The sequence below is a fragment of the Narcine bancroftii genome, chromosome 5, assembly GCF_036971445.1.
Source record: "Narcine bancroftii isolate sNarBan1 chromosome 5, sNarBan1.hap1, whole genome shotgun sequence".
NCBI classification, from domain to species: domain Eukaryota; kingdom Metazoa; phylum Chordata; class Chondrichthyes; order Torpediniformes; family Narcinidae; genus Narcine; species Narcine bancroftii.
The window spans coordinates 190385466-190457554 of NC_091473.1; the positions used below are offsets into that span (position 1 = coordinate 190385466).

Genomic DNA, 72089 nt, shown 5'->3' on the forward strand with positions numbered 1-72089 from the left:
TCTTTCCGTTGATTTTGATTTTTCTCCTTTTGTCTCCATCTTCTTTCCACCTTTATACTCATTTTTCTTTAACTTGTATTTCTGTGCCTTTGTATTTTCTCTTGTTTTTCCCGACTTTTCTGGAGAGGGCTGGAGTTCACCGTCCGGCCACTACTCCATCACGTGACTCCCCCCTAAATTCATAATTTTAACTTTATTATTTTTGCATACGAACCCCAAATTTGCAAAAATATAAAATATTTATCCCTTAAATTATACGTAATTCTTTTCTAATGGAAGAGAGCTTTGAATTTGAATTTGAATGTCCTATCTCTCTAATCTCAGATTTCCGTGCTTAAGCCTCACATTTTCTTGCTATTACCAAAACCAACTTGAGTTTTAATTGGGAATCTGACAACAAATATTTTGGAGTAACACTTTCAAAATTTCGCAACAAAAGCAATTCAGGGTTTAAAGGAAAATTCACTCCTGTTATCCATCGTAGAAATCATCTAGATATTACTGATAATTCTCTTGTGCAGCTCCTTATCAAATACCTTCTGGAAATCCAAATATACATTAATCCGTTCCCCTCCATCTACCGCACCCATTATCCCCTCAAAGAACTCCAGCAAGTTTGTCCAACAAGACCTGCCCCTTTCTGGATCCCCGCTGCCTCTGCCTGATGGAACCCATTCGTTCTAAATGTCTCGCTATTTCATCCTTAATGACGTTAAGCCAACTGGCCGATAGTTACCCATTTTCTGCCTTCATCTGTTTTTAAAAAGAGGCGTGACGTTTGCTGGCCAGGACCTGCCCACAATCGAGAGAAGTTTGGTAAACGACGACCAACGCATCGACTGTAAATCCCGCCGTTTCTCTCAGTACCCCGGGACGCATCCCATCAGGACCGGGGGATTTGTCCGCCTTCAGTCCCATCGGCTGGCTCCTCGGTATCTCTTCTGTCCCAATTATTGAGTCCCTCCCCTCCCTTCGCATCCCTCTCACCATTCTCCACCATAAAGACTGACCCACAATATCTCTTCAATGCCTTGGCCATTTCCTCATTACTCAACATCTTCCAAAGGACCCAATGTTGACGCTAGTCTTTCTTTGGCTTGGCTTCGCGGACGAAGATTTATGGAGGGGGTAAAAAGTCCACGTCAGCTGCAGGCTCGTTTGTGGCTGACAAGTCCGATGCGGGACAGGCAGACACGATTGCAGCGGTTGCAAGGGAAAATTGGTTGGTTGGGGTTGGGTGTTGGGTTTTTCCTCCTTTGCCTTTTGTCAGTGAGGTGGGCTCTGCGGTCTTCTTCAAAGGAGGTTGCTGCCCGCCAAACTGTGAGGCGCCAAGATGCACGGTTTGAGGCGAGAGTTTGAGGCGAGAGTGACTCTAGTCACTCTCTTCCGTTTTACATCTCTGGCTTCAGTTAAACCATGCACCCCTTCTTCCCCCATCACCTTTCACCTAGCTTCTCTCTCTCTCCATTCTCTCTCTCTCTCTCTCCATTCTCTCTCTCTCTCTCTCTCTCTCTCTCTCTCTCTCTCTCTCTCTCTCTCTCTCTCACTCTCTCTCTCTCTCTCCTCTCTTTCCTCTCTCTCGTTCTCCTCCCTTTTCCCAAAATCAATTCTCACCTCTCATTATGTCCAACTAATGCCTTTTGTGGGTCTGGACCCCTCCCCCTGCCAGTCTTCAGTGGACATCTTCCTGTTCTCTGTTTCTACTTCAGACCCAAAACATCGGGGATGTGTCTTTATCTCTGAAAGACTCTGCGAGATGGGCTGAGTTCCTCCAGCATTCACTGTAACTTTTTACCCAATTATGGTTCAACCTTTCCCATCCCAGGGGGTGGGTCACGTGATGGAGTAGCGGTGGGTCGGGAAAAATAGCCCTCCACTGTTGGGAAAAAGGTAGAAAAACATTAAAAAAAGGTCACAAGATAAAAAGGATAAGAAGAACCTGAAGACGACTCCAAAGAAGGAAAAGTCCACAACGGCAAGTAGAGATAAAGAAATCACTGGAGGAGAAAAATAAAGAAGGCCTTACCAGAGTCCAGGAGCAGGGAGCTCTCCCCAAAACGATGGCCCGAGCAGTGAACCCCCGGGGAGGTCCTGCAGCATTGGTTTGCGGAGCCAGGAAAAAGGAATGCCAGTAGGCATGCACGACTCCCCAGTGTGCATTGACAAGGGGACAAGGGCAAAACACTGAATCGGCAGTGGGAGAGGCCGCGAAGAAAACACTGAGAGGAGTGGGAACCACACGGAGCCAAGAAATAGAACAAGAAGATCAAGAGGATAAAGACTTACAGGGAAAAAAAAATACAAGGTAAATAACAGACACAGATGGTAGATGAGGAATAAATTGACGGTCAAATAAAGATTCTAATGGACACAATAATGGCTGAGCTCAGTACTATAAAAAAAACCCCATGACAGAAGTAAAAATGCAGAGAATGGAGAAGGCTATGGCAGACATGAGGAAACAAAGACGGAGGGATTGGAGTGGAAATGGAGGCAAATGAGTTTGGAGAAACATCAGAAGATAGGGATGAGTTTAAGAAGACACGTGATTTATGGGCTCAGAGAACGGGCATTTTAGACCCTTTCAGCAGACGTAAAAATATAAAAATAATGGGCCTGAAAGAAGGCGAAGAAGGGGTGGACGTAAAAGGATTTATAAAAAGACGGATTCCACAGATCTTTGGAGTGGCAGAATTCCAAGAAGTAGAAATTGCCTCTGGAACTAGTTCATAAGATCGGAGTATAGCCTGCTTTACAAATTCATAATCAGCTGCTTGTTGTACAGTGAGACACGAGTACACCTGTTGGGCTTTCCCTTTAAGAACACTTTGTAGCAGGTGTGACCACTGGTCTGGTGGCTATTTTAAATTTACAGCTACTTTCTCAAAAAGCTGAAAATACTGGTCTATTTCAACTTCCTCAAATGGAGGAACTAACCTCACTTCTCTACTGACCAGAAACCTCTCTTCCTGACCAGCACATGGGTTTTGGGCTTCTCGCTCTCCTTGGGTTAGGTTCTGCCTCAATTTAGCTCATTCTAGCTCATGCTCCCATTCTTTCTCTCTCTGCAGCTGCCCTTTCCTCCATTTCTGCCTGCCTTACTGCTTCCCATTCGGCTTTCCTTTCTGCCTCTCTTTTTTCCTCTAACTCTAGTTTTCTCAAAGCCAACTTTACTTCCTCTGAAGTTTTCTTCTTTGGAAACTGTTCTAATGCAGCTTCTTCAAATACCCCCTTTCCTACATAGTGTTTAACAATCTTTCGGGTAATTTCCTTTTTTGCCACCTCAGTTCATAGTGTAAGAAGTTTGAACTTGCCAACTCTAACCATCAGTTCTGACTTATTAGCCATTTTTAAATTAACCACTGAAGGGTTCGATATGAACTGGTCAATATTCATAGTTGCTGGTTTTTCTGCTGGTGATTTATACACTCACCGTTTATTTTTAATTTCAAGCTGGAGCTTGAGTCAAACTCAGACGACTGATAACTAAGCACAAGTCAATCGGCCATAAAGCTTGCAAATTGGTTTGATCCCAGATGATGCCCCCAAATTATGTTACAAGATCAAACCAGCAACCACAAAGAAGGCAAATCACACAGGGGTAAAGATGAACAATTACTTTATTAACAAAAATTCACCTTCAAACTTTAATTCAAAATCCCCCCTTTTATAACAATGCCCACTGGTTACTATGCAAATCTCTATAATGATGTAAAACTAATAAATTCCCCAGCCTAAATATAGCATATATAATTAAAGTCTAAGTTATATTTCCAATCAGCCCACAGAAAAACTTAGACACAAAACAAACAAGATTCACAAAACTTCGATCTCAACCTAAGTAAAGATCATAAACAAAATTCAGTTTATTCGGTAAACTGAAGCCAAAAGATCTTTGAGAGAGAGAGAGCACAAAATTCAAAGTTGCCTTCTTGTGTTGCTGCAGAGAGAGAGGAACCACTGGCCTGGTCCGGATCCTTCTGGCTGCCTTCGGAAAGTTCATCTCTTATTGGAATCCCAACATTCTAAACTGTCCTCCAGACCATGACTCATGCTCTGGGCTTCCTTCCACTCCACAGCACCACCCAGTGGTGGTTTATCGTCCAAGTCCAGACATTTTGAGATCATTTTCTGCACATGCTCAGTCCATCTCGCACTCTCTCAGCAGTCTACCTTCACCTTGGCTCTCTAAGGCAAACTGTCACTTTTTAACATAAACCACACAATACATAGGCCAATACAGAACACTTTGTTATTGACAATCGAGTTAGAGGATATTCCACCAAAAACATATAGATGGAGGTTAAACCCCATATTGTTAAAGAGGCAAGACTTTTGGGAATACATAGAACAACAAATTAAAATATATTTTGAGACAAATTCAAATTCTGTAACAAATTTATATTATGGGACGCAATGAAGGAGTTTATTAGGGGACAAATAATTAGTTATACGACCAAGACTAAAAAAGAATATGATTGGGAAATAGAGCAGATGGAAAAAGAGATAGTAACTGTAGAGAAAGGTTTAATGAGAAGGGAAGGTATAGAGAAAAATAGAAAATTGACAGAGAAAAAATTAAAATGTTATACGTTGCAAACATAAAAAGTGGAGAAAATATTATGAAAACTAAGCAAAGATTTAGGAGAGAAAACCCAACTTGGAAACTAAAAACAGAACAAGCAACAAAAACTATCATTGCTACAAGGAAGGTGGATAAACAATCTCATTTCACCTATTAGACATTTATGGAAATTTTTTAAAAATTCGATAAGCAATTGCATCAAACCAAAAACCCAGGGAAGATGACAAAATCGATGAGTTTTTGTCAAACATTTGATTACCTCAATTACAATTGGAAGATCAAAATAAATGACTAAAGCCCCTGACAATTATATAATAAATGATACACTAATGACATTACCCAATGATAAAGTGTCAGGTGAAGATGGATTCCCTACAGAGGTTTATAAGGTATTCAATAATCTATTAATTCCATCCCTTTTAGAGGAAATGAAACAGGTGGAAGAGATCCATAATTTGCCTGACTCGTGTAAAATGGCAATAATTACAGTAATTCCAAAAACAGGTAAAGAGCCGCTGTCACCAGCTTCATAGAGACAAATATCTTTACTAAATACAGACTACAAATTAATTGCAAATTTACTAGTGAATAGATTAACAGAATTGTGTACCAATATTAGTGACACTAGATCAGACAGGATTTGATAAAAATAGAAGAGTGGCAGATTATATCTGTAAATTTATTAATTTAATCTATCTTTCTTTTCTTTTCTTTGGCTTGGCTTCGCGGACGAAGATTTATGGAGGGGGTAAAAAGTCCACGTCAGCTGCAGGCTCGTTTGTGGCTGACAAGTCCGATGCGGGACAGGCAGACACGATTGCAGCGGTTGCAGGGGAAAATTGGTGGGTTGGGGTTGGGTGTTGGGTTTTTCCTCCTTTGCCTTTTGTCAGTGAGGTAGGCTCTGCGGTCTTCTTCAAAGGAGGTTGCTGCCCGCCAAACTGTGAGGCGCCAAGATGCACGGTTTGAGGCGATATCAGCCCACTGGCGGTGGTCAATGTGGCAGGCACCAAGAGATTTCTTTAGGCAGTCCTTGTACCTTTTCTTTGGTGCACTTCTGTCACGGTGGCCAGTGGAGAGCTCGCCATATAACACGATCTTGGGAAGGCGATGGTCCTCCATTCTGGAGACGTGACCCATCCAGCACAGCTGGATCTTCAGCAGCGTGGACTCGATGCTGTCGACCTCTGCCATCTCGAGTACTTCGACGTTAGGGATGTAAGCGCTCCAATGGATGTTGAGGATGGAGTGGAGACAACGCTGGTGGAAGCGTTCTAGGAGCCGTAGGTGGTGCCGGTAGAGGACCCATGATTTGGAGCCGAACAGGAGTGTGGGTATGACAACGGCTCTGTATACGCTTATCTTTGTGAGGTTTTTCAGTTGGTTGTTTTTCCAGACTCTTTTGTGTAGTCTCCCAAAGGCGCTGTTTGCCTTGGCGAGTCTGTTGTCTATCTCATTGTCGATCCTTGCATCTGATGAAATGATGCAGCCGAGATAGGTAAACTGGTTGACCGTTTTGAGTTTTGTGTGCCCGATGGAGATGTGGGGGGGCTGGTAATCATGGTGGGGAGCTGGCTGATGGAGGACCTCAGTTTTCTTCAGGCTGACTTCCAGGCCATACATTTTGGCAGTTTCCGCAAAGCAGGACGTCAAGCGCTGAAGAGCTGGCTCTGAATGGGCAACTAAAGCGGCATCGTCTGCAAAGAGTAGTTCACGGACAAGTTTCTCTTGTGTCTTGGTGTGAGCTTGCAGGCGCCTCAGATTGAAGAGACTGCCATCCGTGCGGTACCGGATGTAAACAGCGTCTTCATTGTTGGGGTCTTTCATGGCTTGGTTCAGCATCATGCTGAAGAAGATTGAAAAGAGGGTTGGTGCGAGAACACAGCCTTGCTTCACGCCATTGTTAATGGAGAAGGGTTCAGAGAGCTCATTGCTGTATCTGACCCGACCTTGTTGGTTTTCGTGCAGTTGGATAATCATGTTGAGGAACTTTGGGGGACATCCGATGCGCTCTAGTATTTGCCAAAGCCCTTTCCTGCTCACGGTGTCGAAGGCTTTGGTGAGGTCAACAAAGGTGATGTAGAGTCCTTTGTTTTGTTCTCTGCATTTTTCTTGGAGCTGTCTGAGGGCAAAGACCATGTCAGTAGTTCCTCTGTTTGCGCGAAAGCCGCACTGTGATTCTGGGAGAATATTCTCGGCGACACTAGGTATTATTCTATTTAGTAGAATCCTAGCGAAGATTTTGCCTGCAATGGAGAGCATCGTGATTCCCCTGTAGTTTGAGTAGTCTGAATTCTCGCCTTTGTTTTTGTACAGGGTGATGATGGTGGCATCACGAAGATCCTGAGGCAGTTTACCTTGGTCCCAACAAAGCTTGAAAAACTCATGCAGTTTGGCATGCAGAGTTTTGCCGCCAGCCTTCCAGACTTCTGGGGGGATTCCATCCATACCTGCTGCTTTGCAAACCTCAAAGCAAAGCTCGACGATGCAATCCGCCTCACGGACCCGTCCCCTGAAACCCTCTGGGATCAGTTGAAGACTACCATACTGCAATCCACTGAAGAGGTACTGGGCTTCTCCTCCAGGAAAAACAAGGACTGGTTTGACGAAAACAGCCAGGAAATCCAGGAGCTGCTGGCAAAGAAGCGAGCTGCCCACCAGGCTCACCTTACAAAGCCGTCCTGTCCAGAGAAGAAACAAGCCTTCCGTCGCGCATGCAGCCATCTTCAGCGCAAACTCCGGGAGATCCAAAATGAGTGGTGGACTAGCCTCGCCAAACGAACCCAGCTCAGCGCGGACATTGGCGACTTCAGGGGTTTCTACGAGGCTCTAAAGCCTGTGTACGGCCCCTCACCCCAAGTCCAAAGCCCGCTGCGCAGCTCAGACGGCAAAGTCCTCCTCAGCGACAAGATCTCCATCCTCAACCGATGGTCAGAACACTTCCAATCTCTTTTCAGTGCCAACCGCTCAGTCCAAGATTCCGCCCTGCTCCAGCTCCCTCAACAGCCCCTAAGGCTAGAGCTGGATGAGGTTCCCACCCTGGATGAGACATATAAGGCAATCGAACAACTGAAAAGTGGCAAAAAATTTAATCTATACACCACAAATAAATAAAACACCAACTGTGGCAGTAGCTCTTGATGCAGATAAGGTTTTTGATAGAGTGGAATGGACTTTAAAAAGTACTACAGAAATTCAAATTACCAGAAAAATGTATTAATTGGATTAGAGCACTGTATAATGATCATTTGGCAAAAGTGGTAACAAATGGATATGTTTCAGACCACTTTAAATTGAGTAGGTCAACTAGGCAGGGATGCCCATTATTGCCTTCTCTGTTTGCTTTGGCTATAGAACCATAAGAAAAGAACCTACGATAAGGGGAATAAAAATAAAAGAGGAAAAATTTAAAATGAGCTTATACTATAGTATATTTAACGGACCCAGATAAATCAATAAAAAGGTTTTATACAAAATTGAAAGAATATGGGGCGATATCAGGATACAAGGTTAATATTGATAAAAGTGAGGTGATACCAATGAACTAAGTCGAGTATACAAAATGTAAAAGTGAATCCCCTTTTAAATGGCCATCACAGGCCATACGTTACCTTGGTATTAGGATAGATAATTTAAATCATTTGTATAAATTAAATTACCAACCATTGATAAAAGTAAATGCAGGAAGATTTAAAGAAATGAAAAGATTTACCATTAACTTTAATAGGGAGAGTAAATTACATCGAGATGAAGGTATTTCCACGGCTACAATATCTGTTCCAAATGCTACCGATTCCCCTGACAGGGGAATTTTCTATGAAACTAAGTAAATTGATAAAGTTTTTATGGAAAGGTAAAAAAAAAATCAAGAGTGTCTTTGGAAAATTAACATGGGCGTATAAACAAGGAGGACTGCAGCTACCAAATTTCAAAAACTATTACAGGACAGCACAGTTAAGATATTTATCAGATGGGAGAAAAACCAGATTGGCTCAAGATTCAGTTATATAAATTAGGAGAAAAGCTCCCTGAACATTTACTGGATAAATGGGATGAGAAACTGGTGCAACTCAACAATCTACCAATAGTACATCATATATTAAAAACATGGACAAGAATACATCTGGAACGAGAGATGATAAATTATCAAATACCAAAAATGTTACTAACGCAAAAACCCTTTTACAATAGACAATCTATTTTTTTAATGGGCAAGAAAAGGAATTAAAAGAATAAAAGATTGTTTTTTGGGAAATAATTTATTGACATTTGAACTGTTAAAAAATAAATACGGAATATCACATGGGACAATATTTTTATACGATCAGTTGATAACTTATTTAAAAGAAAAGTTGGGAACTAGCCTAAGATTACCTGAGAGTAGCTGCTATGAATACTTAATTACAGACAGTGGGATAGTAAAAAAAAATCTTATCACAAACATGTTCAGCAAATTGCATTACAAGGAAAATGATGAAACAATAGATAAACCCAAAGAAGGTTGGGAAAAAGATTTAAATATACGAATAAAGAACGAAACAATAAATACTCGGTTTCATATAATACAATACAATTGGCTACATGGATTATATGTTACACCTCAAAAGTCAAAATTCCAACAATATCAGACAGACACTTTCACTGTAAACAAGAAATTGGAACAACATTACACCCAATTTGGACATGTACAAAAGTGAAAACCTTTTGGGAGGATTTAAACCTAACATTAAATAGAATTATAAAAAATAGGATACCGAAAGACCCAAAAATCTTCCTGTTAAACAACATAAAAGGCAAAAAATTAGACAGGGCTCAAAAAAGATTTATGATTGCGCTTGGCAGCAGGATAAAAGTGCATCATGATAACGTGGAAAACGGAGAGAACCTTTAAAATACAACAATGGTCCATAAAAATGAACAAGTGGATTCCATTAGAAAAAAATACCTACAATCTAAAAGACAAATATACTTTATCTGAACAAATTTGGGAACCTTACATAGAATATATTAGAAACCGCTGATTTCAAACCTCCATCTCTAAATGTGATAAAATACAAGTATGAAAATAATTAAATATGAAACAATTGAATATGAAATAATAAAATATGAAAATTAGATACAAAATTAATAACAAGGTATGAAATGTGAAATAATTAAATATGAAATTTTGGATGACACGATTTTCTCTTTTTTAGTTTCTTTTATTTCTTTATTTCTTCCTTTTTTTCTTTCATTTCTTATTTTAAGTTATAGGATGTGGGGGAAGGGGGAAAAAGAGGAAAATGTCATTGTGTAGTGTTTAATGCTGAATATTTGTACATATTGTCACTGACGTGGTTCATGGTGAAGTATTAAATAAAAAAGTATTTTACAAAAACCGTTCACATCCTCAAAACAACAGTTGAGTGCCGCCTCCTGCTTACCCGTCGTGCTGACACGCTCTGTTCCTGCACAGATTCGCATGGAAACAGGCCCTTTCGGCTCAATGTGCCCATGCTGACCCCAATGTCCCACCCACAATCACCCCAGCTTTGTTCCGGACCCCTTTAAACCCATCCTATCTAAGCGTAATCCAAGGTTATGTGGAGAAAGGTGGGGTGTGGGACTGACTGGGAGAATGGATCAGCTCATGATAGAATGATGGGGTGGATAGAATGATGGGGTGGACTGGATGGGCTGAACAGCCTACTTCTGCTCCTCTATTTTTCTCCCCCAAAATAGACTTAATTCAAATAAATTATTTGCAAAGGAGAAAAGTGTTTGAATTCTTTACACACCCATGGTGTCACTACCTGTGCATTCCCATCAATCTACATGGTTACATTTGTTCTACAAGTACCCCATTACCACCCCTGAGGCACCTTGTCATTTCTCCCCACACTCCCCCCCCCCTGTTGTTTGAAGCCCCTCAGTGCCCGGTGACGGCGCCTTCCCCACAGCGCCCTTGCTTTGGCTGCTCCGGGCCCCAGCCCATCCCTTAGCGGGTACTTCTGTGGCCCGGAATGTGGCTGTTGGCAGTGTCCCCCTCACTGACGGCGGGTTTCAGGCTGGCCAAAGGGCACCTTCTCACCAAGGTAGGCAGTCTTCCAGCCGTTCTGGATGTTGGACCCTGTGGGTGTCCCCAGGAGCGGCCCGTGGATCAGAGAGTCCTCTGTGTGCTGCTGCTGGGGTTGAACCATGACACAGACCCCTTGCGTCCTTCCTTGCACTCTCTTGGTGAATCCACATTCAGCAACGAGGTGGGCGACTTTCTCCACCCAACCGCAGTCAGCTGGAGGACAACGAATGTGGTCGGTGATGTTCCAGGTGTACAGGAAGGTACTCCTCGATCTTATGGTTGTATGGATCCATCCAGATGTTTCCCAAACATTGCAATAGCACCTGCCTCAACCACGTCCTCTGGCAGCCCATCCGTGCAAAATAAAAGTTATCCTTCACGTCCAATCTATCGTGGACACTCAACACCTCCTCATTTGTCAGGGGGGCGCAACGACGACTGGACTTCCTGAATTGGGCAAGGCTACCAGCCGCCATTATGTCAACCTTCTGTAGGAGCTCCATCGGGAGCATCACCGCGCGGGTAGTCACTGCAGTGAAATGGGTCGGAGGTCGAACCTCAGGGAGTGGCAGAGAGGATCACTCGAATCTACCTCCTCCCCCCGCCCCCATTGATGTGATCGACCGGGATCATTGACTGAAATCGTCGAGGGCCCCACCTGCGGCATCTTCCAGCTGCTCCCGTTGGGGGGAGTGGGGGGAGAGATTGAGAGGATCTTTCCCACGGGCAGCGAGAACGCTGAAAGACCCTAAGGAGCTACTCGTCCTCACCAGAAGTGTAAACGCGCAACCCCACATCAGCCCTCCCTCCCTTCCTGCCCCCCCGCCCCCTCACCAACTGCCGGGGCCCAATGACCACAACATCTGCCTGCAGGATTAAAAACAGCATTGATTTGTGTAGTGGCAGCTAAATAAAGACTCGGACAACATCGCCATGGTCCCCGGAGGGAGATGACGAGAACCACACCTTGCAGCTGTCTGGTCGAACTATCATCTGGCCAGGCCTGAGGGCAAGGGAACAAGTCCTAGAGATATCAAGGCTTTTGGCGGACATCACCCAGCCCATCTCATATGGGCAACCGAGTGGGCAGAGACCATTCAGTCATCGAGACCCACCACTGATTCTCTCCTGAAGAGACAGGTGCGGGAGTCGGCCATTTGGCCCGTCAAGCCTGCTCCCCCATTCAATGAGATCATGGCTGATCTGATCATCAGCTCACCTCCACCCACCTGCCTTTTCCCTCATATCCCTTAATTCCCCTTCTATGTAAAAATCTACCCAACCTTGTCTTAGATATATTTACCGAGGTCGCCTCCATGCTTCAACGGGCAGAAAATTCCACAGATTCCCCACCCTCTGGGGAAAACCAGTTCCTCCTCATCTCTGTCCTAAATCTACTCCCCTGGATCTTGAGGCTACGTCCCCTCATTCTCCTCTCACCCACCAATTTACCGACCTCTGTCTTATTGATGCCTTTCATAATTTTATACATTTCTATAAGATCCCCTCCCATTCTTCTAAATTCCAGCGAGTGCAGTCCCAGACGACTTGATCTCTCCTCATAGGCCGACCCACTCATCCCCGGAATCAATCTGGTGAACCGTCTCCAAAGTCAGCCCATCCTTCCTCCATAAGGAGACCAGAACTGCCCACAGTTCTCCAGATGCGGCCTCATCTGGGGCCTGATACAATGGCAGCACGACCTCCCTGCTCTTACATTCAATCCCTCTAGCAATGAAGGGCAACGTTCCAGTCCCTGCAAGGAAAACACGGCTGGAAACGCGAGTGTTGATTCCCTTTCCCTAATTATCCGCAAGTTGTTAAAAAGCCATCTTAGGAATTGCAAAATAAATAAATGAAGTGTTGCTGGAAGGACTCAGCCGGCCAAGTAGCATTGGTGGAGCGAAACCCATCAGAATCAGGATTTATTGTCATGAACATATGCCAATGAGAGTCAAAGAAGTGACTGTGAGGGTAAAAAACCAGAATAAAACAGTAAGGGACATCGCCCAAACCTTAGGATGACCAAAATCAACTGTTTGGAACATCAGTGAGAAGAAAGGGGGTCCTGGTGATCTCAGTCATCGCAATGGGACTGGTTGACCAAGGAAAATCTCCACTGTTGATGACAGAAGGAATCTCAGCAGAATGAAGAAAAATCCCCAAACGCCTGTCGGACAGATCAGAAACACTCTTCAGGAGGCAGGTGTGGATACGTCATTGGCGACTGTCCACAGGAGACTAAGGTTTGGGCGATGTCTCTCACGGTTTTATTCTGGTTTTCCAGCCTCATCATGGATTCTTTCACTTTCATTGGCTCAACTCTGGTCCTCATGTAGAAAGATGGCAACCACAGACTCCAAACGCTGAGAGCAAGCCTCGTTCACTTCTACCTGCACCAATGAAGCAATTAAACACACCTGAGTTCTCACAAACACCTGCGCAGCCAAATGTCCTAAATGTTATGGTGCCCCGAAATGGGGGAAAAAAGGTGTACCTTGAATAAAATCTGGCATCTGCACTTTAATCACATGTGAATTGTTTGATTACAAATTGAAAACTGTGAAAGTAGAAGAAATAAAGCACCTTTGTCCTAAATATCTCAAACTCTGGTAGAGCGGAGGGATCTGGGAACGCAGATACATCATTCCCTGAAAGTGGAGTCACAGGTGGGCAGGGGCGGAAAGAGAGCTTTTGGCATCTTGGCCTTCATCATTCAAAGTATTGAGTGCAGGAGTTGGGATGTTCTGGTCAAGTTGTGGAAGACATTGGTGAAGCCAGATTTGGAGCGTGGCGGACAGTTTGAAAGAGGGAAGAGTAGATTTCCTAGAATACGGCTAGGACTTCACGAAATGAGTTACAGGAAAAGGTTAAAAACAGGTGAGGACTTGATTCCCTGGAGTGTAGAAGAGTGAGGGTGAGATTTGATCGAGGTGTTTAAAACTGATGAGGGGGACGGACAAGAGTCAATGTGGGTGGGATTTTTCCACTGAGGGTGGGGGAGACAGGTTAAGGGTGAAGGGGAAAAGTTTAGGGGGATTTTCTTCACACAGAGAGGGGTGGGCCGAGCTGAGGTGGTGAATATTAACACTTAAGAAGAATTTGGGCGGGTGCATGGATGGGAGGGGTATGAACTGGGGGAAGATCAGTGGGTCCAGGCAGAAAGAGGGATTGACACCGACGAGAAGGGCCAAAGGGTCCTATTTCTGTGCTGTAAGTGGAGGGCATAGTATGTGTACCCACAATTAGCGGTGATTCTGCTTGGCCTGCATGTATGTGACCTGAGAACCAGTCTGTTCAAAACCAGATTGGGGGCGAGTTTCCACCCCACGACCCTTCTCCTGACCCCACCCCTTCTTAAACAGAGCCGCTTTGCAGACAGGAGAACTGGAGCGGGTTCGGGAGTTCGAGGAACCCAATCGCACTGCTTTGTCTTCACCTGTCCGGAGCGATTGTCTCTGTGCCGCGTCTCCTGTGGTCTCTGATGGTCTGGATTCCAGGTGAGGTCGGGGGGGGGGCTATTCCCCATTTTTTATAACCCCTTCCCCTCTAACTGAGCCGGGTTGGACCTTTTCGCGCCTTGTTTTCCCTCGTTCAGTGGTTTTTATTGTGTCATTGAATGTGTTCTGCCATTGGTTGAACTCGATCAGACCCCAATGTCAGACCCCCTCTCTACGGGACAGAGCGCCTGCTTGGAGTGTCGAATGCAGGGCACGAGCATTGGAAAATACCACATTTGCTGGTACCGACAGTGACCCGGAGCCAGTCCAGAGTGGGTATTGGTCCACCAGCCAGATAATACAATCTACCGAGGCAGGGGGTTCACCAGATGATTCGACCCATCCAGAGACCCCTCGGCCACCTTGATCATTTGCAGCCTGGAAGCGGGAGACTCCGCCGTCTACTACTGCAGGGATATGGACCGGTGCATGGGTGTTCGGGCCTGGAACCATGTTGGTCGTAACAAGTGAGTGAACTCAAGTAACTTTTCAGGACTTTTATCTCGAGATTTGAGAATCTTTATCAATTCATTTTGTCCTTGAGCACAGAAGATGTCAGTAAACTGTTGGGACCCCGCGCTGGAGAGACATTCTGAAGGTTCCCCCTCAGCCAGGTGTGGTTTTACCTTGGCTGACCCCCCCCCCCCTCAGATTGGTGTGTGCGCGCCCCCAGCGGCGGCGACTCAGCCCACCTCTTGGCTGAATGTAGATTGGTGAAGAGTGCGTGGGCGGGGTCCTCGACCCGGATCATCCTCCAGTAGCAGCTCTGACCCGGGGACACGCAGACACCCAGGACGGCTTGGGTGACCGTCAGCTCCGGAGAAGGGGGCACTTTGGCCGGCCTGAAACCCTGTCGGTCTCCCAGCGCACGGAGATGTGGGTGAGGGAAGGCTGCCGATTGGCACATTCCAGGCTGCAGGAGTCCATGCTGAGGGGCGTGTGGGGTGCAGTCAACGTGAGGGCACTCCAGGGAAGGACCGCAGCCTAGAGACCTCCAATTACTGGCCATAGAGGGGCTGAGACCAAGGGGAAGCCCCTCAAACAATGGAGGGGATGGGAGAACCAACAGGGGGCATCAGGGGTGGTAATGGTGTAAATGGAATCGAACATAACAATATACAATGACCGGGAATGTGGGGATATTTAAGTACGGGTGGGAACAAATTCTCAACGGGGTTTCTTTTTGCAAACAATACAGTCTGTTTTTGGTTTTTATAATGTCCCATCGAGCCCCACCATGGCTGGTCTGATTGTAACCCCAACTGCGCCATCCCCTACCCGAGTTTATCACGAAGCCCCAACACCGTCACTCGAGGACAAGTCCGTTAGGCTCTGCGATGACACCTCCCCTGGCTTATCTCCAGTGGGATCTGTCTGCTGGGTCTCCCACAAGCGACACTGAGCATGGGAACAGGCCAAATTTGGAGCATTATGTGCAGTTTTGGTCACTGAACTACAGGAAAGAGATCAATAAGATAGAAAGAGCACAGAGAAGATTTACTAGGATGTTGCCAGGACTTCAGGAACTCCGTTACAGGGAAAGGTTAAACAGGTTCAGACTTTATTCCCTGGAGCGTAGAAGAATGAGGGGCAATTTGATGGAGGAATTTAAAATTATGAGGGGGATTGACAGAGTCAATGTAGGTCGGCTTTTTTCCAGAGGGTGGGTGAGATACAAACCAGAGGATGTGGGTTAAGGGTGAAAGGGGAAAAGTTTAGAGGGAACATTAGGGGGAAGTTCTTCACACAGCGAGTGGTGGGAGTGTGGAACGAGCTTCCAGCTGAAGTGGTGAATGTGGGCTCAATTTTAATTAAAAAAAATTGCAGCTGGCCAATTCCGCCCTACGGGTGCGTGCCGCCAAAACTACATCCCATTAACCTGCACCCCGGAAAGTTTTTGAAGGGTGTGAGGAAACGGAAGCCCCTGGAGGAAACCCCATGCAGGCACGGGGAGAATGTACAAACTCCTTACAGACAGCACAGGATTTGTACCCAGATCCAGTCCCGATCGCTGGTGCCGTAGAGCACAGTGCTGACCATTTTGCCAACATTTAAAAAGAATTTTTACAGGTACATGGATGGGAGCGGTATGGAGGGCGATGGACAGGGTGCACGTCAGTGGGGCGAGGCAGAATAATAGTTTGGCACAGGCTAGAAGGGCCTGTTTCTGTGCTGTAAGGTTTTATGGCTCTAATGTTTATTATTTTTTTCTACCAAGAACATCAAGGGAAATCTCTGCCCCTCTCTCTGAAGCTCGGCGACAACTTTTCCCTTGCACAATACTTCATATAGGGCCTCACCAATGTCTTACACAATAGTAACATGACCTCCCAACTCCGGGACAACAGTCTGACCGCTGAAGGCCAATGTGTCAATGGCCTTTTTTTTTTTTAAACACCCTATTTTTTTTTTGAAGACTTTATTTAAAATTTTATAACATGAATACAATAGAGAATTACATTTAAAGAAATTTTTTTTTAAAATTAAAATGGTATGATTACAATATTACATCAGAAAACTACACAAAATAACCCCCCCCGTTAATTGTAACACAATATTAATAGTCTAACTTAAAATTAGTCCAACCCTCCCCCCCCTCAAATAAAGAGTGAAGAGTTAATAAAATTAACAATATTATATATGGAAAAAAATACCCACGTACAAAAAAAGAGTTAAAACTTAACCTAAAAAAAATTCTAATAACAAAAATAATTGTCAATACTAAAATATCACACTTAAACATATTTTTAAATCAAACTTAAATGCATATAATTAGCAAACGGAGTCCACTTTAACTTATAAAAAGACATCTTATCCTGAATTGAAAAAGATATCCTTTCCATAGTCAAACAAAATTTCATTTCCAAATACCACTTATCTAAAGTTAGTATATTTATATCTTTCCAAGTAAGTGCTATGCATTTCTTAGCCACGACTAAAGCTAAATAGATAAATGAAATCTGATAATCCTCTAAACCTAAATCAATTAATGATTGGATGTTCCCTAATAAAAATATATCGGGATCTAATACGATGGATATTATATAAACTGTTAAAAATAGATTGAATACCTTTCCAAAACTGTTGCAATCGATCACAAAGCCAAACAGTATGCAAAAAAGTATTGGCCATCTGATCACATCGAAAACAAGAATCCAACTTACTAAGACCAAATTTTTTAAATTTCTCCGGCGTTAAATATAGCTGATGAATAAAATTATAATTAATCATCGCTAGTCTAGCATTAATTAATTTCCGAATACTATTCTGACAAATTTCCATCCAAGCTTCTTCAGCTATTGTAAAACCTAAATCTTTTTCCATTGCAACTTATCTTTATCCCAGTCTTTTTTACTATCAATTTCTTGTAAAATACAATACAAATCAGATATATATCCCTTTTTTGGTAATGAAAGTACATATTCTTCAAAACTAGATTCAGGCAATAAAATCATATGTCGACCACATAACTGTTTTACAAAAGATCTTAATTGATAATATACAAATATAGAATTTGCACTAATACCATATTTCCTTTGTAATTCGTCAAAGGAACAAAAACAACCCTCAGAAAAACAATCAGATAAAATTTTTATTCCTTTCTTTTCCCATTGTTTCAAAGTGGCATTGGAGACCGTAAAAGGAACAAGTTGATTATTATATAATGGCAATCTTCCAGAATATATATTTTTAAGTCCCAATTTTTAAAGTTTACTTGTCCATAAATTCAATAAATGTTTCAATATTGGTACATCATAAGTTCGTAATAAATTTTTATTTCATCGAAACAAAAACTCATGAGGAAATTTTTCTAAAATAACCGCCATTTCTATCTTTACCCAACTAGGTGGGTCGTCCATATTCATTAATGCACTAAGAAATTTGAATTGAGCTGCTTCATAATAATGCTGAAAATTCGGTAATCTTAAACCTCCAAATTGAAAATCCCACATCAATTTTCTCATTGCTACTCTCAGAAATTTTCCCTTCCGTAAGAATTCTCTAATCGCTTTATATAAGTCTTTAAAAATCTTTTTTTTTTAAATAAGGAATTGATTGAAACAAATATTGTATTCTAGGAAAAATATTCATTTTTATGGTATTAATCCTCCCTAGTAAACCCAAAGGTAGATCCCTCCACCTAATCAAATCTAATTTAATCCTTTTTATTAAAGGAAAATAATTAATCGAATATAATTCTTGAAATTCCGTATTAACATTAATTCCTAAATATTTAATTTGTGTAGTCCACTTCAAATTTGTAATATTTTTATATACTGAATAATCATTTTCACAAATTGGCAAAATTTCACTTTTAGCCCAATTTACTTTGTAACCAGATAATTGGCCATAAATTTCTAAACATTCTTGAATTGCAGGTAAAGAAGTATCCAAATCCACCAAATATAATAAAACATCATCAGCAAATAAATTAATCTTGTATTCCTCATTCAGAACTCTCATACCTTTAACATTTTCATTTTGACGTATTAATTGTGCTAAAGGTTCAATAACTATAGCAAATAAAGCAGGTGACAACGGACATCCTTGTCTAGTAGATCTTGTCAAACTAAAAGATTCTGAAATTTGGCCATTAACAGCCATTCTAGCCTTCGGGCTATTATATAAAGCCTTTATCAACCCAATAAATGAAGAACCAAAACAAAATTTCTCAAGTACTTTGAACAGAAACTTCCATTCCACTCTGTCAAAAGCCTTTTCTGCATCCAATGAAACCACTATTGGATAATTCAACTGAAATTTAGATTTATTTATCAAGGTTATTAATCATAAAATATTATCTGACGCATACCTATTTTTTATAAATCCCATTTGATCACCATGTATAATTTTAGGCAGATATTGAGCTAATCTATTAGCCATAATTTTAGCTACAATTTTATAATCTGCATTTAACAACGATATTGGTCTATAAGAAGAAACCTGTAAAGGGTCTTTATCTTTTTTTGATATAACCGTAATTATTGCGTTAGAACAAGACTCAGGTAATTGAAAAGTATTGTAAGTTTGTTGTAATACATCCTTATAAATAGAAGATACATCAGCATAAAAAACTTTATAAAACTCTATAGAAAACCCATCTTCACCAGGTGCCTTTCCATTTGGCATGTCTCTTATTGCCCTTTCTATTTCATCTTCTGTAAAAGGTTTATCTAACTCATGTCTGTCTTCTTGATTCAATTGTGGCAAGTTAATATTTTTCAAGAAAGAATCTATTGCGTCTCCAGTTACATATTTACATTCTGAAGTATACAATTGTTTATAGAAATTACAAAGTTCCTCATTAATCTCCTTTTGATTAAAAATAATACCTGATTTCTTTCTAATCGCTGGTATAATCCTAGATAATTGTTCCTTTTTTAATTGCCATGACAAAACTTTATGAGCTTTCTCACCCCATTCATAAAACTTATGCTTAGTTCGATTCATTAAACATTCAAACTGATATGTTTGTAATTCATTATATTTAAATTTTAAATTAGTTAACTGATTCTTTTGCGTTTCGGTAGCATGTTTTTGAAATTCTTTTTCAGTAGCAGTTATCTTTTTCTCTAAGTCTTCAATCTCTTTAATTCTCTCTTTCTTTACTTTACTTTAGAGGCCTCGCAAAAAAGCTTTCATTGCATCCCATAAAACAAAATGACTAGAAACAGAATTACAGTTAATACCAATAAAAATTTCAATTTGCTGTTTTAAAAAACTAATAAATTCTGGTTTTTGCAATAGCATAGTATTAAATCTCTTTAACACCCTATCTATCTGTGATGCCACTTTCAAGGTTCAATCTACGTGCACTCACAGACCCCACTGCTGTACATTGCCTGGCGTTCAAATGCCTGTCGAGATGCGCCTTGAACGTTGTCCCTGATCCTCCCTCCATCGTCTCATCTGGCAGATTATTCCAGATACCAACCACACCGAGTGTGAAATATTTACCTCTCCCAACCCAATTAAACCTCTCATCTATACCCTCTATAAACCTATACCCTCTAGTTTGAGACCCCTCCCCCCATCATAGGAAAGAGACGAGCTCTCTCCCTTATGGAACACAGCTGCACAAAACAGGCCATTCAACCCTCGTTGTTCTGCTGACCCATTAAAAAATGAAACCCTCACTACTTCACAACCCCCTTTTGTCCATGTGCCTGTCTCTAAGAGTCCCTTAAATGCCCCTATTGTTCCAGCCTCCACCACCACCCCTGGCAATGCTTTCCAGGCCCCCACAACTCTATGTAAAAAAACACCCCTGATGTAACCCCCTAAACTTTCCTTCCTTCCCTTTGTACAGATGCCCCCCTGGTGTTTGCTACTCCCACCCTGGGATAAAGGAGCTGGTCATCCACCTTATCTATGCCTCTCAGAATCTTGTCAACCAAAGAACATTAACAGGACATAAACAGGCCCTTCTGGTCTGTGCCGAACCAGTCCATCATCTTCCGTACCTCTCCCATCCACATACCTGTCCAAATTCTTCTTAAATGTTAAAAATGAGCCCACATTCACCACTTCAGCTCATTCCTTGCCCCCACTGCTCTCTGCATGAAGAAATTCCCCCTAAACATTTCCCCTCTCACCCATAACCCTCGTCCTCTGGTTTTTATCTCACCCACTTTCTGGGAAAAGGCCGATCTACATTTACTCTGTCTATTCCCCTCATAATTTGAAATTCCCCTTATTCTTCTACAGTCCAGAGAATGAAGCCCTAACTTGTTTAACCTTTCCCAATAACTTGGTTCCTGGAAACCGGACAACATCCTACTAAATCTTCTCTGTACTCTTTCAATCTTATTGATAACTTTCCAGTAGTTCAGTGACCAAAACAGCACACAATGCTCCAAATGTGGTCTCACCAATGTCTTGTAGAACTTTACCATAACATCCCATCTCCAGTACTCAATACTTGATTTATGAAGACCATCATGTTCAGGTCGGTGAAATCTTTTATTCAGAGTTGCTGCCAGGTGCTGGGACCTCATCACCTAATGAGATCTCCCTTCTGCTCCATACAGGTAGTGACTCTCGGAAATCCTTTGTCCAACTGCTCCCTCCCTCCCAGGTTGAGACTGACTCAGGCTCGGCCACACTGTCTTGCCTGATGAGCGGCTTTAAGCCGGGCTTTGCGTGGCTGCGGTGGAGTGTGGATGGGGTCAAGGCGGAGAGTGGGGTGATGACGGGCGTGGTGTCCCTGGACATTGACCAGACCTACAAGATGAGCAGTTACCTGCGTGTCCCCGCCATTGCCTGGAACAAAGTCTCCAGCTATACCTGCATCGTGAGCCACAGCTCGCTGATCTCGCCTCTGCACGTCCATCTCATTATCCTGCGCATAGTGAGGTCACGCTGGTCAACGGAACATGCGGATTTTCAGCTCATGCCTTGAATTTCACAGCTCAATGAAGGGCTCAAGCCCAAAATGCTGATTATATATCTTTATCTTTGCTATATAAAGGACACTGTTTGACCTGCTGAGTTTCTCCAGTGTTGTTTATTTACTCCAACCTCAGTGTCTGCAGACTTTCATGTTTTGTTCCCGATTCTCTGCCCATGTTTCACTCGCAAGCGTCAACTGATTTTGCAGTGACCGTAACTCCTTCCCACCCAGCCCCCCCTGGAAAAGATTTCAATTTTCATATATAACAAAGGTCACTCTTTTAACTCCCTCCTTATTTCCTCTATTCCCTTTCATTCCCTTATTAATTCTTATCTATACTCTATATATTTTCCTCTAAATACGGATACACTCATGTATACACATATATACATACCCATCTATATATATATATATATATATATACACCCATATACACACATACATATAGTTCGTGGTCATTTTTACTCTCATTACATGTCTTCATCTCTCTGCTTGTTTTGTAGTTGTTCTGCAAATTTTCGTGCTTCCTCTGGATCCGAGAATAGTCTGTTTTGTTGCCCTGGAATAACTATTTTAAGTACCGCTGGGTACTTTAACATAAATTTATATCCTTTTTTCCATAGGATCGTTTTTGCTTTATTAAACTCCTTCCTCTTCTTCAGGAGTTCAAAACTTATGTCTGGATAGAAAAAATTTTTTTGACCTTTGTATTCCAGTGGCTTTTTGTCTTCTCTTATTTTCTTCATTGCTTTCTCCAATATATTTTCTCTTGTTGTATATCTTAAGAATTTTACTAAAATGGATCTTGGTTTTTGCTGCGGTTGTGGTTTCGGGGCTAAAGTTCTATGTGCCCTCTCTCTTTCCATTTCTTCCTGTAATTCTGGTCTTCCAAGGACCCTGGGGATCCAATCTTTTATAAATTCTCTCATATTCTTGCCTTCTTCATCTTCCTTAAGGCCCACTATCGTTATATTATTTCTTCTATTATAGTTTTTCATTATATCTATCTTCTGAGCTCACAGCTCATGTGTCTCTTTAACTTTTTTATTAGATTCTTCTAATTTCTCTTTTAAGTCCTCTACTTCCATTTCTACGATTATTTCTCGTTCTTCCACATTATCCATTCTTTTTCCTATCTCTGATATGACCATTTCTATTTTATTCATTTTTTCTTCTGCACTCTTAATTCTTCTTTTTATCTCATTAAATTCTTGTAATTGCCATTCTTTCACTGATTCCATATATTCTTTAAAAAAATATATATCCATTGTCTTGCCTTTCCCTTCTTCTTTCATTTCTCTATGTTCTTCTTCTTCTTCTTCCTCTGGGTTGGTCATCTGTTGTTTCCTTGTTTTCTTTTTACTCTCTTCTTTCTTGTTCTCGTTGTTTTCTATGTTCTCTTCTTGTTGTTGTGTTGTAGCTGTCATTCTCAGCTGTGGAGATCGACTCCTCAGCTGGTCCCCCCTCCCGTCAGTGTTTTTTTTGTCTCACGCATGCGCGGTTGCGCATTTTTACTCGGCTCCGCGAGCCATTTTTGTAGTCCCGAGCTCGGGACTTCCACTGACCTTAGAGAGCGGGCTTCTCTCTCCGCGGCGGGCCTCCTCGGACAGGTAAGGCCTTCACGTTCTTCTTCCAACGTTCTTTCATCTTCTCTTCTTCCCGTTGCTTTCGACTTTTCTCTCTTCGCTGCCATTTTCTTCTCACCTTTACTTTTACTTTGTTTTAATTTTTATTCTTATACCTTTGTGTTTTGTGCGTTTTTTTTCAACTTTTCCGGAGAGGGCTGGAATTCCCTGACCGGCCACTACTCCATCACTCTTTGCCCATGTTTAATGCCATCTCTGGGATCTGTGACTGTCTTGTATGGTGTAATTGTGCAGAAATGTTCACTGCTGGGGACCAACTCAATGCTTGATCATCTCAAAAGTCAGATTTTCCACCATTTGTGTCGTGGAATTCTCTATAGAATTGTCCTTACACCCCTGCTTTTCAACTGTTGTGCATAGAATGTGAAGAGGTACCCCTGTAGAAAGTGAACGTGTTGTGATCAGATCTTGTGCAAAGCAGCTCTCGATAAAGTGGAGAGTTTGCAGTGGTCTGTCGTTATTCAACTCCTCGCCATATGCTGGGGGATGGGCAGCGAGTCAGGTGGTGTCCGGGAGCCCATGCCCCAGAGAATTCTCAGGGTGCACCGCGGAGAGCCAATGATTGCACCCACCCTTTCGGCCCCAGCCTCCGCACTTTCCCTCCTCTACATCCAGGGGGACACTGGAAGATCACTTGATTGAGCATCTTCGCTCGGTCCGATTCGGTGACAAGGATCTCCCAGTGGCCACCCATTTCAATTCTGTGGCTCACTCCCACATGGACACGTCGGTTCGCACACTACCCCGCCAAGACCACCTGTGAATTAGAGCACCACCCAAATCAATTTCTGCTAGCCCATTTTCACTTCCCTTCCTCCAGCTCTTCACCCCCATCCCCCCCACCTTCTGTTTGCTGATGTGCTCTCCCTCCCTCCCTCATCCACCTATTACCTCCTGCCTGCGGGACCGTGCTTCTCCCCTGCCCCTCTCCCACATTCTGCTCACACCTTAATGAAACCCAAAACGTTGGTTCTGTAATAGTCTTTGCTCAACAAAATACATTGACCTGCTGAGTTTCTCCAGCATTGTTTCCCTCTTGTTCATCCCTCCACTCCACTCCCTCAATGGGAGCAGGCTCCATATCTTCGCCACCCTTTCCGGAACAATTCCTGGCTTACTTTCCCCCGATTTATCCCCTCCAAGATGCCAAAAACCCACCCTTTGATATCGGTAACCAAGGTATGAGGAACAGGCTCGAGGGGCTGAACGACTACTCGAGAGCGGGAGCTAAGTTTCGGTGGTGTCCTCCAGCAGACCTGGGCACTGGGCGGGAGGTATTCCTGCCAGTGTCCATGGATCGCTGCATCACACAAGACTACCTCTGACCCTCACGCAGTCAAATGGGGCTTGCTCTGGGAGGCAACAGATAGCACAAGCAAGATGGGCCGAAGGTCCCATTTTCCTGCTGTTCCTTCCAGTTTTTTCAATCCCGGGGTGGGGGGGGGTGCTCCACTTGCACCCATGTCCCTTCCCATCATTCAGGACCCCCAATAGTCCTTCCAAGTGACGCAACCCTCGTGAATCCTCAAGGGTTATCTACTGCATCCAGTGTTCCCGTGTGGGCGCAGACTGGGAGAATGCTTCATTGAACATCTCGGCTCTGTCCACTGCAACAGTGCGGCCGCCCACTTCAATTCCCCGTCCCATTCCTGTGCTGACGTGTCTGTACACGGGCTGGTGCAGTGGTAGACTGGGACCAGCTGCAAATTGGAGGAACAACCCCTCACCTTCTATCTGGGTGTGGTACTAACATCGACTTCCATTAGAAACCATCCCTCCATCTCCTTTCCTTTAGCTATAAGGCAATTTCAGGTGGCCAGAATACCCGACTGTAAAGCCACCTATTTACCCCAATGCAGCTGTTGGGTGGCCACCTGAAAGTGGAGAACCCGGCCAGGAGGAGCTCTTACCTAACCCTCCTCCTGTAGGTATATTCTGCAGCTAAGAGAATCCCTTCTGCTGCACCTGGAAGCAGCAGTGGGACCATGGACACAGTCCGCAGGAGCCCGGCATTCGCTCGGACATGGCTCTCCTTCAGCCGGTGCGTTCAGGCGACAGAAAGGCGTCTTCTCCGCGGCCACCTGAACGTCCCAGCTGCATTCCCCCAGCCGCGTCTGCTGGTACATTATCTGCATCCGAGCACCTGAAAGCATCTTCTCTCTCTCTCCCCCTTTTCCCTGTCTCCTTTCAGAGCCAAAATCAATTCTCACTTCTCGTCTCATGTCCAATTAACACCGTTTGTTGGTCTGGACCCCATCCCCCTGTCAGTCTTCTGACACCTTGATAAGAAGGGCTTGGGCCCTGAAACGTTTACCTCCTTCCGGGCATTGCGAGACCGGAGGAGTTACTCCAGCGTTTCTGTGCGCTTGGGTCAAACAAACCACTCCCACCCGCCACTTCCTCATGCTCCGCCATCAACCACCCCGACACCATTCCACGATCACGCCACTATAATGTCTTTTGACCCCCCCCCCCCCCGTACCCAGCACTCCTCCCAGAAGCAGCGCCGATCTCATGGACACTACGCCCAGCAACGACAGATCGTCCCTGCCACTTGTTGGAATCTAGGGGTTTAAACATTATGAAAGAAATGATTAATTAATAAGTTTATATTTACTGCATGGTTCAGGAAAAAAGAGGAATGTGATTAAGTGGCAATCACAGCATGGAGCAAAGTTGGCCGAGCAAAATTGTCTGCCCCAAAATACAGGGAGAGGAAATGCATAAAACGATTTAGGAGGAATGCTCAAACTGAAGGAGGTGGTGAGTAGCACAGGAGACACAGGCCAGATCAGAACAAAGAATGGCCTGCAAGAAACAAAGGGAATGGAAAACCAGTCTAGGAGGAAGATTAAGGCAGGAGGAGGTGTTAAAGAGAACAGCAGAAATTGGCCAGACAGGGACAGAATGGTGATTAGAAATATCTGGGAATGAATTAATTTCTGATCCAATCAACAGGATAGTCTGGCTTGGAGGATTAAGATGGGAGCGCTACACCCCAGAAATCTGTAAAACAGGAGATGACTTGTGATAACCCTTATGCAAAAAGATCTAGCAAAGGAAGACAACTTTTGTTCTGTATGACAATGAAATCTAGCAAAGGAAGCCAACTTTTGTTCTGTATGATAAGGTTGATCTATATAAACTGAGCCAACTGGACAATAGGGGTCAGTCTTGGGGAGTAGCTCACTGTGCAGGTGACCTATGAACTAACGATTGACCCAGAGCTCTGTTAAGTTTTATTCTTGTGCTGTGTAATAAACTGACTGTTGAACCGAATACCTTCTCCTATCACTTCATTCAAAGAACACGCTGCTCTCAGACGACACATAGACTAAATTAAGGGTAGGGTAAAGCCAGAGTCCGACAATTTGGTGACCCCGACGTGATGATGATGGAGTAGTGACGGAAGAGAAAAAGACGACACAACGGTTGATTGTGGTGTGGTGATAACAACAAGTGGCCACTCAACAAAAGGAGGTAAGAAGACGCCTGTTTAAACAAAGTTCTGCTATTGGCAACGATAAAATTGTGTGTTGTCACTACTCTGCCAAATTCCTAGTAGAAGCTAAGGAATAAAGCTTCAGGGGTTAGAGGCCCCTGTAGGTAACGGGGGTTAGAGTCTCCTGTAAGGAACGGGGGTTAGAGTCCCCTGTAGGGAACGGGGGTTAGAGTCCCCTGTAGGTAACGGGGTTAGAGTCCCCTGTAAGGAATGGGGGTTAGAGTCCCCTGCAAGAAACGGGGGTTAGAGTCCCCTGTAGGGAACGGGGGTTAGAGAACCCTGTAGAAACGGGGGTTAGAGTCCCCTGCAAGAAACGGGGGTTAGAGAACCCTGTAGAAACGGGGGTTAGAGTCCCCTGTAGAAAATGGGGTTAGAGGCCCCTAGTTGAGATCTCAAGATATAAGTTTAGACACTTGGCCAAATAGAATAAGGTACATGGTGTTAATAAGTATTTGTTTAAGGATCGTGTATCATAGTGGTGTATAATAAGTATTTGTTTAAGGATCGTGTATCATAGTGGTGTATAATAAGTATTTGTTTAAGGATCGTGTATTATAGCGGTGTATAATAAGTATTTGTTTAAGGATCGTGTATCATAGTGGTGTATAATAAGTATTTGTTTAAGGATCGTGTATCATAGTGGTGTATAATAAGTATTTGTTTAAGGATCGTGTATCATAGTGGTGTATAATAAGTATTTGTTTAAGGATCGTGTATCATAGTGGTGTATAATAAGTATTTGTTTAAGGATTGTGTACAGTGTGCCGCTGGTGTTTATAATAACGTGGGAAGGGTTGAAGTAGATTGCAGGGTGGCAAAATCCTACCAGGGGAGAGACCCATTGAAGTACGAAGTCTGAAGGGTTAAAAATCGGAATGTAAGATGGAAGGAGTAATTGGGGATGTATGGCAAAAGTTCGGGGAAGACAGATGGGTTCCCCCATCTGTAAACCGACAGTGGGAAAAAACAAGGAATCAATTACTGGGAGGATTACCGAAGGGAGAAGAGGTGCAGGCTATGAAACGGTACGAACAGATATGGAAAGAGCTGCAGAGTCAGGGGAAGGTACCGCTAGGGTTTGAAAAGATCCGGCTTGTAATGTACTTGGGAGAAGCTGAAAGGGAAGCGGCAAAGGAGGTACGGGAACATGAGGCAAAGGGACAAGGATCTATATGGAATAGAAGAAGGCTTAAACAGCAGAAGGAAGCGAAGGAACAGAGAAGGGCAGATTTACATAATATGACATTGGCTTGCATGGCTGTGGAAGCGAACCTTCAGCATGCTACTAAAAAGGCATCCCCTATCACAAAGGTGAAAACGGGGGAGGAGATGACGGGGGAGGTTAAGCCGTCAGCCCCGTTATATCCAAAGTTACCAGAGACATTGCCACCACCTTATCCGATTCCCCAGATGCCAACGATGCAGATAAGTGAGGGAATAGTGAATGTCACTGAGTTAGCAGGTCCAGAACTCCATGAGGTGAAGGAGAGACTTAAGAGCGTTGTGCAGGAGAGAGTGGAGGAAACAAAGGAAATGATGAACGTAATGCAGAACGATATATGTGCAGTAAGGGAAACTAGTAGGTGCCTGGGAAAAACAGATGAGAGAGAGCAGGGACAAGAAGAGGAAAATAGGAGGGGAAGTGACCCAGTGAGTATCAGATGGGAGCGGGAGAGAGGGCAGGACGAGGAAAATGCGATAGCTAATGTGAGTGTGGAGAGTGAGGATGAGGAACAGCCAGTCACGATCAGGGGAAGAATGGTCACACACAGAAGACAGGGTCAGGAAAACCCTCGCTCCCCTTTGGGATATGCGTTGCGAGACAGGGAGGAAGTACGGCTTCCAGAAAGGTATAGACAGATGCCGCTAATTTATAAGGGTCCGCAAATTGGGGAAAGGTATCAACCCTTCTCATTCACCGACATGAATTGAATTTTGGACAAAACGCCACCTCCGACTGAGGGAGGTGGAGCGTGGATGGGAAAGTTCTGCTAATATACGATGGGACATAAGATAGCCATAGGGGATTGGAGAGCATTATTAGGGAAACAGCTTGGGCTGTGGGAGATACAGCAGGTAGAAATGGTCGCAGGAATCACTAGGTGCCCCGATGCCGAGCCATTTGCCAAACATGCTACGGCAGTGGGAGGGGCAATGCGGGATAAGTTTCCCGCTCCCCCTGGTGTCATGCAGTCCCTGACCTTTTCCATTAAGGAGGATGAGGAGATCTTGACCTTTTTGAGTCAGTGTAGGGAGAGTTGGACTGATAAAGCAGGAGTACACCCAGCCACAGATCCCTTGCAGACTACACTCTTTAGGGCTGCAGTAACGAGCGGACTGACAGCTGTAGTTAGGGAGGCGTTAGAGAATAACCCTGATATTCCTGGCTGCTCGAGTGAGCAATGGGAAAAACATTTGACCCATCACATGAAACGTTACAGGGCTAAGCAAAAGGAGGACAAACAAACTACGGAGTCGGCACAAGTGCAACTCCTTAAGCTTCAATTGGAAGAGGCTAGGAAAAAGGCAAATGAGGCAAAAAAGAATTCCTCAAAGGATGCGAAACAGATGATTCAGCAGCCACCGCAGCCACCACAAGGGAATAATATGAGTTGGCACCCAGCCCCATATTGGGCACCGGGTCCCACCTATGTGGCCAGAATGGGAGGTCCAATGGGGGGATTCCGAGTAAGAGGGAGAGTCGGGGTGTTCCACGAATGCCACCAGCCGTATGTTTCAGATGTGGTCAACCAGGACACTGGAAGAGAGATTGCCCCCTAGTATGGGGTCCTCAGGACACTGGGGGAAGGGGATATGGACCACCACAATATGAGCCTTGGGTCCAGCCCCAGAGATCGTCAGTGCCAGCCCCGAGACATCAGGCACCCCATGCGGCTCTCGCTCCAAAGGGACAATTCCCATCGCTGACGGAGGAGGAGCCATATTACCAGCAGTGACAGGGCCCGAGCACCCAAGAGCAGGTTAGGTTGGCAGACCCCTTCCTGCAGATTAAAGTAATGGACATGGAAGTATCCTTTTTAGTGGATACGGGAGCCAGATTTTCAACACTCACTGGCGCTGAGTTTCAAGCTAAAACATCATCCTCTAGCGTCCAGCTGACAGGGTTCTCGGGTACACCAGAAAATCTGCTGTTTTCTATACCACTAGTCACTTCTGTGGCGGGACAGACATTCACACATCAATACATTTTGTCAGCCAGGTGCCCTACTAATCTTTTGGGCAGAGACCTGCTGGTCAGGTGTGGAGCATTGATCCTTTGCGGACCCAGCTGAATAGAGATCACCTTTCCAAATGGATATTCTATGAACTGTTCATTAACCGGTTCTCAGATGTTGTTGGCAGCCGCTGGAGGATCCGCATCGGAGGGACTATGGGCGGACATTTACTGGGGGCTGTTGGAACCGGAGGATCCACAGAAGGGAGGGCTGCTAAAGCTTTATAATCAATGGAAGCCGTGGATCCAGATGTTACACCCATATACCCCTCCCTCAGACCCCCCCATATGACCCTCTTTTACGATAGGGATGGGGATGAAATGTATCAGCATGCCTTTTATGAAGAGGTAGAGGGCATGCTATGGGAGATTAATTCGGACTACATAGTGGTAGGAAAGGAGGGAGTGGCCGCTACGGTAGCACTGACATCTGAACAGCTGGAGTGGTATGTGATGGCAGGTGAGGCCATTTCACATGTCACCCTTGCAATTGGCACTACTCACCAGGCAAAAGATTTGGGATCGATGTGTCGGAACTTGAGGTCCTTAAGGGATTGGTCCGATACCCAAATACCGACAGTGCAGTTCTCTTCATCTGGTCGGGCGTACAGGATTTTGTACTCGACAAATGATCGAGTCCTCCTTGAGCATAGACAGATTGAACGCTTTCATGGTAGAGAGAAGATGGATCACCCCGACTCGGCCCCTATGCTAGATTCTCTCCCTGAGAACCTGTGGTCAGTGGGATCAGCAGATGTGGGTTTTTGTCAGCAGGTTGATCCCATAACCTGCGAACTGTCAGATTATACTCCAATTTGGCAGTCACAGTATCTCCACAAACCTGAAGCTGAGGTGGGTCTGGCAAATGCCATTGAGGGCTTAATGGATTCAGGGGTGTTGGAGCATTCGTGCTCAAGTTGGAATACACCCATCTTACCTGTTCCGAAACAGGAGACGGGCAAATATCGGATGGCCCATGATTTAAGACGCATCAATGGTATTGTGCGAACACCCACAGTTCCAGTACCGAACCCATATACTGCCATGACTGCTTTAACCCCTGACCACAAGTGGTTCTCTTGCATAGATTTAGCGAATGCTTCCTTTTGTTTGCCGCTGGCAGAACAATTAAAAGATGTGTTTTCTTTCACGTATAGAGGTAGAAAGTTACGTTATACTAGACTTCCGCAGGGCTTTATCTTATCTCCAGGGATTTTCAATCAGGTTTTGAAGGAACAGCTGGGGAGTTTAGTACTGCCAGGTGGGGTAGTTCTGATCCAGTACGTAGATGACATCCTATTGGCAGCACCTGATCATACTTCCTGTTTGGAGGCCACACATCTCCTGCTGATGCAGTTGTTCAAGGCAGGATTTAAAGTCTCTCACTCAAAGTTGCAATGCTGCAGACAGGTGGTCTCCTTTTTAGGTAGAATGGTCTCAGCGAAAGGTACAAGGATTTCCCCTGCACATCGAACAGCGATACTACATCATCCAAAACCAAAGACAGTTAAGGAAATGCTTTCGTTTTTGGGTTTGTCAGGTTATAGTAGGCAGTTTATCCCATCGTATGGTGAGTTGACACATCCACTGCGAACTTTGGTGAATGAGCAGGGGATGAGGAATCTGGGAGCTACACTTGATTGGACTGCACAGGCTGAGATGAGTTTTATTCTATTGAAGCAAGGTCTTACAACAGCTATAGATTTGGCCATCCAAATTATAAACTACCTTTCTTTTTGGATGTTTCTGAAAAAGCACACACAATTAATGGTGTTCTTTTTCAGAAAAAAGGGAGTGGAAGATGTGTGCTCATGTATGTGAGTATCACACTGGATCCGATGGAAGACAGACACCCACCATGTATGAGACATGCAGCGGGGGTAGCAAAGATTCTACAAAAGGTGGCACACATCGTGATGGGACATGGCCTGATGGTATTAACAACACATAGTATTGTAGCATTTGTGAGCTCAACAGCATTTACAATGACTTCGCTAAGGCAGACGAGACTAGAAAAGATCCTGAATGCTCCAAATGCTACATTACCCATGAAGGTATTAACATGGCAGACAATATGGGAGAGGGAGAACCACACTGTTGTGAAAAGAGGGTAATAAAGGTTATTAAAATAAGACCTGACTTACAGGCTACACCCTTAAGAGAACCAGATGAAACCTTGTTTACAGATGGGTGTTGTTACAGACACCCCACAGATGGATTGAAAGCTGCCTATGCGGTGGTACAAAAAACTACAGGAGGATTTGAAGAAATCATTGCAGGGACGGTGAGAGGAAAGGAGTCAGCATAACTCGCAGAACTACAGGGAATGATAGCAGCATTAGAATGGGCAGAAGGGAAGGAGGTCAATATATATATAGATTCGGCATATGTGGTAGGGACAATACAGGTTGAGCTTAGTCAATGGATTAGAAGTGGGTTTTTAACAGCAGCAATGACCCCAATTAAACACGAGAAGGACGTTAGGAAACTGGCTGAGGCCCTCCTGAAACCAAGGGCATTAGCAGTTCTTAAATGTAAAGGACATGATAGAACAGATATGATGGTGGCTCGGGGAAATCAGGAAGCGGACATGGCCGCTAAAAGGGCAGCAGGATACGGCCCTCAGTTTATTATGATACAGGCAGACAGAACAGCACATGACTTATTACCACCGTGTAGGGTAGAAGTAATAATACAGGAACAAGCAAAGGCATCACCTCAGGAAAGGATGGTATGGGAGGAAAGGGGGGCAACCGAGGATCAAGGACTGTGGAAATCGATAGCCGGTAGGCCAGTTCTACCATCTGGACTCATGAAACCCCTCCTAGAGGAGGCGCATGGGTTAACACACTGTGGAAAGAAGCAGATGATAAGGTATTTGATACATTGGTGGCACCCCTTCCTGCCGGCGATGGTGGAGAACCATATCAGAGAGTGTGCGGTATGTATAACTTTCAATGTCAAGGCGACTGTGAAGCCGCATGAAGGACAGTTTCCGTTGCCTAAGTTACCAGGGCAGGAAATTGTAATTGATTACACGGACATGATTGAGAGGGCAAGTGGATATTGATACCTCTTAGTAGCAGTAGATGTGTTCACAGGGCGGCCGGAGGCAATCCCTGCCAAAAGAGATGCAAGGACGGTAAGTTCCTGATCAACCAGTATATTCCGAGACACGGATTCCCTAGAAAAATTAGGTCAGATAATGGAAGTCATTTTAAGAATAAAGATCTACAGGAGGTAGAAGCGATGTTGGGGTTGAAACATGCCTTTGGAACGGTGTACCATCCACAATCCCAAGGGAAAGTGGAGAGGATGAACCAAACAATAAAAGGTAAGATGGGGAAAGTACAGGCACGGACCAAACTAAATTGGGTGGATGCGTTGCCCCTGGCGTTAATGTCAATAAGGTGTTCAGTAAGTTCTATGACAGGATTTACTCCGTATGAACTACAAACGGGGCACCAGTTTCCGGGACCTGGAGCCGGAATTCAGACCACGAAGAATGAGGTAAGTTCAATGAGATGCAAGCTTTATTATGATAAACTAACAGCTCTGGTGTCAGACTTTTCACAACAGGTCACAAGTCCCAACAGAGAAGGGGAAACACCGATACCTTCAGTCGCGGAGTGGGTTCTGCTAAAGGTCATCAAAAGAAAGTGGTCGGAGCCCAGGTGGACAGAACCCTACAGAGTGGTGGAGAGGACGTCCCACGCGGTTCGACTACAGGGAAAAGGCGAGACGTGGTATCATTGGAGTCAGTGAACAGCAACGGACCCACCAACACGGACACTGGAACAGATTCGAACGGAGATGACTGGGACACTGTGAAGAAACTACGGACTAAGAACACTTAACACGTCCCTTTTTAAAGAGACTAGTGGACTACGGTGACTGTATATCAGTGTTTGACGTTATAGTCAATATATTGACGTCAAAACAATTAAGGGGGCTGGGATGAATACTACATGGGGATTATGGGTGCTGGTGTTTCGAGCCCTTGAAAGATTTGGGGAGGAAAACCACTGTACAAAGTGTTTGCACTCGGCCTGGGGGTCGCATAACGAAAAAGAACAGAACTTTGCTGATTGGACTGACTTTCCTGAACACTGTGTTGGGACTCACACGGGACGTAAGTGTGTTCATAATGGACAAGTGTATGATGTTAAGTTCAATAGGGGATTGTTACAGTTCATGCCAAATCGAGACCGTTTTCCACAAGGAATAACATAGTTTTGTGCCCTGGAGGGAGACCGAGATAAGGAGAAAGGGGGCTCAATACCAATTCAGAGGATACAGTGGGAACCCATGTGGCAAAATGGAAAACAACCATACGTATGGGACAGCGAAAAGGGGGATAACTATGCCAACGCTAAACGCCAGGCAGCAACTCACAGAGTAGGTGACAATAGATGGGTAGACCTTAGCCAAACTACGGCAAAACTCTTGGGGGTAAAAAAACTGTGGGTATGTGGGGGACCCACAAGAGATGGGTCATGGCCATGGAGCGGGGAGCCCCTGGAGGTATGGGAGTTGATGGGTTTTCACGGATCGGCAGATGAGATGTGCCCCCGCCAGACATGGCACTTAGCAAATCACCCATGAGGGGAGGAATGTATCAGGAAGGAGCAAGGCAATCAGTATAAAGGGGATTCAAGGTGCACAAAGATTAAAATCTTGGGGAAGTTCCCTCAATGGCATCCTCAGCGACCACGGTGGTTCCTGGCCCCACATAATGAAGCAGATTGCAGACCTATAACAGGTAACTCCCGTGGTAAAGTAGTATGGAATTGCACGGGGGAATAATCCATATAAGGGGGTTCCCTCACTCAGACAATTGTGGCCTCATTCCTCTCCACACGGATTTGCTCCAGAGGGATTATATTGGATTTGTGGGAATATGGCATACACTTTTTTGGAGCTAGACTGGAAGGGAACCACAATTTGTGCTTTTACCCCAGAATGACTCCCATCAGTTAGCTGAGCGTGTATATCAGGGGCTCCGTCAGAAGAAGGATTTAAAGATCGGTGAGTGGGGAGAGGACTGGCCTCCAGAGTGCATTATTTCTTATTACGGACCTGCCACCTGTGCCCAGGATGGGTCCTGGGGGTATTGAACCCCAATTTACATGTTAAACTGTCTGATTCGTTTACAAGCTATTTTGGAAATTATCACCAATAACACAGCCACGGGCCTTGATCTGTTGGCAGAAGAGCAGCAACAGATTAGGGCCATGGTGTTTCAAAACCGCTTAGCATCATTAGACTATTTGTTAGCCACGGAGGGGGGAGTGTGTGGGAAATTGAATCTCACGAATTGTTGTTTAAAAATCGATGACAATGGGCAAGCAGTAAAGGATATTTCTTAAGGCATTCGCAAATTATCTCATGTCCCAGTTCAGACCTGGTGACCCTTGGGCAGCGCATGGCTATGAAATTTGTTTTCAGGAGGCTGGGGATGGATACAGACTGCAGTGCTAGTTGCTGGAGTGGTGGTGTTGGCTTTGATCCTGATCCCGTGCATCCTTCCCTGCCTCCAGTGCCTGGTTCAACGAGCGTTTTCACAGAGAGCCATCCCCAGATCCCAAGGCATGTATTTGTCCCTACTGCCCTCCCAAGAGTATAATGACACCAAGGGGTCGGAGATGCCGGTCCTTGCAAAAACTCCTGAGGTCTCAGTCTAAGGTAACAGGTAGTTGGTCTCATTTTCATGAGACCAAAAGGGGGACTGTTGGAATCTAGGGGTTAAAACATCATGGAATATATGACTATGTAACAATTTTATATTTACTTCATGGTTAAGGGAAAAGAGGAATGTAATTAAGTGGCAATCACAGCATGGAGCAAAGTTGGCTGAGTACAGTAGGGGTAGAATTGTCTGGTCCCAAAATACAAGGGAGAGGAAATGGATGAAATGATTTAGGAGGAATGCTCAAACTGAAGGAGGTGGTGAGTAGCACAGGAGACACAGGTCAGACCAGAACAAAGAGTATCCTGTAAGAAACAAAGAGAATGGAAAGCCAGTCTAGGAAGAAGATTAAGGCATGAGGAGGTGTTAAGGAGAACAGAAGAAATTGGCCAGACAGGCACAGAATGATGATTGGAAATATCTGGGGTAGGAATTGATTTCTGTTCAAGACAATAGGATGGTCTGATCTTGAGGATTTAAAGATAAGAGGTCTACACCCCAGATAAACTGTAGAAAAAATCTAGCAAAGGAAGCCAACTTTTGTTCTGTATGGTAATTTGGATCTATATAAACTGAGCAGACTGGACAATAGGGGTCAGTCTTGGGGAATAGCTCACTGTGCAGGTGCCCTATGAACAAACGACTGACCCAGAGCTCTGTTAAGCTTTATTCTTGTGCTGTAATAAACTGATTGTTGAACCAAATACCATCTCCTATCACTTCATTCTAAAGAACACGCTGGACTCAGACGACACATAGACTAAATTAAGGGTAGGGTAAAGCCAGAGTCCGACAATTACCAGTGCAGCCTGACCTCAGTAGCCGCAAATTGGAAGGACCACCACCTCTGGGCACTCTCTGACTGGATGACATTAACACCCACTTCTCTGGCTTTCGTTAAAACCACACCCCACCCCCCACACACACTTCTCCCCCATCGCCTTCCCCCGGCATTTTTTCCACGCAGGCTGTTAGGATAGTAAAGAAAGCCTGTGGGATGGATGTTGGGACTGAGCTCAAGAGTCACAAGGTCATGTGGCAAATGTACGAATCTCTGGTGAGACCACGGAGTGTTGTGTTCAGTTCTGGTCACCTCATAGGAAGAGGGTGCAGAGATTTACCAGGATGTTGCTTTCTTTGGAAAATAAGGCTTAAAAGGCAAGGTTAGCAGAGCTGGGACTTGAGGCCTGTGGCAGATTCGGGCCTAGGTACATCGTGCTCAATGGGTTCGGCCTGCTGCACGAGACCTATCGTCTAGACCTGGCCGGCGGCGAGTTGACCCGCTACCTGGGCCAGATGCTGGAGGAAGGAGGGGGTTCTTGGCGGACAAGGCCCACACAGTGGATGACATCGAGGTGACCCACTGCTACTTGGCGCAGAAGATCCAGGCTTCCACTGCCCTGAATGCCTCTTCTGGCCCGCTGCGGTGAGACTGAGCAAAGGAAGCCTCCGTACTCTGGTGGCCCGCAGCCTGTGCTCCTGCCGGCCAACATCATCCTGGCCGCTGGCTTCACCATCTTCCCCACTTGGTCAGCAGGTTGCAGAGGGAAGTGGACAGGCTGGTGCCGAGCAAGGGGCGGCCTAGCGTCTATGCTGTGCCCCAGCACCGGTTCGCTAGCTCCATCACCACCTGCCTGAACGCCTTCCAGTCCATGTGGCTGAGGGGGGGAAGGAATACCTGGAGAGGGGGCTCGGTGAGGTGCACCGCATGTGTGCCTGAAGGAACCTGACTCATGTTGACGAGAGGGGTTGGAAATGTAACAAAGGGAAGCAGGGGGGGGGGGGTCTATGGAATAAAGAGTCAGTGTGACAATGACCCCAGACGTCTCATTCACCCCTATCCTTTCCACACCCATTCTCCTCATCACCCTGTTCCCACTGATCTCCCTCCCGTTCCCCCCATCTGTCTCCTCCCATTCCCCACCCTATGTCTCCACTTGTTCCCATCCATCTCTCCGTTCCCTCCCAACCAATTCCCTCCCTCCCCCGTTCCCTCCCACCCGTCTCCCTCCCCCATTCCCCCCACCCATCTCTCTCCCCATAGTCAGTTAATTGGTGACACAGGGTGTATTTTGGAGGTGTGGGACAGACAGGTCTGTGGATTCTCTAAAGTGCTGGTTGGGAAGGAAATCTGGGTTACAGGGAGAAGGAAGGAGGCTCCAATACATACCAGGGTCATTGGTTAATTGGTGTAATTGGCCACACAGGCTCATGCTGCATGTCTAAATTAAAAACGGGGCTGAAAAGGCATCATGGATCAGCAGATGGCCTGATCAGCTGAATACCGCCCCCACGTCCTGTGGACTTGGCCCAGACCCTTTGTTTCACCCTTCCCTGCCCATCCTTGGTTCCAATGGAAGGGGCCATCACTCCTCCCACCACCCGAGAAAAAAAAGGCTGAGACCCGAGCTCCTCCAGCAGCCGCTTCCCGCAGGATCTGCCTCTCAGTAGCCCGTGCCGAAACACGGGACGTGGGGGGTGGGCACGGCTTGACTAAAAGAATTATTTTTATTTCTGAGAAGCCACAGCATCGTCCCCAGAAACCGAGATCCCAGCCCCTCCTGTACCTCGGGGCCCAGCACAGGTCAGTCCGGATCAGCGGAAATCCCCCCCCCCCCCCGCCACTCCTCCTCAGTACGAGAATCTCCTCCTGGTTTGCCGCTCCTGGTTAATGTCGCTTGCGATCTGGGCTCCGACTTCTTCTGCGTCCGCTCCTGTGGAACAGGAGAGGAGTGACTGATCAGACGTGGGGGGATATTTGGGGGTGGGGGGAACAACAAGGAAGGTGTGTGTGGAGGAGACTGCTGTCCCGGAAGGGGGGAGGGGGGGTGCACACTCACCTTCTCTTGCTTCTGGGAGGTCCTCGAACGAAACCCCAATCCACACTGATGGGCTGGCCGGCAAGCTCAGAACCATTCAAGCCTTCCATCGCTGCCTGGGCCTCCTTGTAGGTCTCATATTCCACTAGTGCGTAACCCTTGTGGGGGGGGGGGGGGGGGGGAGAAAACAGGGTTCAGGGGTACGGCACCAGCACCACACCTCTCGCTCTTACCATCACATCACCAGTCCCACCCAACTCGCCACTTACTCCCTACCTCCCCCATCTCGCCCTTCACTCCATCCCATTGCTACCTTTCCCCCTCCCTTGCTCCATCGAATCATCACCTCCCTCTACCCCACTCTCTACCTCCACCCGACCATCACATAAACCCCTCCCACCTTGCTAGTTAACCCCCTCAACCTTGCCCTCACTTCATCCCACCATCAAGGTGTGGCATGGTTGATGGGGAGGTGGTGATCACAAAAGGACAGGGGGAGGGTGGGGTTGAGAAGGCGACATGGTCAGCCCGACTGATTGCTGGAACGGATGGGAGACCTTGCGGTTACGGGGGATCATAGGGGCAGCGGGATCTGACCAAACCACTCCTTACTGTGCCCCTTTCTCCCCATGGTTGGGGTGGGGGCGCTGGAACTCGTGGTGCCCCTTTGCTCTTGTGCCTTGAACCGCACCCAGTCCCCTCTCTCCCTGAAACGCTGCCTGAGCTCCCATCACCCCCCTTTCTCTGGTGGTCCCGAAGCGCTTCTTCACCTTCAGGTAGCCCGTCCGCCGGTCCAGGTTAAGGTGCAGGTTCTTGATCTCGCCAAAATCGGCGAACTTGTCATGGATGTCTTCTTCCGTGGCCTCCTCATGGACGCCAGTCACAAAGAGGATCCAACCTTCCACCGCTGCGGAGAGGAAGGAAGGAGCAGCAGAAGTCATCGCCTCACCGTTGTGCTGCCCCCCCCACCCCAGATGGAGAGCAGCGAGCGCCAAATACCTCTGATTCCTGAGAAGGCTGGGGTTTCTGTCAGCTTGGTCATCATCCAGCGACCCAGGTTCGAAACCGTATGGAGTTCGTACGGTTTGTCTCTCCCACACCCATCAAAATCGCACGGGGTTTGTTGGTTAATTGAGGTGGGCTTGGGCAGGAAGGGCCCGTAACCACGCAGCTTGGTGTAATTTTAAAAAAGAATTAAGCTAGGCCTGACCCTGAACAGCTAAGGGAGCCTCTATTTATTGTCTGGTTTTCGGTGGTGGGGGTAATGGGATACGAAGCAAGGGAGGCCAGAACAGCCAATGAATGGGCACGGGGGCTTCACGCAGAGGGCTTGACTCTTGGAAGTGGGGGGGGGAGGGCCTAGCGTGGTGCCTGCGCGTACTCAACCAGGGGTGGGTGAAGGGAGGGGCTTGTGTACTCACAGCGTTGGGGGCCAGGCTCGTCGCCGTCCTGCTCCACAGAGTCGTAGTCTTCCCGTAGCCTTGAGCGAGCGCCATCCTCTGCACCAAAGGAGTCACACGGTGAACAAACGCCGAGTCGTCCGCAGAGTTACACAGCACGGAAACGGGCCCCGCGGTCCTTCTTGCTTGCGGTAGCGGAGTCCCATGCCTCCCACCCATGTTTACTGACCTCTACATTGTCTTTTGCAACGTGCGAGAAAACCCCACATGGACCTGGGGAGAACGTACAAGCTCTATTTGAACCCCAGGCTGCCGGTGCTACAAATAGCGTGGCGCTCTCTGCCCTTCTAACCCGTGCCACCGCCCCCCCACATTAAGCCCTGTCACCTCTTCCACTTCCTCTGGCTGCTGGTTCTGTTTACCTGCCATCCTCTTGTGAGAAGGGGGTGCCCCTTGTCTCCTCCCCCACCTCAAGTCTGTGCCTTCCAACACACCCCGACCCTGGGGGAGAAGGACTGTCACCCTTCGCCTTATCCACCCCCATCGTGACTCTTTAAACCCCCAGAAGGGTCCACTAGAAAGAAAAGCCCCAGCCTTCCCTCATGACTCAAGCTCTCCAGTCCTGGGAACATCTGGAGAAACTTTCAAGTTCTTTATTTAGATATAGTGAAACCCCGTTAGAACGCGGTAGTTGAGGGTCCAAGATTTCATACCACATTACAGCCGAGTCTCAGAACAGATGCATGTACGTGGCTGGAGACCCACCAACTTTACTGCCTCCTCAGTTCAGGAACAACTCATACCCAGTCTAGCCTCCATGGAGTACAACTGCAGGTATCGTGGTTGAAGTAAAACCACAAAGCTGGTGAAGACCAGCAGGTCATTTATAAAGTTTGGGGTCCACAGATACCCGCGCTATAAGCAACTCCGTGGATTCAACGAACCACGTTCTAAAGAGGTTTCAGTGTAGCACATTTTTTTCAACTTGCATAGACCAAAGTGCTGTGCAAATCAAGGCAACTGATTGAAAAACGCACAACCATTTGCAGGACAACGGATTAAGAAGTTATAAATAAACCACAATTGCGGTGAATAGTGCAATCATAGGTTAGGAACGTACAAAGGGTTTCAGACATTAAACACCAACAACAGAAGGCTCGTTTTTAACCTGAATCTAAACCAGTTGAGGGAGGGGGCTAGTTTAATGGTCAGGGGAATGCTGTTCCAGTTTGGGGGCCGCAACTGCAATGGCCCTTTGTGTGCGCTTAGCGTGTGGAACAGCCAGGCATCCTGCGGTAGCTGACCTGAGCTGCTTGGGAGCGGAGTAGGGAGTGAGCAAATCAGAGATGGTGGGGGGAGGGGGCGGGGGGGAAGAGGTGGCAAGGTCGTTGATGGGCTTTATATGTAAATAGCAGCGCTTGAAGTCGACTCTGAGCCGTGCCGGCGGCCACCGGAGGGAGGCCCAGCGGCAGCATTCTGAACCAATTGGAAGCGGGTTCGGGAGAGACTGGCTAGTGTAGTCCAGATGTGAGAAGATAAGGGCGTGAATAGTCCTTAAGTGAGAGGTACGGTTTTATTTTAACAGTGGTACAGAGCTGGAAAAAGTAGACGTTGGCTTGTTTGTTAAATTTGACGGCAGGGTCCAATAGCACCCCAAGGGATTTAACAAGAGTGGAGTCGTGTAACTTTTTGGATATTTAGATCAGATTTTCTTCTCTACTTTGAACTAGATAACTAGCCTTTTGTGCGCACAGTAATAACCCTTGGCGCTGGTTACAAAACGTGTGCGCGCTTGCTTGGGGGGAACAGCAATCACCAGGGGTGGTGGAGGAGGGGACATTTAAAAGACTCTTAGACAGGCACGTTTAGCGCATGACGTCCTGCTTTGCGGAAACTGCCAAAATGTTTGGCCTGGAAGTCAGCCTGAAGAAAACTGAGGTCCTCCATCAGCCAGCTCCCCATCATGACCACCAGCCCCCCCACATCTCCATCGGGCACACTGAACTTAAAACGGTCAACCAGTTTACCTACCTCGGCTGCACCATTTCATCTGATGCAAGGATCGACAAAGAGATAGACAACAGACTCGCCAAGGCAAATAGCGCCTTTGGAAGACTACACAAAAGAGTCTGGAAAAACAACCACCTGAAGAAACACACAAAGATCAGCGTGTACAGAGCCGTTGTCATACCCACGCTCCTGTTCGGCTCCGAATCATGGGTCCTCTACCGGTATCACCTACGGCTCCTAGAATGCTTCTATCAGCGCTATCTCCGCTCCATCCTCAACATTCATTGGAATGACTTCATCACCAACATCGAAGTACTCGAGCTGGCAGAGTCCGCAAGCATCAAATCCATGCTGTTGAAGACCCAACTGCGCTGGGTGGGTCACGTCTCCAGAATGGAGGACCATCGCCTTCCCAAGATCGTGTTCTATGGCGAGCTCTCCACTGGCCACCGTGACAGAGGTGCACCAAAGAAGAGGTACAAGGACTGCTTAAAGAAATCTCTTGGTGCCTGCCACATTGACCACCGCCAGTGGGCTGATATCGCCTCCAACCGTGCATCTTGGCGCCTCACAGTTCGGCGGGCAGCAACCTCCTTTGAAGAAGACTGCAGAGCCCACCTCACTGACTCCCTGGGGGTCACCAGCTCCCTCCCACCTCCCTATGGGGTCGAGGGGAATGGGGATAATCAGCTGCTGTAAAAGACAAAGGAGGAAAAACCCAACCAACACCCAACTCCAACCAACCAATTTTCCCTTGCAACCGCTGCAACTGTGCCTGCCTGTCCCGCATCGGACTTTGTCAGTCACCAATGAGCCTGCAGCAGACGTGGACATACCCCTCCATAAATCTTCGTCCGCGAAGCCAAGTCAAAGAAAGAAGAAAAAAAGAAAGAGACAGGCGCGTGGATGCAAGAAAAATAGAGGGTGTGAGGGAGGGGAGGGGTAGATTGTCGTGCAGCATGTTTACATAGTGTATCTCATTGAAGGGCATGCACTGCATTGGAATGTTCTATGCTATGCTATGGTAAGAGAGTACACCAACACACACACAACGCAGAGTACTAACCACTACACGATCGCGGCCTACACCGACCGACACACATACATACACACACACACACACACACACACACACACACACACACTGAAACCCCAAGATTGAACACTGTGTCCCTGGAGACAGGACGCTGTCACTCTGCATCTCTGGACTGCCTTACAGCGCCATCTGCTGGTCTCTAGGCACTGCAATCTCCTTGTTTGCAAGTTCTGCTTGTGACTCCCTGGGGGTCACCAGTTCCCTCCCACCTCCCTATGGGGTCGAGGGGAGTGGGGATAATCAGCTGCTGTAAATCATACCCTTGCGAATGCGTGAGGGGTAGAATCCCAGAGGTAGATTATATTTCATGCCAAACTAATATTCTAGCCCCCTAAGATTGAGGTAGGCAAGTTGTTTCCAGTGGTGGAGCAGACTTGAACTAGAGAACTGCCTCGAGGGGAGTAGATTTAGGACGGAGATGAGGAGGAACTGGTTTTCCCCAGGGGGTGGGGAATCTGTAGAATTCACTGCCTGTTAAAGCAGTGGAGGCGATCTCAGTAAAAATTATTTAAAACGAGGTTGGATAGATTTTTACATAGTTGGGAAATTAAGGAATATGGGGAATAGGCAGGGGGGTGGAGATGCGTCATCATCAGATCAGCCATGATCTCATTGAAAGGGGAGCAGGCTCAATGGGCCGAATGGCTGACTCCTCCTCCTTCTTCTTGTGTTCTTATCTTTTTCTTTCTTGGCATAGAACACTACAGCGCAGAAACAGGCCATGGTTGGGGCGAGTATCCTCGATCGGGGCATCGGGAGCTCAGATGGGCAGGCGGCGGGACTCCTGGAGACTTGGATGGGCGGGCAGTTGGGGCAAGGATGTGCGATTGGGATGTCAGGAACTTTGGATGGGTGAGCAGTAGGGATGTTGGGAGCTTGGATGAGAAGGCGGTTAGGGCAAGGATGTGCAGTTGGAATGTCGGAAGCTTGGATGGGCAAGAGGTAAGGATGTTGGGATCTCGGATAGGCAGATGGCCAGGACGAGGATCTGCAGTCGGGGCTTCAGAAGTTTGACTGGACTGGTGGCCGGGGCGTCGGGAGCTCAGATGGGTGGGCAATTGGGGCGTCAGAAGCTAGGACATGCAGGCGGTCAGAACCATAAAAAAAGGGGTCGACTTTTACACAGGATTAACGATTATGCAGTAATTGGTGTGCATTACATAATAATTTTGGTGCACCAGTACTTATGCGAAGGCAGTGAATTCTTAACATCTCAATAGAATGAGTGGACTGCACGAACTCAGTGCGCTTTAGGGCCTTTTTTTGTGCTGAACGCATTGAAAGGCCAGACACACCAGTGGTTGCAAATTATTTAACTGGGTACAAGTCCATCTCGACGGTTGTCCCCCTGCAAAGAGCAGGGAGGAGACACTACTCACCGGAGCCAAAACCTCGACCTTTCCTCTTCTTTGCCTTCTCCTTCAGCTTGTGGATGCTTTCTGCGGGAGAAAAAGGGTCGCGGCATGAGTACTCGCAGGGCAGTGGGGGAGCACGTGGTGCATACAGTCCAGTGTCACTGACTTGACGCCATCTCCTGCCTCCAGTGGCAGTTCAGGGTTTAATTGCGAAGTGGGCAGTGCTGCCCAAATGGTATGAGTCACGCAGCACGGAAACAGGCCCAACTTGCCCCTGCCGACCAAACTGTCCCACCCACCTGCTTTTCGCTCCATATCCCTCCAAATCCATCCCATCCATGGATCCATCCAAACGTCCTACCCTCACTGGTCCCACCTGCCCACGTCCCTCTAAACCCGTCCTACCTATGGATTTATCAATTTTTTTTCTTCCATGTTTCAATGGTGCCTGCTTTGACCACCCCCTCCAGCATCCCATTCCATAAACCCATTACCTTCCCTGTGAACCCCTCGGGTTCCTTTTAATCATGCCCACCCCCATCTTAAACCTACTCTGAAAGCAACAAGCAAAACGTTGGAGGGACTCAGCAGGTTTAACATCAGTGGGAGAGAATAAACAGTCGACATTTTGGGCTGCAACCCTTTATCAAGACTGTAGTCGCTTATTCTACCCCAATGCGACTGTCAGGTGGCCATCTGAAAATGGAGAACCCAGCGAGGAGGAGCCACCTACCTAACCCTCCGCCTGTGGGTATAATCTCCAGCTCGGAGAATCCCCTGTTGCACCTGAAAGCAGCAGTGGGGCTATGGAGTGGCTCTCCTTCAGCCAGCATGTTCAGGCGACAGAAAGGCACCTTCTCCGTGGCCACCTGAATGTCCCAGCTGCACTCCCCCAGCCGCGTCCGCTGGCGCATTATCTGCGTCCGAGCACCTGAAAGCGGCTTGATAGACCAAAGGGAAGGGAGGTATTGGAGGAGGCTGGGGGGAGTGTTTAGACAGTGGCTAGTGGGAGAGGGGTGATTGGTACAAGAAAAGTGACAGATAGGCGAGAAAAGGGGCCAGGTGTAAAATGAGTGGCCTACTTCCATCTGTTTACATTTGGCCCATTTCCTCAATCCTTTTTATCTAATTACCTATCCAAATGAAACACTCGCACAGACAATGTCCAGTGAAAGCAATGGAAATATCCAAGAGGAATAGGTTAAAAGCAAAATATCTGAGAGGGAAAGATTAAAAAGAACTGCAGCTCTAACAAATGTTGAGAACTGGAACAATGCATGTAAAGCACTGAGAGAATTCAGTGATCCCTGAGGAAGGGCTCAGGCCCAAAGCATCCATTTAATGAACAAACTTAAGTGCTTGGGAGTCACTGCCTCGGAGGATCTTTCCTGGACCCAACACACCAATGGCATCATGAGGAAAACTTGTCGGCGTCTTGACTTCTTCAGGGGTTTGGTGTGACATCCCGGCAAATTTCTACAGAGTTGTGGTGGGAAGTGTGCTGACCGCCTGATATGGAACACCACAGACAAAACCCTCCCCACTACTGAGTACACCTCGGGGGAATGTTGCCAATGGAGAGCAGCAGCAATCAAGGACCCACACCACCCAGCACACGCTCGGTTCTCGCTGCTGCCATCAGGAAAAGAGGTGTTGGTGCCACAAGACTCGCACCCACCAGGTTCAAGAACAGCTGCTATCCCTCCACCATCAGACTCCTCAATGACAAACTCAATCAGGGACTCTTACTTGTGCATCTTATTGATTTTCTTTTGGTCTCTCTGTATGGCACAGTTTGTTTACATTCATTATCTGTTTAGTTCTTTGTTTATATCAGGGTATGTACAGTTTAGTTTTTGCACTACCAATTAGTGGTAATTCTGCTACGCCCACAAGAAACAGCATCTCAGGGTTATATGTGATTTATATACTCTGATAACAAATCTGAAATCATCCCCTTGATGACATGTCTGGTCACGGCCTCATGGACTGCCAGATGGAGTCCACCCGCAAATTGGAGGAAGAACATTTAATCTTACATTGGGCACCCTCAAACTAGACGGCATTAACATCAACTTCTCTGGTTTCTCTAGCACTCCCCCCCCCCCCAATCTAACCCTAAGACTCCTTTCCTTTAGCTCTGTCTCTCTCTTCCATTTTCCCTCAGTCTCCTTCCCCCCACCCCGATCCACATTCAGCGCTGGGTCTCTGAAGAGGTTTATGTTTAGGGACTCATGCTTTAGGGTGAAGGCAGCGGTATGTCCAGGCTCACCAGGCCCAGCGCAGCGCCATCCCTCCCCCCCCACCCACCCCCCACCCAGCAGAGCCCATCCCCAGCAGACTCCCCACCCCCCTCCCCGGACCAGCCAACTTCACCCCCACCCCATTGAGCACAGCAGAAAAAAACTAGCCCCAGCGGAACCCCTCCCCTCATGGGCCCACTCCAGACCCAGCAGAGCCCCCTAGCCCAGCAGATCCTCCACCACCCCCCACCCCCAGCCAGCAGAGCAGGCCTAGAATCCCTCGGCCCAAGCAGAACAGACCCCCCCCACCCACCCCAAAGACCAGCCAAACACCTCCTCCCGGACCCAGCAGAGCTTCCTACCCCAGCAGATCCCCGAGACCCAACAGAACCCCCTCCCCCCCCCCAAGGCCCAGCAGATCCCTCCCCCCTCCCGGGCTCCACCTTCACCCCGGTTAGCGAGGAGGGGGGAGAAAGTTCACGAGGAAGGATTAGAGGACCACCCCCCTTACCATCGCCCTCATCGTCCATGGCGAAATCCTCGCCGCCCGCCTCATGAAGATCCAGCACGTCCGCCATCTTGCCCACAGTTCTCCCGGGGAGGAGCAGGCGACGTCACTTCCGAGAGCCGGGAGGCGCAGTCTCACCAGAGCGGCCGGTCGAGGAGGGGAATCGGGGGGCGCAGGCGCGTCTCACCAGAGAGACCGGCCGAGGAGGGGAATCGGGCGGCGCAGGCGCAGTTTCGCCAGAGGGGCCGGTTACCTCAGTTGGTTAGAGCGTGATCGGGGGTTCGATCCCCGTACGGGCCAACTCATTATTTTCCTGCACATTAACCCGACCTGCAGTGTTAGGAACCCAGAGGACCCATTAACTGTAATAAATAGTTACTTAAGCAAAAGTTGCTTTTAATTATTTTTAAACATGAGCAACTTTAACTTAACTCCCTTCTAATTCTAAGCACGCATGTATGTAAGTTCAGAAAAGTAGACTGCTGCTGTGAAAAGCTGGCCCGTACGGGGATCGAACCCACGACCTTGGCGTTATTAGCACCACGCTCTAACCAACTGAGCTAACCGGCCACCTGCCCCGACTTTAGGGGGGGGTGGTGGGTCACCTCACTGCTCCCAGAAGGAAGATTCGGTGTACAGTGTTGTTTTGTTCTGGCTGGAGCACATGGGCTCGGTGTGCGGCTCTGCGTTGGCTGAGGCATTGGAGTCAAAATCCAACGGGGGCTCGATCCCCATTCGGGCCCCGCCTTTCCTGCAACCTACAAAATCAACTCATTTTGCCGAAGGTCTGCGCGGTGAAAACTAAGGAATTCGGCCAGTCTCGTATCGTCCATAAGAGGCTGGATAATCATGTGTTGCTTAGCGTCCATGTATTAGGACGTTGTGCCAACACTATTACTGTACTTAGCAAAACGATATGGGAAGAAAAATATTTTTAAAGAGACTTTGTTAGCACTAAGATAGGAAAAGCAATGGCAAAACTTCACCAGACCATGATAAATTCAAAATAACAGTTTTTAATGAACCAGTAATAACATGACATTCCTTATTTATCTCTAACTTAAACCTTACCTTAAATCCCCACTATGCGTAAATGTGTGTGTGTGTTAAAGTCCCAAACTCTGAAAAATCAATTTTAAAACTTCAGCATCATTTTGGTCTTGTTTGAAGGTCTTAAATTTTCAGTTCAGAAATAATTATGAAGTGTTTTTCAACAGCATATCTTCAGGCCTCTTTAAACTCACAAGTCTTTTGATGAGTTGTCCTTGAGATATATTTTCTGCACACAAGTTTTTTTCTCCTCTTGAATGAAAACTTTGCAATCTGTGTTTCCAAACAATGAAACTGCCCTTGTTACCAGAAAGAGACAGTCAGAATTGGGCTTACTTATTTCAAAGCCACTGATTCGTGTTCCCCTTTTTCAGGAGTGGCATTGGCAGGTAATGTATCTAGCAATGTATGTATCAAGGTAATGTATCTAGGTAATATATCAAGGTAATGTATCTAGCAATGTATGTATGAAGGTAATGTATCTAGGTAATGTATCAAGATAATGTATCAAGGTAATGTATGTATCAAGGTAATGTATGTATCAAGGTAATGTATGTATCAAGGTAATGTATGTGTCAAGGTAATGTATCTAGCAAGGCAAGATAAGTAGGTTAATATTATACAATACTGTAAACATAAAATGATAATAGTTTGTAAATATACACGACTGTATAGATAGGCTCATCTGTACTTACCACAACTGGAGCTTGCAGGGCTAACAAAGAGTGGGTGAGTCTGGAGGCTGAGGTACACGTGTTGCGTGCCCGAGACTGTTGCGTTCACAACTTCCGGTTATGACCGCTACATGGCGTTCTCCGATCAGGATTTCCGAACCTTATGGGACCACGGGCAGACGTTGCCCGAGCGGACGTGAAGCAGAATGAGGGAAAAGGAGGAAATCTCAGAGGGGGCAGGCTGTGCTGGCAGGGGGAAGAGTCCACGCCAACTAAAAGGTGTTAGTTGGATACGATAAGGGGGTGAGGGTGAGAATCGATGGTGTCTGTGTGAAGGAGACTGGGGAAAAGAGTGAGAAGTGGGGGGGGAGGGGGAAGGTTTAACAAAAGGTGGAGAAGTCTAGGTTAAGGCCATCCGGTTGGAGAATGCCCAGTTGGAATTGATCCTCCAGTCTGCCGGTAGTCTCAGTCTGGCAGTGCATGATTCAACGTTAATTTTTCAAAGGCATGGGGACCTTTTATGGACCATGACCATAATCGAAAGTTTTAAGTCCGTTCTGCAAGTTGTCGATACCCACATGCTAACCTTGTCAAATGATTAAAGGTTTTTCCCCTCTTTTTTTCTCATTGATTACCATATTTTAAATATTAATATATAGTTTAAATAATTTATTATGGGTATGCTTTGGAAATTTTTGTATGGTTATGCAAGGTTTTTTAAAAAAGTTCGTGATTGTACTGTACAAATTTATTATTGAAATTAATTAAAAACTGCTTTTGGAAAAAAGTTTAACGTCGTGAGTAAAAATTAGTTGGCCCGTACGGGGATCGAACCCGCGACCTTGGCGTTATTAGCACCACGCTCTAACCAACTGAGCTAACCGGCCGATTATACTAATTGACGGCGCTGTGCCGCTCCCAGAAGGGAGGACTGCGCGCAGGCGCCGTCGGTGTGTGGTGCCGGCTTTGTACCGAGCGGAACGCGATATTTTCAGTGTGTGGCTGCGATGGCCGAGTGGTTAAGGCGTTGGACTCGAAATCCAATGGGGTTTCCCCGCGCAGGTTCGAACCCTGCTCGCAGCGACTTCGTTCTATTCGTTTTCCTTGCCCTGTGGCTCTCTGCAAAACTCCCCTGATTAAATCTGTTGGACAATTTTATTTTATATATCGCGGGCAAAAGTGATCTTTTCCAATCTGGGCAATAGAGAAAGGAAGGAAATGCATTCGCTTAACATTTATTTTCATGGGCTTAAATGCTTGAGCGATGCATTAAGGAATGACCTCATTCCTCTTTGAGGGAGAGGGAAAAGTTTAATGTTAGCAATGCAAGGAGAGGAAAGGTTTAATATTTAATGTTAGCAATGTAGCATGGAATAAAATGCAGGCGCATATGCTTTCGTCGCTGCAGTTTACTCAATAAATAAAGTTAGTTTAGCCTTGCCTGCACTCTCTACTCAATAGTTAGTTGAGCCTTGCCTGCACTCTCTACTCGATAAATAAAGTTAGTTTCAGGGTTAACTCGTTGCTATTGTTCCAGACTCTGTTGGAAACAGACTGGGTGCGAGAATTGTCTCCACCGTGCACAGCGGGAACGAAAATAATCACTGCACTTCCTTGTTGGAAGCTTTCACGAAAAAAATCAAGGGCAGAGTTTAAAAAAAACACTGGCCCGTACGGGGATCGAACCCGCGACCTTGGCGTTATTAGCACCACGCTCTAACCAACTGAGCTAACCGGCCACGATATTAGAGCATTGCCCGGCTGTGTTGAACGCACCGACTTCCGGGTTTAAGGTGGGCGGGGGGGGGGGGGGGCGGGATTGTTACTTCATGTGGGCAGCTGGGACTTCAACACTCGAACCAAGAGCTGTGACAGCGAGCTACAAATCAGAGGCCTTCTTGGCAGAAATAGGCCCCAGCATTGGAGGAGATTTCAGATTTGTCACAGTACATACTTTTTAAACTACATATCATTCTTTACATATATAAAATAATCTACCAATAAATATATAGACCTTCTCTTATAAAAATCCAAAAAGTACAATTTACATGCATATATACATATTTGCCCAACTCTTGGGCAAATAGCACATGTCAGTCTGGCGGCTGTGACAGAGCGCGGGAAACAGTTTCCCCAGCAGCCTGAAGCAGCGAACTTGGTGGGCGAAGGATCCGTAAGGACAACGGCCGGCGAGCGCGGTCTTGGAACAGACCACTGCGGGGCAATCCCGCGTCCCTCTGGCTGCGGTGCCTCGCACTCCGTCAGGCCCCAGTGGCGTGGGACCCAGAGGAAGGCGTTTGTCCTGGGCAAGCCCTCGCCTCCAAGTCCTTGCCCCGATACATGGTGCCTAAAGCTGAAAAGCTACAAGGTGCCGTGTTCATCTTCACTTGCGAAGGGATGGGCCATGGATGGATAGGATATAAAACAAACCAATATAAAAATTACAAAACAAAACTTCCCCTTCCCATTAACTTAAACAAGATAAACGGATACAGAGTCTTTTTGTCTGTCGCCAAGCTCACAGTCTATTTTACTGGTAAAAATAATAGTCTAAGGTTGAGGATAGATCATGTATATTACACTTGTTCACCAATAAAGTTCGAACATTTATTATACAACAATGCAAAGTTGGGTGCTTTCCCCTTACCCTGGGAATACACACACATACTGAGGCTCACCCAACTTTTATACAGTTTATTTCCGTATAGAAATACCCTCCCCCTTACATTCTCTGCCTCCTGGATGAGTTTGGCATTAGGCAATCCTGTCTGCCTATGTGCTGTTTCTGTGAACTTGGAGGACGGTGTCCCATCATGTCATTGTCCTTATTCACACCTTCCCAACCCTCAGGGTATATGCAGAACTTGCTGATTCTGTCTAAGGCTAGAAGAGCCTTATCTTATTCAGACAGACTAACTTTACTTCCTACATTCTATTATCTATTATCTACACATATATCCATACTAGTTTCCTCATCTTTCATATTTTCATATTAGTTTTACTCATCTCTCACAATCCTCAATTTTCTTTTAGCTGCACTTCGTGAATTATTACTTGTAAACTTGGTCTTTTTTCCAGCGAGTCAGTAACCGAACTGCAGTCTCAGCATCATCAGACAGAATTTGGGAAACATACATCCTTTGGGTTATAGTGATCTGATGAGGGGTCTGTTGAATTAAATACTGCACACAAGTCTTTAGGCAGGGGAGCACCATAATGGCCAGAATAGCGAGTCCAACTGCTATAAGGGCTGTGGGTATCAGACTCCAGTTACCAATAAAAAATCTAGTCCATCCCACACTGGACCGAGGTTGCCAAGTCTGAACCTGGGCATGGGAAGATTTTCGAACTCCTGAAGAAGTGTCTTTAACCGCCTGACTGTTGTGAGCATTGTCATTAACCAGTCTTTCACAAACGCTGCCTTCAGCAGCCAACGAGTAATCGAGAGCCAGGCGGTTTTGTTGAACTGTGGCTCGTATCTGTCATCTTTCTTCAGCCCATAAATTCAGGGCCATCGCTGTCTGTTCGGTGATGATCTCCAAGGCTGCCTGGAGTGTGATTAAACGATTTAAATGCCAAGCAGCTGTGGTGTTTTGGAGCAGCTTACGTCGTCGTTTACAACTGGAACTCCCCTTACAGTGGTGGTTCTTAACATTCCGAATGTCTGTGTGACCCAAAGGATGATTTACAGGAGAGCAAGTTGGGGAGGGGTGTTTCTTGTCACTGAACCTGTGAGTTGCAGCCTGTCTGTGAACATTAGCATATGTATTCACTCTATCTCTGCTACATGTACAATCCTGACTAACATTCTGTCTGTCATTGTCCCACCATCTTCTTTGTGCTATCTCTTTAAAACTCCTCTTTTTAATATCTGTAGAGGCCGGAATACAAACCAAGTCTACTCCCCTAGGGCCATTCTGTTCCCCTGGTCCATGTTGGGATCCTATATTAACCCATACTAAATAAGGTACCCCACTATGTCGGACTCTGGCTTTACCTTACTCTTTATTTAGTCTACGTGTGGTCTGAGTCCAGCGTGTTCTTTGAATGAAGTGATAGGAGAAGGTATTCGGTTCAACAGTCAGTTTATTACACAGCACAAGAATAAAACTTAACAGAGCTCTGGATCAGTCGTTAGTTCATAGGTGTCGGACTCTGGCTTTATCTTACTCTTAAATTAGTCTATGTGTAGTCTGAGTCCAGCGTGTTCTTTGAATGAAGTGATAGGAGAAGGTATTCGGTTCAACAGTCAATTTATTACACAGCACAAGAATAAAACTTAACAGAGCTCTGGGTCAATCATTAGTTCATAGGTCACCTGCACAGTGAGCTACTCCCCAAGACTGACCCCTATTGTCCAGTTGGCTCAGTTTATATAGATCAATCTTATCATACAGAACAAAAGTTGGCTTCCTTTGCTAGATCTTTTTGCATAAGGGTTATCACAAGTCATCTCCTGTTTTGCAGATATCTGGGGTGTAGCACTCCCATCTTAATCCTCCAGGCCAGACTATCCTGTTGTGTTGATCAGAAATTAATTCATCCCCAGATATTTCTAATCACCATTCTGTTCCTGTCTGGCCAATTTCTGCTGTTCTCTTTAACACCTCCTCATGCCTTAATCTTCCTCCTAGACTGGTTTTCCATTCATTTTGTTTCTTGCAGACCATTCTTTGTTCTGGTCTGGCCTGTGTCTCCTGTGCTACTCACCACCTCCTTCAGTTTGAGCATTCCTCCTAAATCATTTTATGCATTTCCTCTCCCTGTATTTGGGAGCAGACCATTTTGCTCAGCCAACTTTGCTCCATGCTGTGATTGCCACTTAATCACATTCCTCTTTTTCCCTGAACCATGCAGTAAATATAAACTTATTAATTAATCATTTCTTTCATAATGTTTTAACCCCTAGATTCCAACATAGGTCACCTGCACAGTGAGCTATTCCCCAAGACTGACCCCTATTGTCCAGTTGGCTCAGTTTATATAGATCAACCTTATCATACAGAACAAAAATTGGCTTCCTTTGCTAGATCTTTTTGCGTAAGGGTTATCACAAGTCATCTCCTGTTTTGCAGATATCTGGGGTGTAGCACTCCCATCTTAATCCTCCAAGCCAGACTATCCTGTTGATTGGATCAGAAATTAATTCATCCCCAGATATTTCTAATCACCATTCTGTTCCTGTCTGGCCAATTTCTGCTGTTCTCTTTAACACCTCCTCATGCCTTAATCTTCCTCCTAGACTGGTTTTCCATTCCCTTTGTTTCTTGCAGGCCATTCTTTGTTCTGGTCTGGCCTGTGTCTCCTGTGCTACTCACCACCTGTTTCTCAGGAAACTGAGACCAACCACCTGTTACCTTATTAGACCGAGACCTCAGGAGTTATTGCAAGGACCGGCATCTCTGACCCCTTGTAGTCATTATACTCTTGGGAGGGCAGTAGGGACAAATACATGCCTTGGGGTCTGTGGATGTCTCTCTGTGACAACGCTCGTTGAATCAGGCACTGGAGGCAGGGAAGGATGCACGGGATCAAGACCAACACCAACACCACAACTCCAGCAACTAGCACTGCAGTCTGTATCCATCCCCAGTCTCCAGAGAACAAATTTCCCAGCCATGAGTGGTTTTCTTCGCCAGCTCCTTCAAGGGCTCGGAACACCAGTACCCATAGTCCTCACATAGTATTCATCCCAGCTCCCTTCATTGTTTTGATGCCAATAAATTGATTATACTGTCAACCACTGATATACAGTCACCGTAGTCCAATAGTCTCTCTAAAAAGGGACGTGTTAAGTGTTCTTAGTCCGTGGTTTCTTCACAGGGTCCCAGTCATCTCTGTTCGAATCTGTTCCAGTGTCCGTGTCGGTGGGTCCGTTGCTGTTCACTGACTCCAATGATACCACGTCTCGCCTTTTCCCTGTAGTTGAACCGCGTGGGACGTCCTCTCCACCACTCTGTAGAGTCCTGTCCACCTGGGCTTTGACCACTTTCTCTTTTTTTTTAATTTTTCTTTATTTTTCACACCATAAACCACATTAACCATGATACATACTTTTTCCTTTTCAAATATATATAGTGCCATTTTCTCCCCCCCCCCTCCCTCCTCCCATCCCACCCTCCCTACCTCCCCCCTCCCGTCCATTTAAAGTACAAAATCTAGGATACATTAAACCAGTCAAACAATGTTGTCATTCAATAAAAATAAACAAGAAATTCCACTGAGTCAATTCTTTTCATTTCCTTCTCCTTTCGTTAATTTAGGTAGTGAATGTCCCCGGTAGGTTTTCGCTATTGTGTTTCATGTAAGGCTCCCATATTTGTTCAAATATTTCAATATTATTTCTTAAACTATATGTTATTTTTTCTAATGGAATACATTTATTCATTTCTATATACCATTGTTGTATTTTCAAATTATCTTCCAATTTCCAGGTTGACATAATACATTTTTTTGCTACGGCTAGAACTATCTTAACAAATCTTTTTTGTGCATCCTCCAAATCAATTCTAAATTCTTTGTTTTTTATTTTACTTAGGAGGAAGATCTCTGGGTTTTTTGGTATATTGTTTCCGGTAATTTTATTTAATATCTGGTTTAGATCTTCCCAAAATTTTTCTACTTTCTCACATGTCCAGATTGCATGAATTGTTGTTCCCCTTTCTTTTTTACAACGAAAATATCTGTCAGATACTGTTGGGTCCCATATATTTAACTTTTGAGGTGTAATGTATAGCCTGTGCATCCAGTTATATTGTATCATACGTAACCTCGTATTTATTGTATTTCTCATTGTTCCAGAACATAACTTCTCCCATGTTTCCTTTTTTATCTTTATATTTAAATCTTGTTCCCATTTTTGTTTAGTTTTACCATTTGTTTCCTCATTCTCCTTTTCTTGCAGTTTAATATACATATTTGTTATAAATCTTTTGATTATCATTGTATCTGTAATCACATATTCAAAGTTACTTCCCTCTTACTTTCTCTTGATGACCTTTAGCAGAACTGGTATCGGGGTTTCACCTTCTCTGTTGGGACTTGTGACCTGTTGTGAAGAATCTGACACCAGAGCCGTTAGTTTATCATAATAAAGCTTGCATTCCATTGAACTTACCTCTTCCTTCGTGGCCTGAATCCCGGCTCCAGGTCCCGGAAACTGGTGCCCCGTTTGTAGTTCATATGGAGCAAATCCTGTCACAGAACTTACCGAACTCCTTATTGACACTAATGCCAGGGGCAACGCATCCACCCAATTTAGTTTGGTCCGTGCCTGTACTTTCCCGATCTTACCTTTTATTGTTTGGTTCATCCTCTCTACTTTCCCTTGGGATTGTGGATGGTACACTGTTCCAAATTACTTCCATTATCGGACCTAATTTTTCTAGGAAATCTGTGTCTCAGAATATACTGGTTGATCAGGAATTTACATACCGTCCTTGCATCTTCTCTTTTGGCAGGGATTGCCTCCGGCCACCCTGTGAACACATCTACTGCTACTAAGAGGTATCGATAGCCACTTACCCTCTCAATCATGTCCGTATAATCAAGTACGATTTCCTGCCCTGGTAACGTAGGTAACGGGAACTGTCCTTCATGTGGCTTTACAGTCGCCTTGACATTGAAAGTTATACATACCTCACACTCTCTAATATGGTTCTCCACCATCGCCGGCAGGAAGGGGTGCCACCAATGTATCAAGTACCTTATCATCTGCTTCTTTCCACAGTGTGTTAGCCCATGCGCCTCCTCGAGGAGGGGTTTCATGAATCCAGATGGTAAAACTGGCCTCCCGTCTATCGATCTCCATAGTCCTTGATCCTCGGTTGCCCCCCTTTCCTCCCATACCATCCTTTCCTGAGGTGATGCCTTTGCTTGTTCCTGTATTATTACTTCTACCCTACACGGTGGTAATAAGTCATGTGCTGTTCAGTCTGCCTGTATCATAATAAACTGAGGGCCGTATCCTGCTGCCCTTTTAGCGGCCATGTCCGCTTCCTGATTTCCCCGAGCCACCATCGTATCTGTTCTATCATGTCCTTTACATTTAAGAACTGCTAATGCCCTTGGTTTCAGGAGGGCCTCAGCCAGTTTCCTAACGTCCTTCTCGTGTTTAATTGGGGTCATTGCTGCTGTTAAAAACCCACTTCTAATCCATTGACTAAGCTCAACCTGTATTGTCCCTACCACATATGCCAAATCTGTATATATATTGACCTCCTTCCCTTCTGCCCATTCTAATGCTGCTATCATTCCCTGTAGTTCTGCGAGTTATGCTGACTCCTTTCCTCTCACCGTCCCTGCAATGATTTCTTCAAATCCTCCTGTAGTTTTTTGTACCACCGCATAGGCAGCTTTCAATCCATCTGTGGGGTGTCTGTAACAACACCCATCTGTAAACAAGGTTTCATCTAGTTCTCTTAAGGGTGTAGCCTGTAAGTCAGGTCTTATTTTAATATCCTTTACTACCCTCTTCTCACAACAATGTGGTTCTCCCTCTCCCATATTGTCTGCCATGTTAATGCCTTCATGGGTGAACGTAACATTTGGAGCATTCAGGATCTTTTCTAGTCTCGTCTGCCTTAGCGAAGTCATTATAAATGCTGTCGAGCTCACAAATGCTACAATACTGTGTTGTTAATACCGTCAGGCCATGTCCCATTACTATGTGTGCACCTTTTGTAGAATCTTTGCTACTCCCGCTGCATGTCTCATACATGGTGGGTGTCTGTCTTCCGTCGGGTCTAGTGTGATACTCACATACATGAGCACACCTCTTCCACCCCCTTTTTTCTGAAAAAGAACACCATCAATTGTGTGTGCTTTTTCAGAAACATCCAAAAAGAAAGGTAGTTTATAATTTGGAGTCGCCAAATCTATAGCTGTTGTAAGACCTTGCTTCAATAGAATAAAACTCATCTCAGCCTGTGCAGTCCAATCAAGTGTAGCTCCCAGATTCCTCATCCCCTGCTCATTCACCAAAGTTCGCAGTGGATGTGTCAACTCACCATACGATGGGATAAACTGCCTACTATAACCTGACAAACCCAAAAACGAAAGCATTTCCTTAACTGTCTTTGGTTTTGGATGATGTAGTATCGCTGTTCGATGTGCAGGGGAAATCCCTGTGCCTTTCGCTGAGACCATTCTACCTAAAAAGGTGACCACCTGTCTGCAGCATTGCAGCTTTGAGCGAGAGACTTTAAAGCCTGCCTTGAACAGCTGCATTAGCAGGAGACAGGTGGCCTCCAAACAGGAAGTATGATCAGGTGCTGCTAATAGGATGTCATCTACATACTGGATCAGAACTACCCCACCTGGCAGTGCTAGGCCCCCAGCTGTTCTTTCAACACCTGATTGAAAATCCCTGGAGATAAGATAAAGCCCTGCAGAAGCCTAGTATACCGCAACTTTCTACCTCTATATGTGAACGAAAACACATCTCTTAATGGTTCTGCCAGCGGCAAGCAAAAGAAAGCATTCGCTAAATCTATGCAAGAGAACCACTTGTGGTTAGGGGTTAAAGCAGTCATGGCAGTATATGGGTTTGGTACTGAAACTGTGGGTGTTCTCACAATACCATTGATGCGTCTTAAGTCATGGGCCATCCGATATTTGCCCGTGTCTTGTTTAGGAACAGGTAAGATGGGTGTATTCCAACTAGAACACGAGTGTTCCAACACCCCTGAATACATAAGGCCATCAATGGTCTCTGCCAAACCTTCCTCAGCTTCAGGTTTGTGGGGATACTGCATCTGCCAAATTGGGGTGTAGTCTGACAGTTCGAAGGTTATGGGATCAACCTGCTGACAAAAACTCACATCTGCTGATCCCACTGACCACAGGTTCTCAGGGAGAGAATCTAGCATAGGGGCCGAGTCGGGGTGATCCATCTTCTCTCTACCATGAAAGCGTTCAATCTGTCTATGCTCAAGGAGGACTCGATCGTATGTCGCGGACAAAATCCTGTATGCCTGACCAGATGAGGAGAACTGCACTGTCGGTATTTGGGTATCGGACCAGTCACTTAGGGAGATCAAGTTCCGACACATCGGTCCCAAATCTTTTGCCTGGTGAGTAGTGCCAATTGCAAGGGTGACATGAGGAATGGCCTCACCTGCCATCTCATACCATTCCAGCTGTTCAGATGTCAGTGCCACTGTAGCGGCCACTCCCTCCTTTCCTACCACTATGTAGTCCGAATTAATTTCCCATAGCATGCCCTCTACCTCTTCATAAAAGGCATGCTGATACATTTCATCCCCATCCCTATCGTAAAAGAGGGTCATATGGGGGGGAGGGGTATACGGGTGTAACGTCTGGATCCACGGCTTCCATTGATTATAAAGCTTTAGCAGCCCTCCCTTCTGTGGGTCCTCTGGTTGCAACAGCCCCCAGTAAATGTCAGCCCATTGTCCCTCAGACGCGGATCCTCCAGCTGCCGCCAACATCTGAGAACCGGAATGAAGTGTAGTTACTGAACAGTTCATAGAATATCCATTTGGAAAGGTGACCTCTATTCCGCTGGGTCCACAAAGGATCGATGCTCCGCACCTGACCAACAGGTCTCTGCCCAAAAGATTGGTAGGGCACCTGGCTGACAAAATGTATTGATGTGTAAAAGTATGTCCCGCCACAGAAGTGACTAGTGGTGTAGAAAACGGCAGATTTTCTGGTGTACCCGAGAACCCTATCAGCTGGATGCTAGAGGATGATGTTTTTGAAACTCAGCGCCAGTGAGTGATGAAAATCTGGCTCCCGTATCCACTAAAAAGGATACTTCCATGTCCATTACTTTAATCTGCAGGAAAGGATCTGCCAACCTAGCCTGCTCGTGGGTGCTCGGGCTCCGTCACTGTGGGCAATATTGCTCCTCCTCTGTCAGCAAAGGGAATTGTCTCTTCGGAGCTAAAGCCGCACGGGGTGCCTGATGTACCGGGGGTGGCACTGACGATCTCTGGGGCTGGACCCAATGCTCATTTTGTGGTGGTCCATATCCCCTTCCCCCAGTGTCCTGAGGACCCCAAACTAGGGGGCAGTCTCTCTTCCAGTGTCCTGGCTGACCGCATACAAAACATACGGCTGGTTACATTCGTGGAGCACCCCGACCTCTCCCTCTTACTCGGAATCCTCCCATTGGACCTCCCGTTCTGCCCACATAGGTGGGACCCGGTCCCCAATATGGGGCCGGATGCCAACTCATATTATTCCCTTGTGGTGGCTGCGGTGGCTGCTGAATCATCTGGTTCGCACCCTTTGAGGGATTCTTTTTTGCCTCGTTTGCCTTTCTCCTAGCCTCTTCCAATTGAAGCTTAAGGAGTTGCACTTGTGCCGACTCCGTAGTTTGTTTGTCCTCCTTTTGCTTAGCCCTGTAACGTTTCATGTGATGGGTCAAATGTTTTTCCCATTGCTCACTCGAGCAGCCAGGAATATCAGGGTTATCCTCTAACGCTTCCCTAACTACAGCTGTCAGTCCGCTTGTTACTGCAGCCCTAAAGAGTGTTGTCTGCAAGGGATCTGTGGCTGGGTGTACTCCTGCTTTATCCGTCCAACTCTCCTTACACTGACTCCAAAAGGTCAAGATCTCCTCATCCTCTGACTCCTTTTGTCTATTGTGAGGAGTGGGGGTGGTGTGATCCTCTGACATTCCTACCGAGAAGGCATTCTCAAGTGTCTGTTCTTGCTCTCTCTCATTTGTTTTTTCCAGTCGCATACTAGTTTCCCTCACTTTACATATATCATTCTGTATTTCCTTTGTTAACTCCTTCATTTCCTCCACCCTTTCCTGCATAACTCTCTTAAGTCTCTCCTTCGCCTCCTGGAGTTCGTGACCTGCTAATTCAGTGATATTCACTATTCCCTCATTTATCTACATCACTGGCATCTGGGGAATAGGATAAGGTGGTGGCAATGTCTCTGGTAACTTTGGATATAGCGGGGCTGACGGCTTAACCTCCCCCGTTTTCTCCTTTTTAATATCATGTTGAAAGTTTGCTTCCACAGCCATGCAAGCCAATGTCATATTGTGTAAATCTGCCCTTCTCTGTTCCTTCACTTCTCTCTGTTGTTTAAGCCTTCTTCTATTCCATATAGATCCTTGTCCCTTTGCCTCATGTTCCTGTACCTCCTTGGCTGCTTCCCTCTCTGCTTCTCCTAAGTACAGTACCAGCCGGATTTTTTCAAACCCTCGTGGTACCTTCCCCTGACTCTGCAGCTCTTTCCATATCTGTTCGTACCGTGCCATAGACTGTACCTCCTCTCCCTTCGGTAATCCTCCCAGTAATTGATTCCTTGTTTTTCCCACTGTCGGTTTACAGATTGGGGGAACTCCTCTGTTTTCCCCGAGCTCTTGCCCTACATCCCTATTTACTCCTTCCATCTCTGTTCCGATTTTTAACCCCTTAGACTTCGTACTTCACTGGGTCTCTCCCCTGGTAGGATTTTGACACCCTGCAATCTACTTTGACTCTTCCCACGTTATTATAAACACCAGCGGCACACTGTACACAATCCTTAAACAAATACTTATTATAAACTATTATGATACACTATACGATTTTTAAACAGATACTTATACACTATAGAAACAAATAACTATAACACAATACACCTTATACAGATACTTATTATACACTACTGTGGTACACGATCCTTAATCAAATACTTATTACACACTATAGAAACAAATAACTATCACAATACACCTTATTCTAATTGGCCAAGTGTCTAAACCTATCTATCGAGATCGCTATGAGGGGACTCCAACCCCGTTCTACTAGGGGGACTCCAACCCCCTTTTTTCTACAGGGGACTCCAACCCCGTTCTCCTAGGGGGACTCCAACCCCCTTTTGTTTTATTCTTTGGCTTTAACTAGGGCTTTTGCAGAGTAGTGACAACACACAATTTTATCGTTGCCAATAGCAGAACTTCGTTTAAACAGGCATCTGCTTACCTCCCTTTGTAGAATGGTCACTTGTTGTTATCACCACACCACAAACAACCGGTGTTTCGTATCTTTTTCTTCCGTCACTTCTCCATCTTCATCACGTCGGGGTCACCAAATTGTCGGACTTTGGCTTTACCTTACTCTTAATTTAGTCTATGTGTGGTCTGAGTCCAGCGTGTTCTTTGAATGAAGTGATAGGAGAAGGTATTCGGTTCAACAGTCAGTTTATTACACAGCACAAGAATAAAACTTAACAGAGCTCTGGGTCAGTCGTTAGTTCATAGGTCACCTGCACAGTGAGCTATTCCCCAAGATTGACCCCTATTGTCCAGTTGGCTCAGTTTATATAGATCAACCTTATCATACAGAACAAAAGTTGGCTTCCTTTGCTAGATCTTTTTGCATCAGGGTTATCAGAAGTCATCTCCTGTTTTGCAGATATCTGGGGTGTAGCACTCCCATCTTAATCCTCCAGGCCAGACTATCCTGTTGTGTTGATCAGAAATTAATTCATCCCCAGATATTTCTAATCACTGTTCTCTCCCTGTCTGGCCAATTTCTGCTGTTCTCTTTAACACCTCCTCATGCCTTAATCTTCCTCCTAGACTGGTTTTCCATTCCCTTTGTTTCTTGCAGGCCATTCTTTGTTCTGGTCTGGCCTGTGTCTCCTGTGCTACTCACCACCTCCGTCAGTTTGAGCATTCCTCCTAAATCGTTTTATGCATTTCCTCTCCCTGTATTTTGGGGCAGACCATTTTACTCAGCCAACTTTGCTCCATGCTGTGATTGCCACTTAATCACATTCCTCTTTTTCCCTGAACCATGCAGTAAATATAAAATTATTAATTAATAATTTCTTTCATAATGTTTTAACCCCTAGATTCCAACACTATGACTAGACTCTATACCTGCGCCCTGTCTGCATTCTAAAGGTAAATAATTGTCACCTCTGCTGTCCCTATTCCAGGAGGACTTAATACATTGTGAGCAATTTGGTGATTTCCCAAAAATTGGGAACCAACAAGCAAACAAAACAGCAAATGGTAAAAAACAACATTACAGCACTTTTTCCTGGCGTAGTGTAACTTTCAGATCAGTAGGATGAAGGACTGCATGCCAGGTGGAGGGTAGATTATCAATGTCATTAGTCCATGGATCAGCAGCTTGTTTAATTCGTTCTATGTGAGTCCACCCCTTTTCTTTCATTCGCACTGCAGTGTCTGTAATCAAAAGTACACAATAGGGGCCGTCCCAGACAGGTTTTAGTTGGTGATCTTGCCATGCTTTTACATATACCCAATCACCAGATTTAATAAAATGAATAGGATGCTCCAGGGGTGGGTTTTGAGCTAATAAACCCTTCCGTTTTAATTCGTATAGAGAGGCAGAAAGTCCCTTTAAATATTTGGATATGTACTGGTCGTTCGCCTCAGGGGTAGGGGTATTAAAAGGTGACATATAAGGTTCGAGTATACCATCTTTCACCAACTGGTCAATTACTGGCTGCAGCCCCTTTCGGCCAGCCATTGGAATTGGATACTGCTTTCGTCTAATTACTTGCTCAAGATCTTTTAAAGTAACTTGCAAGGGAGAAATATCTAACACTCCTCTATTGCCTCTTCTGCCCATACTCCAGGATTTATTAGTTCCCGATCCTTCTCGGTTAATACATACAATTGAACCCCGATACCCGATTCCTGTGGTCTGTTGCCGATAGCCAATTGGTCCTGTAAATCTCGTCCTAACAAACAAACTCCAGCTTGGGGAACTAGTAGAATGTCCTGCGTTACTATCTTCTCTCCCATTTGTACTCTACATCCCTTAATACAGGGACCATAAAATCTCTTCCTCCTACTCCCGAAATCATCACTGTCCCCTCTATCTTAACACCCTCGGGTGGTTGTAAAATACTAGACCGGGCTGTCCCAGAATCTACTAAAAAGGTCATCTTGTCACTGTGGGGTCCCATGCTTAAATTTACCAATGGTTCTCCGTGCAGCCCCATGGTGTATATTGACTGAGAACCGTGACCCCCCCCTATTCATAATCTACTTCCATCTGTCGGACTCTGGCTTTACCCTACCCTTAATTTAGTCTATGTGTCGTCTGAGTCCAGCATGTTCGTTAAATGAAGTGATAGGAGAATGTATTCAGTTCAACAATCAGTTTATTACACAGCATAAGAATGAAGCTTAACAGAGCTCTGGTTCAGTCGTTAGTTCATGGGTCATCTGCACAGTGAGCTATTCCCCAGGACTGACCTCTACTGTCCAGTCTCTACAGTTTATATAGCTCAACCTTATCATACAGAACAAAAGTTGGCTTCCTTTGCTAGATTTCATTATCTTCCATGCTACTCACACCTCCCCTACTAACAGGTAAGTAAAATTCCTCTTACCGGGATCCAGTAGCTATTCCTAGCGCGCTTCCTTAACGTCCTCCCGTCGTTTGTTCTCAATGCCTCTTCTCGGATATCACTCGCTTCATCCACTGACCAGTCACCCGCAGTCCGTGAGTCCAGCTGAATCAGCCGGGGTGCACCTACCCTCGCCGTCGGGCACTCTGTCAGTGGAGGGAGTGGGATCCCGGACAAGCCCCCATTTGTGAGAAACAGAAATATCTTCACAGAAATTGCTCGAGAGAAATATTGAGAACAAAGAACATTTATTACACAACAATGCAAAGTTGGGTGCTTTCCCTTTACCCTGGGAATACACACATACACTGGGGCTCACCCAACTTTTGTACAGTTTATTTCAGTATAGAAATACCCTCCCCTTTACATTCTTCTGCCTCCTGGATGAGTTTGGCATTAGGCAATCCTGTTTGCCTATGTGCTGTTTCTGTGAACTTGGAGGACCAGGGGGTATCCTGTCTGTGTCCCATCATGTCATTGTCCTTATTCACACCTTCCCGACTCTCAGGGCTTACTAACTTCTTATATGCAGAACTTGCTAATTCTGTCTAAAAGGCTAGAAGACCCTTATCTTATTCAGATTAACTCTACTTCCTACATTCTAATATCTATCCTTATCCTATTCATACTGGCTTTATTCATTACACATATATCCATACTAGCTTTCTTCATCTTTCATATTTTCAAATTAGTTTTACTCATCTCTCACACCTGTGATAGTACAGAGTCTATCACCAATGTGTATATGTACATATGTACAGATGGTAGTGTAGGATGACTGTGATTGGCTGAGAGTGTAGCCACACCTACTGGCAGGTCTTAAAGGATTGCTCCTAGCCAGACCAGTCAGTACTGGTCGACCTACTTGTGATATGCTCCAGTCTTTTAGTTAATAAAAGCCTTGGTTTGGATCAACAAGTCTTTGGTTCTTTCGACATTCACTACAATACCTAATCCCCTTCTGGGACCAAATCTTTAAAATCCTCTTCCCCATGATCATAGGTACCAATGGATCATGGAGCCCTTATAGAAACTCTCGTTTTCCTTCCAACCATATTTTAATCAAATGAATCAATATAGGATTAGAAGACTTTTTCTCAATTAGTTTCAAGTTCCACCAAATAACATCTTTGGGTAAGGCTTCCTCCAACCTGTGTAGCGCCATATGTACCAAATTCGGTGATTCTGATTCAAAAAAAAACCTCAGCTGTGAAGCCAGATGGTATTTCTTAAAATCCGGAAGCCTCAAACCCCTCCCCCGATTTGTGGTCCCATGTCATTTTGTCCAGTGCTCTCCTCGGCACTTAACTGTTACATAAAAATTGCCTAACCATAGCATTTATTGTTTTAAAAAACATTTGATAAATATATTGGTACTGATTGGATCTTTGGCATAACTTTCATTTTAATACAGTTAACCCTTCCAATGAAGGTCAAGGGCAGGTCCTTCCATTTCTGCAAATTATTTTTCTATTTTTGCCAGTAATTCAATTTATATTGATTGTTATCGAGCATGATTCCTAAATATTTAATCCCATTTAAGGAAACTGTTTCCTTTAAAGCACTCATAATTTTGCTTTGTTATTGGTAAAATTTCACTTTTTTCCATATTTATTTTATATCCTGATACTCTCCCACATTTTATTAAAATTTCCCATAATTTCTCCATGGAACCTTCGGGTTCAGACATAGACATCAAGACATCATCAGCAAACAAACGAATCGTGTTGAACTTGTCTGGCTTTGAAGCCTTTAATTTTAGGATCGCCCCGATCTTTTCTGCCGGACGTTCTATCACTGTAACAAATAGTGCTGGAGAAAGGAGGTGGGAGACTCCAGTGACCCTCTCTGCCATTCTTAATGGTCCTGCAGATTGACCTCCAATCCGTTTCTCCATGGCGACCCGTACCCGCGCTGTGATGTAGCCGACCAGGACACTCTCGATAGAGCTCCTGTAGAAGGTTGACATGATGGTGGCCGGTAGCCTTGCCCACTTCAGTCTTCTCAGTTGCTGTTGTGCCTTCCTGAAAAGTGAAGAGAGGTTGAGTGTCCACGATAGTGAACTCCAAGAAACTTGGTGTCAACATCTCCAAGGATATTTCCTGGAGCTTCGCTGTTGAGGCAACCTTGAAGAAGGCTCACCAGTGGCTATACTTTGTGAGGAGTTTGGGGACATTTGGTATGTCACCGAGGAACTACTTCAGCTGTACTACCTTGGAGAGCATTTTGGCTGGATGAATCACTGTCTAGTATGGGGAGTCAACACCCAGGATATAAGCCACATCCAGCCCCTCTCGAGGGCAGTCACTCAGGAGCAGGGCACAGCTGGCCACAACATAGACTTTAAGCTGAATAAAGCCTGTTGTCCAGTCTTTGAATCTTGTGTCTGCTTCCTGTCACGACAGGACAAGAGAAAATCTCCAGAGGGTTGTTAACTCGACCTGCGACATCATGGGCACCAGACTTTCACTTACATCTTAAGAAAGCAGCCTCTATCCCCAAGGACCCTCCCCACCTAGGCCATATCCTCTTCACTCTGCTACCATCGGGAAGGAGGTACAGGAGCCTGAAGATGAACAAGGGACAGTTTCTTCCGCTCGGCCAACAGATTCCTGGATGGACAATGGACCATGGGCGCTGGCTGTCTTTGACCTTTCGTGAACAACATTTTTTGTAAAGTGGTTTATATAAACGTGCACAACAACGGATTTCGTGTCATGTTCACAGCAATAGATTCTGATTCTGAACATCCTGGTAAATGCATCCTCTCCAAAGCAGCTAAGGTGACTGGACAGAACTCAATGAAATACTATAAGCGTGGTCTCACCAGAGTCTTATAGAGCTGCCACATCACCTCACAGCTCTTGAAATCGATCCATTGACTAATGAAGGCCAGTACACCATATTAAACCAGCTCAAGTCTAATTTATACTATAGTGGGTTTTTTTTATTAAATTTTTTTAATTTTCACACTATAAACCATATTGACCAAGATACATACAGACATTTTTCTTCTTAAATATATACAGTGTCGTTTTCTCCCCCTTTCCCCCCCCTCCCTTCCCTCCCTCCCTTCCCTCCCTCCCTCACCCCCTTCCCCATTTATTTGAAGTTCAATCTATAAGATACATTAAACCCGTTAAACAATGTTGTCACTTAATAAAAATAAACAAGAAATTTTACTGAGTCAGTTCTTTTCGTTGTCTTCTCCTTCTGTCATTTTAGGTGGTGGAAGTCCACGGTAGGATTTCTCTATTGTGTTTCATGTATGGCTCCCATATTTGTTTGAATATTGTAATATTATTTCTTAAATTATATGTTATTTTTTCTAATGGAATACATTTATTCATTTCTATATACCATTGTTGTATTCTCAAGTTGTCTTCTAATTTCCAGGTTGACATAATACATTTTTTTGCAACAGCTAAGGCTATCATAACAAATCTTTTTTGTGCTCCATCCAAATCAAGTCCAAATTCTTTATTTCTTATATTGCTTAGGAGGGAGATCTCTGGGTTTTTTGGTATATTGCTTTTTGTGATTTTATTTAATATCTGGTTTAGATCTTCCCAAAATTTTTTCACTTTCTCACATGTCCAAATTGCATGAATTGTTGTTTCCGTTTCCTTTTTACAGTGAAAACATCTGTCTGATACTGTTGGGTCCCATTTATTTAACTTTTAGGGTGTGATGTATAGCCTGTGTATCCAGTTATACTGTATCATATGTAACCTCGTGTTTATTGTATTTCTCATAGTTCTGGAGAATAGCTTTTCCCATGTTTCATTCTTTATCTTTATGTTTAGATCTTGTTCCCATTTTTGTTTAGTTTTACCATTTGTTTCTTCGTTCTCCTTTTCTTGCAGTTTAATGTACATGTTTGTTACAAATTTTTTGATTATCATTGTGTCTGTAATCACATATTCAAAATTACTTCCCTCTGGTAACCTCAGACTGTTTCCCAATTTGTCCTTCAAGTAGGTTTTCAGTTGGTAGTATGCAAACATTGTATCGTGAGTTGTATTATATTTATCCTTCATTTGTTCAAAGGATAATAAGTTATTTCCCGAAAAACAATTTTCTATTCTTTTGATCCCTTTTCTCTCCCATTCTCTAAAGGAAAGGTTATCTATTGTAAAAGGGATTAGCTTTTGCGTCAATATTAGTTTTGGTAACAGACTATTCTCGGATCCGGAGGAAGCACGAAAATTTGCAGAACAACTACAAAACAAACAGAGAGATGAAGACATGTAATGAGTGTAAAAATGACCACGAACTATATGTATGTGTGTATATGGGTATATATATATATATATATATATATATTGCCTTATAAGGCAATATAAGGCAATCGAACAACTGAAAAGTGGCAAAGCAGCAGGTATGGATGGAATCCCCCCAGAGGTCTGGAAGGCTGGCGGCAAAACTCTGCATGCCAAACTGCATGAGTTTTTCAAGCTTTGTTGGGACCAAGGAAAACTGCCTCAGGATCTTCGTGATGCCACCATCATCACCCAGTACAAAAACAAAGGCGAGAAATCAGACTGCTCAAACTACAGGGGAATCACGTTGCTCTCCATTGCAGGCAAAATCTTCGCTAGGATTCTACTAAATAGAATAATACCTAGTGTCGCCGAGAATATTCTCCCAGAATCACAGTGCGGCTTTCGCGCAAACAGAGGAACTACTGACATGGTCTTTGCCCTCAGACAGCTCCAAGAAAAGTGCAGAGAACAAAACAAAGGACTCTACATCACCTTTGTTGACCTCACCAAAGCCTTCGACATCGTGAGCAGGAAAGGGCTTTGGCAAATACTAGAGCGCATCAGATGTCCCCCAAAGTTCCTCAACATGATTATCCAACTGCACGAAAACCAACAAGGTCGGGTCAGATACAGCAATGAGCTCTCTGAACCCTTCTCCATTAACAATGGCGTGAAGCAAGGCTGTGTTCTCGCACCAACCCTCTTTTCAATCTTCTTCAGCATGATGCTGAACCAAGCCATGAAAGACCCCAACAATGAAGACGCTGTTTACATCCGGTACCGCACGGATGGCAGTCTCTTCAATCTGAGGCGCCTGCAAGCTCACACCAAGACACAAGAGAAACTTGTCCGTGAACTACTCTTTGCAGACGATGCCGCTTTAGTTGCCCATTCAGAGCCAGCTCTTCAGCGCTTGACGTCCTGCTTTGCGGAAACTGCCAAAATGTTTGGCCTGGAAGTCAGCCTGAAGAAAACTGAGGACCTCCATCAGCCAGCTCCCCACCATGACTCCCAGCCCCCCCACATCTCCATCGGGCACACAAAACTCAAAACGGTCAACCAGTTTACCTATCTCGGCTGCACCATTTCATCAGATGCAAGGATCGACAATGAGATAGACAACAGACTCGCCAAGGCAAATAGCGCCTTTGGAAGACTACACAAAAGAGTCTGGAAAAACAACCAACTGAAAAACCTCACAAAGATAAGCGTATACAGAGCCGTTGTCATACCCACACTCCTGTTCGGCTCCGAATCATGGGTCCTCTACCGGCACCACCTATGGCTCCTAGAACGCTTCCACCAGCGTTGTCTCCGCTCCATCCTCAACATCCATTGGAGCGCTTTCATCCCTAACGTCGAAGTACTCGAGATGGCAGAGGTCGACAGCATCGAGTCCACGCTGCTGAAGATCCAGCTGCGCTGGATGGGTCACATCTCCAGAATGGAGGACCATCGCCTTCCCAAGATCGTGTTATATGGCGAGCTCTCCACTGGCCACCGTGACAGAGGTGCACCAAAGAAAAGGTACAAGGACTGCCTAAAGAAATCTCTTGGTGCCTGCCACATTGACCACCGCCAGTGGGCTGATAACGCCTCAAACCGTGCATCTTGGCGCCTCACAGTTTGGCGGGCAGCAACCTCCTTTGAAGAAGACCGCAGAGCCCACCTCACTGACAAAAGGCAAAGGAGGAAAAACCCAACACCCAACCCCAACCAACCAATTTTCCCCTGCAACCGCTGCAATCATGTCTGCCTGTCCCGCATCGGACTTGTCAGCCACAAACGAGCCTGCAGCTGACGTGGACTTTTTACCCCCTCCATAAATCTTCGTCCGCGAAGCCAAGCCAAAGAAAAAAAAATAGATGTGTATGTATATATGTGTGTACATGAGTGTATCCGTATTTAGAGGAAAATATATAGAGTATAAATAAGAATTAATAAGGGAATGAAAGGGAACAGAGGAAATAAGGAGGGAATTAAAAGAGTGACCTTTGTTATATATGAAAATTGAAATCTTTTCCGGGGGGACTGGGTGGGGAGGAGTTACGGTCACTGCAAAATCAGTTGACGCTTGCGAGTGAATTCGCAAATCCAAATGGAGAGGGGAGATGTGGTTGCCCGACAAGGGATAAAAGGCAACTCAGGAGGGGGAGGGGAAAATGGGGTTAAAGAAGTTTTAGATAGGAGAATAAGGAAAATGTTTGATGTTTTAGAAATGTTGTCTTATAAAGTGTTCAAAATAAGAAAGCAGAAATGGATAAGAAGGAAAGGTGTTCTTATCTGTTCTGCTAATGGTTCTATAGCTAACACGAACAGTGAGGGAGATAGTGGACATCCCTGCCTTGTTGATCTGCTTAAGTTAAATTGTTTTGATATATATCCATTTACTGTCACTTTCGCCAATGGCCCCTTATGTAATGCTTTAATCCAATTAATATATTTCTCCGGTAAGCTGAATTTTTTTTAGTACTTTGAATAAATAATTCCATTCTACTCTGTCAAAGGCCTTCTCTACATCTAAAGCAACCACTACTGTTGGAGTTTTATTTCCTTCTACTGCATGAATTAAGTTAATAAATTTACAGATATTGTCTGTTGTTCGTCTTTTTTTAATAAATCCAGTTTGGTCTAGATTTACTATTTTTGGCACACAGTCGGCTAATCTGTTTGCTAATAGTTTAGCTATTATCTTATAATCTGTGTTAAGTAAAGATATTGGTCTATATGACGCTGGTGCAAATGGATCTTTCTCTGTCTTTGGTATTACTGTAATTATTGCTGCTTTTGCATGAATCTGGTATGCTTTTTGTTTTATCAATCTGGTTGATTACTTCCAGAAGGGGAGGAATTAATAAGTCTTTAAATGTTTTATAGAATTCTATTGGGAATCCATCCTCTCCTGGTGTTTTATTGTTCGGTAGTTTTTTTATTGTCTCCTGTAATTCTTCTATTTCAAATGGTTTTATTAATTTATTTTGCTCCTCTGTTTGTAATTTTGGTAGTTCAATTTTAGTTAAAAATTCATCTATTTTATCTTCTTTCCCTTCGTTTTCAGTTTGATATAGTTGCTCGTAGAATTCCCTGAAGTTTTCATTGATCTCCGTTGGATTATATGTAATTTGCTTGTCCTTTTTCCTTTTTTTTAAATTTTTATTTTTTTATTTTTTATTTTTCACACTATAGATCACATTATATATATATACATATTTCTCCTTTCAAATATATACAGTGTCATTTTCTCCCCCCTCCCTCCTCCCCTCCCCCCCCCACCTCCCCCTCCATCCATTCAAAACTCTGAGTCCAAGATACATCAAACCCATCAAACAATGTTGTCACTCAACATTAACGAACAAAAACTTCCACTGAGTCAATTCTTTCCATTCTCTTTTCCTTTTGTCATTTTAGGTGATAGATGTCCCGGTAGGTTTTCTCTATTATATTCCATGTACAGCTCCCATATTTGTTCAAATAATGTTATATTATTTCTTAAACTATATGTTATTTTTTCTAATGGAATACATTTATTCATTTCTATATACCATTGCTGTATTTTCAAATTATCTTCTAATTTCCAGTTTGACATAATACATTTTTTTGCTACAGCTAGGGCTATCTTAACAAATCTTTTTTGTACACCCTCCAAATCAAGTCCAAATTCTTTATTTTTTATGTTACTTAGGAGGAAGATCTCTGGGTTT

General features: G+C 45.2%; 1 protein-coding gene, 4 non-coding genes and 1 pseudogene across 5 annotated transcripts; 2 read left to right on the plus strand and 4 right to left on the minus strand.

Annotated features, from left to right (window-relative positions):
- Positions 1-13492: 13492 nt before the first annotated feature.
- LOC138765427 (immunoglobulin lambda-1 light chain-like) lies at positions 13493-24131 on the plus strand (annotated as a pseudogene).
- Positions 24132-33427: 9296 nt separating this feature from the next.
- On the minus strand, positions 33428-47148 carry rbm8a (RNA binding motif protein 8A). Its single transcript, XM_069940355.1, has 6 exons — positions 47040-47148; positions 44310-44369; positions 39846-39923; positions 39195-39331; positions 38446-38582; positions 33428-38319 (listed from the first exon to the last, which is right to left on the minus strand). The coding sequence occupies exons 1-6, from the start codon at positions 47104-47106 to the stop codon at positions 38274-38276; spliced, it is 525 nt and encodes a 174-aa protein (XP_069796456.1). The 5' UTR covers positions 47107-47148; the 3' UTR covers positions 33428-38273.
- Positions 47149-47532: 384 nt separating this feature from the next.
- On the minus strand, positions 47533-47606 carry trnai-aau (transfer RNA isoleucine (anticodon AAU)). Its single transcript has one exon. It is a non-coding gene; the product is annotated as a tRNA-Ile (tRNA).
- Positions 47607-49573: 1967 nt separating this feature from the next.
- trnai-aau (transfer RNA isoleucine (anticodon AAU)) lies at positions 49574-49647 on the minus strand. Its single transcript has one exon. It is a non-coding gene; the product is annotated as a tRNA-Ile (tRNA).
- Positions 49648-49761: 114 nt separating this feature from the next.
- trnas-cga (transfer RNA serine (anticodon CGA)) lies at positions 49762-49843 on the plus strand. Its single transcript has one exon. It is a non-coding gene; the product is annotated as a tRNA-Ser (tRNA).
- Positions 49844-50425: 582 nt separating this feature from the next.
- Positions 50426-50499, minus strand: trnai-aau (transfer RNA isoleucine (anticodon AAU)). The gene has a single exon. It is a non-coding gene; the product is annotated as a tRNA-Ile (tRNA).
- Between the last annotated feature and the right edge of the window lie 21590 nt (positions 50500-72089).

What these genes read in the sequence shown, in the direction of transcription:
- rbm8a (XM_069940355.1), bottom strand. Translation starts at nt 47,106, where the DNA reads ATGGCGGACGTGCTGGATCTTCATGAGGCGGGCGGCGAGGATTTCGCC. An exon ending in CATGGACGATGAGGGCGATG is followed by an intron (nt 44,370 to 47,039) that starts GTAAGGGGGGTG and finishes TTTCTCCCGCAG; the next exon opens with AAAGCATCCACAAGCTGAAG. An exon ending in CCTCCCAGAAGCAAGAGAAG is followed by an intron (nt 38,320 to 38,445) that starts GTGAGTGTGCAC and finishes CCTGTTCCACAG; the next exon opens with GAGCGGACGCAGAAGAAGTC.